This window comes from Grampus griseus (genome assembly GCF_964374135.1).
Source record: "Grampus griseus genome assembly, chromosome: 1".
Classification (NCBI taxonomy): Eukaryota; Metazoa; Chordata; class Mammalia; order Artiodactyla; family Delphinidae; genus Grampus; species Grampus griseus.
Window position 1 is genome coordinate 163,163,788 of NC_139017.1, and position 65,424 is coordinate 163,229,211.

The 65,424-nt window shown below is 46.2% G+C and overlaps 1 protein-coding gene across 1 annotated transcript; it reads left to right on the forward strand.

Annotated features, from left to right (window-relative positions):
• The first annotated feature begins 5,433 nt into the window (after nt 1-5,433).
• On the forward strand, nt 5,434-37,426 carry PAFAH2 (platelet activating factor acetylhydrolase 2). Its single transcript, XM_082666470.1, has 11 exons — nt 5,434-5,458; nt 10,970-11,111; nt 12,080-12,233; nt 13,011-13,107; nt 17,694-17,762; nt 18,144-18,285; nt 19,229-19,342; nt 23,250-23,341; nt 24,750-24,920; nt 27,425-27,579; nt 34,936-37,426. The coding sequence occupies exons 2-11, from the start codon at nt 11,022-11,024 to the stop codon at nt 35,028-35,030; spliced, it is 1,179 nt and encodes a 392-aa protein (XP_082522596.1). The 5' UTR covers nt 5,434-5,458; nt 10,970-11,021; the 3' UTR covers nt 35,031-37,426.
• The last annotated feature ends 27,998 nt before the right edge of the window (nt 37,427-65,424 follow it).

Consider the following 65,424-nt stretch of genomic DNA (forward strand, 5'->3'; position numbering starts at 1 on the left):
TGAATAAGATGGCATCCATGCCCTCAAGGAGCCATGGTCCTGTTCAGAGGAGACAGGCACACAGGTCACTTCACTGCATTGTTATGTGTGCTGTTACGGGGACGCCAGTGAGTGTTAGGGAAGCACAGGGGGATTCAGCCAGGAAGGATTTCCCAAAGAAAGTGACATCTCTGCTGGGTTTGAAAGATTAGACAGAGAGCAGACCAGGAAGACGCAGCACAAGCAAAATGGAAAAAGCACAAACAAATGCATGGAGGTGGCTGAGTGCATGGCTGTCTAGGGACGAGCTTGTCACTTTGGATGAGAAGGAGGAGTGAATCTGACAGGCTGAAGGAAGTTGGTCCAGACCTTGAAGGTCTTCTGCACTTCTGGAAGGACTGCAGCTTTTGTTGTGGAGCCTGACAGCAGTCCGAGGAGGATTTTAAGCAGGGAATGACATGGCATTGTTGATAAGGGTTCCACCCCACCACACCCCCATTTTCCCCAACCTCCCTTGAGAACTTGGTACCCACCTAGCCAGCTTGTGTTCTGCAGGCTGCTGGGCCTTTACCAGGCATTTGATGGGCTTGTTGATAACAAGACTGAGGGCCTGGAAGAGAAGATTAAGAGTGGGAATTCAGGCCTCCCTTGGCTTCTTGGTGTCCCAGAACTGGCCTAGCCTCCGAGAATCATTTTTGATGAGAGATTCTGAGAAGCAGGCCATTGCCAAGGCCAAGTAAACTCCCAAAGCCGTGGAAGGAGCCAGAAAATAGAAAGAGTAATGCCTTCACCAGTTTTCCCCTCCCAGGGGCAGGTGGGCAGAATGTCCAGCCTCTTTGTTTGTAGGAAGCCCCCTCAACCTGGCCTCCTTCCTCTGGGCTCCATAGTCTCTGCTCCTCCCAGCTGAGGCTCTGGTGACTACCTCGGGGTCGGGGTGGGGCGGCATCCCTCAGCTGTTTATTTAGGCCCCTCTCTGAGAGGGGAAATGCTGGAACAACTCTAGAGACCCCTATTCCTATCCTTTCTCTCCAGCCAAGGGCTAAGGCAGTAGAATATGTAGATCTGCATTTTGGTCCTGGATTTTAAATTTTTGTTTATTAAATTTTCGGCCATGCTGCGTGGCTTGTGGGATCCTAGCTCCCCAGCCAGAGATCGAACCTGTGCCCCTTGCAGTGGAAGCACGGAGTCCTAACCACTTGACCTCCATGGAATTCCCTTTGTCCTGGCTTTGCCAGTCTTTAACTATAAAACCTGGGTAGGTCTCCTGGCCTCTGTGAATCTGTTTCCTGACCTGCAAATCAGGAATGGTACTACCGATGTCTCAGAATCTCTGTGTCAACTGAATGAGATAGGGTTTGCCAGGCACTTGGCACAAACATGATTCTTACCAGTGCTGGACACTAGCAGCTGGAGTTCATCAGGGGGAGGGTGGCAGGGATGGAGTGTCGTGGACATTGGATGGACCACAACGGATTCAACACATGTTTCGGCAGAGGAGACAGCACATGCAAAGGCATAGAGGGTGACAGGGCGTGGCACAGTTCGAGAATGTTATGTCCCCAAGCACTTTTCTGTGCTTGGAGCAAGGGGGTGGCTTGAGTTCCCCCAAAAGCAGACCCTGAGACTTGGGTGCTCGTAGTCTGTTTGGGAGGTGATTTCAAGAAGCAGAAGTTAGAGCATGGAGAAGACACAGGGAGGGGAGCACTAATGTGCAGCTTAGTGCTGTGAGCCGCTGGGCTCAGCTCCCCATGGAAACTCAAGAGACAGTGTGAAATGCACCTCAGAATCATCCTATCTAAGGATGGGGAGTCATCAGCTTCCATCATGGCCGAAGGTTGCCCTTGGGGTGGGTAGCACATGCCTCTCCCTTCCTGGTTCATAGATGCCTAAGACAGCCCTCGGGCAAGGAAGCAGACACAAGTGGGACTTTGAGTGCAGAGGCTCTCAGCTGCTGGAAACCACCACACACGGGGGCTCAGAGAAGGGATGAGGGGCTATGAGGCTGGTATCCACATTGTCTGCTACTACCTCTTTGAGCCTCTGTTTTCTTGCCTGAAAAATAGAAAGAATATGACGTACTTCCCAGGAGGACTAAATGAGGTAAAGGATTTGGAAGTTGCTAATGACATGTCTGACACATAGTAGATAATCAAGAAATGGGAGGTATTAGGGCATCTGAGCCCAGTGGTAGGTTGGGCTCAGCTCAGATGCCAGCTCCTCAGAGAATCCTTCCCTGGCCATCCTACTGAGAGTAGCTCACTCCTTTTATTCTCCATCAAAGCATCTTATTTCCTTTAGAGCACTTAATGGTATGCAATTATCTTGGTTATATGCTCGCTTATTATCTGTCTCCCCTCAGTAGAATGAAAGCACCATGTGGGTAGGGAATTAATCTCTCTATTCACTGCTTGATTTCTAGTGCTTATTACTGTTATTATAGTAACAATAATAGAGTAGGACAGTTATTGTTCTTGATCTTTATTAAGCATATACACTCTACCTGCTAACAGGCTGTTAAAAGAGGATTCACCCAGACTCCAACTGGGTCCCAATGAGATGACAGGAAACAAAAAACAGTGGCTCCCTCTGGGGGGGTGAGTGATTGAGAACAGAGAAGAGGCATGAGACAAACTTTTGGGAGCATTGGAAATGTTCTACATTTCAAACTAGGTGATGGCTATATCAAAATTTTTTTTTTTTAAAAGGTTGAGCTGGACAGTTAGTATTAGTGCACTTCACACACTTTGTTGTATGCATATTATAGTTTGATTTTCAAAAGTGTCGTCCACCAACTTCAGCACGTAGTGGGGAGAAAAGGAAATGCAAAGCTGGTCACTCATATGCCAACTTAAAGTAACTTAGCAACAAGGTAAAGGCTGGAGAGGGATGGTAGCCAACCAGAAGAGATCTTGAACTGTTGGAGGATGGGATCTATAATGAAAGCCTGGAAAATCAACCACTCACTGAAAACTTAAAGCGTTTGGGTTGTTTATCCCCCAAAAGTCTAGATTGGAATGGAATGCAATTGAACTCAAGTATTTTATTCTGCAGCAGGAGTCTGGGCCCAAGGTAGATCTTCCTAACAGTGACAAAGGAGGTAAAGGAGGCTGTGACATCCCTGTCCCTGGGAAGTTTAAAACTTAGCTGGCCAGCAAACGTCCCCAGTATGGCCTAGTCTGGGAGTAGGAGACAGAGAAACAAACTCCAGCTGTCCCTCTCAGGACCAGGGACTCTAGTTAGTCCTGGGTAATCTGGGCCAGCTGCAGAGCACTGATTAATTAGCCAGAGAACCATCTCTGATCTGCACTAAGCTTTTTATGTTCTGCCGTCACCACCACCAACCACAGCTTTAATTAAATTTGGGGCTTGATTACCACACGCGGTGCTGCCATCACTCTCTCCTGATGACTTTATCTTGGTTCCTGGAAGGATGGTGGTGGTGACAGTGTCAGGAGGAGAGGAGAGTCTAAAGAAGCCTGAAGCATGGGCTTCCCTGGTGGCGCAGTGGTTGAGAGTCCGTCTGCTGATGCAGGGGATATGGGTTCGTGCCCCGGTCCGGGAGGATCCCACATGTCGCGGAGCGGCTGGGCCCGTGAGCCATGGCCGCTGAGCCTGCACGTCCGGAGCCTGTGCTCCGCAACGGGAGAGGCCCCCGTACCGAAAAAAAAAAAAAAAAAAAAAAAAATAAGTGTGGAGGTAACAATGAGAACCTGCTACATCTTGAGACTGGTGAGGAGGTGACCGTAGCTGGGGGCGCGGCAGGGCCGAAGAAAGGCGATTCCTGTCAGAGGACGCCAGGAGCAACACTTCAGAGCACGTCGTGGTGATGGGTTGGGGGGGTGCAGTTTGGGGAGGACCTTGAATGCCAAGCTGAGAAGTTGGGACCTGATTCAGCAGGTAGTACGAAGCCTTTGAAAGTTTTTTTTTTTTTTTTTTGTGGTACGCGGGCCTCTCACTGCTGTGGCCTCTCCCGTTGCGGAGCACAGGCTCCGGACGCGCAGGCTCAGCGGCCATGGCTCACGGGCCCAGCCGCTCCGCGGCATGTGGGATCTTCCCGGACCGGGGCACGAACCCGTGTCCCCTGCATCGGCAGGCGGACTCTCAACCACTGTGCCACCAGGGAAGCCCTTTTGAAGGTTTTTGAGCTGCCAGGATGATCCAGTTTTCTTATGGAAGTTTACAAGACTCCTGAGGATGTGGTCCTGCCTCCCTCCTCAGGTGTGCCTCTCTATCCCATCCCTCACGCTCTGTGCTCCAGCCAGAGTGTAAAACATTCTTCATACTCCCCGTACTCCTGGCTAAGTCCTATTCCTTCAGTTCTCAATTTTAACATTTCTCTAAGATCGCCAAGAAACCTTGAAGACACCACCCCATTTCTCCCAAGCCTGGGCAGGTGCTGCCTTTCAAGAAGGCTCCTATAACCCCTCGCGTCTTCCCCATTAGAGCTCGTATTACCGTGTAATTCTTCATTTGTCGGAATCCTCCGCTGGATTGTGAATTCTTTCAAGGTTAGCGACAGTAACTTGTGTGTTCCTAAGAACACACCAGTGTGTCCCTAAGAATCAGCATAGTGTCAGCAAAGTGAGGATGGATGGAGCGGCTGGGGCCGGAGGGGCGGGGAGGAATCTCTCAGGTTCCTCTCAGTTCTTGGCCATGAGTTTCTGAAGAAGGACAATGGAATACCACAAGTGTGAACAGGTAAGGTTGGTGGGAAATGCGCCCTTAATTTGAATGATCAGTCTTATACTCTCACTGGAAGCACAATGTGGAGAACACAAAACAAGCTCACGGGCTTCCCTGCTGGCGCAGTGGTTGAGAGTCCGCCTGCTGATGCAGGGAACACGGTTCGTGCCCTGGTCCGGGAAGATCCCACATGCTGCGGGACGGCTGGGCCCGTGAGCCATGGCCGCTGAGCCTGCGCGGCCGGAGCCTCTGCTCCGCAACGGGAGAGGCCACAACAGTGAGAGGCCCGCGTACCGCAAAAAAAAAACAAAAAACCCCAAAACAAAAAAAAAAACCAAACAAGCTCAGACCTTCTCCTCACGGCCCTGAGAATAAAGCAAAGCCCAGGTTATCTCCAGGCACGCCCAGGAATTATTTGAGGAACGGTGAGGCGGAGGGTTACTAACCGGGACTATAAGCAGTAACCCTCCGCTCGGGCTTTGTAATCGTGGTGGCGGCTCCTCGACCACCAGGGGGAGGAATCACACCGCATTCCGGCCCTTGGGCGGTTTCACACCAAGACGAGGGGCCGTGTAGACCTCTGGGAATCGTAGTCCTGGGGGGCGGGTCGTAATGTGCAATCTTGCGCGGTGCACCTCGGAAGTTATAGTTCCGGACAGAGAGGCGGGAAATGGTTTTAAGCGCTAATTTCGAGTTCTAGAAACTACAACTACCAAAGGGCCACTGGCTCCTGGGCAGTTTCTCGTTTCCGTCGAGTTGACCTTTTGGGTTGCTTCTGAGAGGTCCACTTGACTGGGTAAGTTTGATTGGAGAAAGCTTCTATTCTGGATTGAGGGGTCTAAAGACTTGCTCACATTCCAGGTCGGTTTGGGGGGCTTTCTCGTCTTAATCCCAGGCTAATCCACATTAGTCCTTTATCTTTTCTGTTTCCTACTGAAACACCTCCAATATCCGCCCTCACCCTTTATTCTCCCACTATCCTCTTGCTCTTTCACTCCCGGCGCCCCTGGAATCCCACGGTGAGCTCTCTCGTTCGGAGCCCACAGCCCCACCCCGAGCCCACGGCATCACCTCTCTGAAACGTGGCCTTCTTTGTGCTCCACACTTTTTATGTGCTTTACTCTTACCCTCAGTTTCCTGGTTTTCATACTAGTGAAAGAAGGGTCGCCATTCCTTCTTTCACAATCCACGGAAGTGCCCAGGACTGGAAGTCAACCCATAATACGAAATGGAGATGACAGTTGCTCTCTCCGTCTTAGCATGAGGCAGTGTTGGGGAGCCAATAAGCTAATACGTGTGAAAGTGTTTTATAAACTGTAAAGCCTCCACAAGCGAGAGATTATTTTTACTATAATTATTAATGCTCTGAAAAACTCTTATCTTGGCTCCTTTTATAGCTCTGTCCCCTTGTTGCTCAAACCTGCCCCTGAGCACTTGGTGTCTCCATTCTCTGAGAGCAGGATGTTAGTTCCTCACTTCCCCAGAGACCACAGACTAATGAACTCTAAGACTCCAGAGAGCTTTGTCTGGAAGGAAGCCCCAGAGAAGTGCTTGTCTTGGACTCTGTCCTGAAATAGCCAGTGATGAAAAGTCCACACAGCTGGCCGAAGGGTGGTCCCTGAACACTGGAAACGGGGCCCCAGCAGGAGATGGACAGCTGCAGTGTAAGCCCTATCCGTTCCCTCTGGGCTCTTCTGGGCCTGTTTAGTAGACGCTGGTTTTGGGAGCGATGTCTCAGACTCGAAAAGGCCAGGAGGAAAGAAACCATTTTGTCAAAGGGTTTAATCCAGAAAACCACAAAAATCCCGGAAAAAAAAAAAGCTTACCTGGGTATGAGGAAAGAGAGACATAGCATTGTTAATTAATTCCTAGCATTTTATGAGCACTTAAAATGTACCAGGCCCTAGGCAATATCACTTTTCTTATTAATTTTCACTTATGAAATGTCCTCATTTTACTTATAGGGAACTTAGGCTGAGAGAGGTCATGTAGTTTGTTATGGTTATAGTACCTTCTATATGTCACGTGCTTTACATACATTCATTCAATCCTCATCAGCAGCTTCATGAGTGATTTATTATTTCTACCATGTGGAGAAGTTATCAGAGGCTTAGAATTGAAGGCCCTTGCTCAAGGTCACACAGCCAGTTAAGTGATGGAGGTGGAGTTCAGACTGTCACCAAAGCCTTTTTTTCCCCCACTATACCATATAGCCTAATTTTTAGATCAAAAAGACAGAGATTAAAGAATTGAGAGGGTTTAAATCAAAGCCAAATAAAGCAAGCATTTTTGGGGTCCCTACTATGTGGAGAAAGCATGAGGATAGATGGTTTGGACTCCACAGAAATGTAAAACACAGTCTACCTCTGTAGTATATCTGAAGAGATAAGGCATACATGTGTAAAAAATTAAGTAGCATTCATTGGATAAACTGACTGTTGAGACCAGTTATATGGAGGGCACTGCATTAAGCCTAGTAACTGGCAGGAACATGCTTCTAGGTGGCCATGGGGATTAAACCAAGTGGTATCACAGTCATTATCATTTCATTAATATGAAAATGGTGGGCTGGAATACCATATACACTCAGTAAATACTTGCTGCATGCACACGTCTGAATAAAAGAAAAATCCTGGGTACCATCTGCACCAGAGGTTCTTGAACCTTGGGGATCAGAAAGCTTGGGAAGCTTTATAAGCTAATTGACCTCTGGCAATGGGGGCCCTAAAACCTATATTTTTGAAAAGTTTTCCAGTTGATTGTGATAATAGTTTCAGGAACTTCTGATCTAGATTCTACGTGGACCACTTATTGGAGGCAAGTTACTGATTGAAAACTGCTAGAATACGTACTAATTCAAGAGCTGTCCTGAGGCAGCCTGTGATCGGTTATCAGGTGAGGGAGGCAGACAGTACTCAAAGTTGAGAGGAGGGAAGGTTGGAAGGACTGGGAAAGCTTCACAGAGGACCAGAGATTTCACTGGGCTTTGATGGTTGGGACAGGTTTGGATGGGTAGAGAGGCCTTTAGGCAGGCACCACCGCAAATTGTTTAGATAAGGTGAGCCAAAGAAGGTAGAGACACCTGGGCTGATTTCCTTGGAGAATTCCATGGCATTTATTAGAAATAACTCTGGATGCTCGGTGTGGATGTTTCTTAGGCAAAATTTGCAAGTCAGATTGGATTTTCCCATCTTCCCATTCTACTTGTGCATCAGTCAGTATGAGCCCAGGGAATGCAGATTCATTTTCATGTTAGCCTCACTCTGGCCAATTAGCTTCTTTAGTTTTTATTTATTTCCAAGTTTAATTTAGTTGATGACCTTCCCAGAAACTTTCCAGGACTGCCAGAGAGTTGTGCTTCCCTTCTGTTTGGTTGTTCTCAAGTGCTCTCATCCTGATTCCTATCTCACGTAGTGTTCTCTGTTCTGATTAAGACCAACATCTCTTCCTGTAAGAAGCTACTATCATTCTGGTCACGCAGTGTTGAAACCTGACTCATCTTTGGCTCTTCCCTCTCCCATAACTCCCCAGATCCACTTAGTTGCCAGATCCTATTGTTTCTACTTTTCACACAATCAACAAATATTTCCTGGATACTTCCTAAGAGCCAGGTACTACACTAGGTGCTTTAAATGCATTATTTCATTTTATCTCCATAGCAACCTTATGAGGATGGGTAGCATTCCCATTGTACAGATGGGGAATCAGGCTTAGAGTGATCAGGTAACTTGCCCAAGGTAAGAATGCTAGGCAGCGAAGGAGCTGGGCCTCAAACTTGGGTCTTTCAGACTTTATATCTCCCATGTCCACGACCTCATTTCCAGAGTAGATTCCAACTCCTTAGTCTAGCACTTGAGGGACTGCTACCCTCCAAATCTGGTCACATCGTCCTTTCTCACCTTGCATCCACCACAAACTTCTCGAGGTTTCTCAAGTGTGCTTTCTCACCTCTGTGCCTTTGCTCACACATTCTTCCACTCGAAAGTCAATCTTCCCGTCTTCCCCTGCCCTCCACTTCCAAGCTAAAGGAGCTCTCTTTCTTCTTGGAACTCCCACAGTATTTTGTCTGACCCACTTTTATGGCAGTGAGAACTTGCCGCTGCTTCATTGTCACGTGGGTGTCGTGTCCTGTGCCCCCTGCCAACCCGCCGTGGGTCCTCTGTACATTTGCCTTCAAGGGGAAAAGGTCAGGGTCTGAGACTAAGCAGCACACGTTCAGCTTCCTTTTGGCTGGATAGTCCACTGACTGCCTCAGGGGCTTAGCTTCTTTTTAAAATGAATTAGGTTTATTTTTAAATTTGCTTCAGAGAAACAAAATGAAGAAGTCTGTAGTAGAAAGAATATCACTTATTATCTTCCAAAGTTAAATAGAATGACATTAGTATTATTGCTTGTCAGGGGTTTTCCATTAGATCAGACAATTGGAAGTTGGCAGTGAGGAGATCTATGTGTTATAATAGTTCTGGTGACCTTGAGCAGCTCGCTTAACCTCTTAACCTTGATTTCTTCATCAGTAAAGCTCATTTATATACTGGGCTGAGGGGGTGGTGGTGCAGAGGATGACTGTGAGGAGAAATGATCTCTAAGTTCTCTTCTTGCCCAGGCATGCTTTGACCTGAACTTTCTGATCCATCCCAGAGCATCTTAAAGAAAGCAGAATAATGTAATGACTGAAAATGTGGCTCAGGACTCAGTGTATCTGTTTAGGTGCTTTTGGTTCAAGCAATAGAATCTAAACCCAGTTGGTTTAAATAAAAAAGGGGATTTATTGGCTCTTGTAACTAGAAGGTCTAGGACTGGGTCAGGTTTCAGGTACAATCTAATCCAGAGATTCTTACAGTCTTCACAAATATGACTGTATTTCTTTATGATTCTCTCAGCTCTGCCATCCTCCACAAGTAGCTTCATCCACAAGGTAGCAGAGTGGCTGCAACAGTTCAAGGCTTCATATCCGCACATCACTCTAGCTCAAAACAAGAAAGAACTTTTCCACCCTTAACCATCAAACCAAAGTCCTGGGCTTTACTCTGGTTGGACCAACTTATGTCATGAGCCCACTCTTCATCCGGATACTGATGGGGATGCCAAGGGATGATTGGCCCAACTCTAGAAGTTAGTGAGGTATCAGCCCCACCCAAATCACTTCTGTGTAGGCTTCTGTGTAGGAGGGCAGGATAGAGTGGATATCAAGAAGTTTGATCACATTCTCCACTGTCACAGCCACACTGCCCGTGATCAAATTCTGGCTTTGCTAGCTATATGTTCTTGGGTAAATTACCTAACTTTATTAAGCATCAGTTTCCTTATCTGTAAGATGGAATAACAATACATATCCCAGAGGATTGTTGCAAGGATTTAATTAAATAATATATGTATGTAAAGCACTTGGTGTAGTTCCTGGCACAGAGTAAGCGTGATGCTGCTGTGATGATGTGATTGAAGAGGGACGGAGAGCAGTGGCATTAACCCCAATTTAAGAAGCAGCCAAGTTACAGGAATGTTTTCTAGTCAGAGCATGCACACCTGCCATGTTGAAGGCTCCTGTTTGATTTTCTGCCCACATTATACTCTTCTGTATCTCTATCCCTTTCTGCTCTTACATTATGTCCTTTCTAGAAATGCTTTCCTTCTCCCCTGCCTCTAAAATCTTCCTTATATTTCAAGGCCCAGCATAAGTGCTTTTATAGTTAATAGTTTCGGTCAGTGATTTTGTATATATGTAACTGAGTCTCCCCATGAACAGGATCAGTGAGGGTTAGGAGCTCAGGTCTGGATTAGACAGACCTGAGTTTGCCACCTAGAAGCAGTGTGACTTGGGGAAGTTATTCAACCTCTTCATGCCTTAGTTTCCTCATAAAACAGGGTAAAACAGGGTCTAACCCTCAGTTATTGAGAGAATGAAATGACGCAATGTATGTAAAAAGCTTAGTTCAGTGCTGACACAGAGTAAATAATTGATGGTAGTAATTGTTATTCTTAGCTTCATGAGGACAAGGTCTGTGTTATAGTCCATGCAGCAGTAACTGCTGTGCTGGGCACATTATCAGATAAACACTTGTTAGTGGGTTTTGAAGCGTATGGAGGTTCTCTTTCCTTTTCATGACCATCTCCTTACCTCTCCACCACCAACAACAGAAAAAGCAGCCCCTAAACCTTAGTAAAGGCAGTGTAGCAAAGTGGATGATGTGGAAGATTGACTGAGTCACCGGCGGGAAGGAGGGGTGGATAGGGGTGGCAGATGACATGAATAAGCAACAGGAAGCTGAGAGGAAACCAGCAAGAGGCTGTTCTGTGTTCCACCCTCCAGCCATCAAGTTCAGCCACGGCCCAAGTCGTTGTTCAGTTCAACTGGTGGTGAAATGGGGGTCAACCAGTCCGTGGGCTTTCCACCTGTCACGGGATCCCACCTCGTAGGCTGTGGGGATGTGATGGAGGGTCAGAGTCTCCAGGTAAGTGTCTCCAGCACGTCTCCGCTGCTTCTGTCTGCACGGGACTTATCGATAGTGAGTCTGATGCTGCAATTCCAGGTGGGGGGAAACTGAGTTAGAGCTGGTCTGGATTTGGGTGTAGAGCCCCTAGGTCTCTTTTCCCTGACCTTTTTCTTCCTCTTTCCAATTAGAAGCATCTCAATAGACAAGAGATTATGGGTTCTTTTTCTGGCTCAGGGGAAATGGGGCCTCTAGCTTCAAAGGTAGCTCTCAGATGTCTTGAGAGCAGATGCCTGATCCTGGAAAGGTTTTGGATCTCATCTTAATCTGAGTGTATGAGAGGAAGAGCAGCGGACCATGTGCCATTGACCTTTGACTCCCTGACCCGGGTAGGAAGATAGTCTCCTTTTTCTCCTCTCCTGCCTTCGTCTATTTCCCTCTGGTACTTTGGTTCGGGACTTTCCCTCCATCGGTTCCTAGGTTATTCTCTGCTGGCCCTTGAACTCCCCCCTCCCTTGTGAGAGGCACATACTTCCTGGTAACCTCTCACCTACTCCCATGTAAAATGAGTGTGCTGCTGTTGCTTCCCAGGGGTCAGCCTGGAGGATTGTCCTAGGTGACACACCAATGCCACCCCATTCAGCATGAGGGCTAATCCCTCGCTCCTGGGACTCCTCCAGGCCTGGGCTCAGGGCCAGATTTAAATCTTTTGATATCTCAAGCATTGGGAATATTGTAGTACCCCTCAGACGTAATTCAAAATACAGTTGGCTGTTTGAAATGACATAAGCCTTACATGTATGCTAAACATAAAATCGCTTCTTTCTGGATTTTCTGAATACAAAATTCAGGTATATGAATTGAAGGTAAAGTTTCCCTGTTTTGGTGCTTTGCCGGTGCCCCAAACACCTGCTGAATGTGTCTGTTGGGACATCTAGCCATGCGTGGGCTTCTTGCTCTGAGCTGCTGCTCTCTTTCCTTCCTTACAGGGGAGCTTCTTTCGACTCTTCTACCCCTGCCAAGAGGCAGAAGAGACCACAGAGCAGCCCCTGTGGATTCCCCGCTATGAGTACTGCACTGGCCTGGCTGATTACCTGAAGTTTAATAAGCGCTGGGGAGGTTTGCTGTTCAACATGGTTGTGGGTAAGATTCTCTCCCAGCTGCTTGATTATGTTCCTAGGAGATCCCAAGGCAGACACAGTATATTACAGTTTGCTTTGCCCAGCCCTTTTGTAATGGGGCATCCATTAGCCAGTGTGGTATGGAGAGGTGGAGAGAATTATGTACATAAGAGCTTTGGTTATAGAATTAGACTGTCTTGGATTCGAATCCAGACTTTATCATTTACTGTGGGGCTTGGGCAAGTTACTTAAATTGTGTCTGAGTATCTGATGCTTTTGCGGGGTTATAGTGTAGGACGTATGTAAAACATGTACTCTAGTGCAGTGCTTGGGATATAGAATGTGTTCCATGGATGGTGGCTATTACTCATTTATCCAGCACGTATTAATTTCACTCTGTGCCAGCTATAGTGTAGATCAAAGAAACATTCTTAACTGCCAAGGAGCATACTGTCTCCTGCAGTTGCCTCTCTAGCTCCTCCCTCTTCTGGGTCAGATGACATTGAATCATCCCCTTTCCCCAAAGGCCCCACTGTTAGGAACTCTACCCACTGCCTTGGCATCTCAGGGACTTAGTCTGTAAGTTGTTCAGTACCTCCCCTTTGGATTTATCTGCCCATTTTCTGTTGTGTTTATGCTCGCTAGGGGAGAAAAGGGGAAAGAATAGGTGATTGATTGTCCTGGGCTGCTCGGGCAAAAGGTAGTTCTCCTGAGAGGAGGGCCACATGTCCTCATCACACCTGTGCCCAGGCTGCCCTTCGCATTCAGCCGGAGATTCTATAGCCCTTGTCTCTGCTAGGATCTTGTCGCCTGCCTGTTAGCTGGAATGGCCCCTTTAAGACAAAGGACTCTGGATACCCCTTGATCATCTTCTCCCATGGCCTGGGAGCCTTCAGGTAAGAGCTGCTCTGCCCTAGACCTTGTCATATTCCTTGCTTGGTTGCAGCTGCTGAGTCTCAGCTTATTCTCAAAGGGCAGGGAAACGCGTATTTCCATTTGTCAGTTTTCTTATCTACCATGTGCTTCATCCCAAGGCACTGGGTCCACCTTCTCTAGAAGGCCTTCCCCCAGGCCCCTTTCTCCCGGTGGAGCCTTTTATATCCTTGGCTTCTCAGGTTCCAGCATTTATATAAATACTTGCTTTTAGCTTTCTTCCTCTATAACAGCCTAGAAGTACTAGAAGGGGCTTGAGCTTTATGGTCAGAGAGTCATTTATTCAACCTACACTGAGGGCACCTCAGCCTGGGGCACTGGCATAGTGACGAGGAAGACAGACGCGTTCCCGCTCCCGTGGAGCTTGCAGCCTCAGCTGTAAATCTCAGCCATACCACTGCACTCTGTGAGCTCGGGGCTGTGGTAGAACTCTCTGAGCCTACATTTCCTCATCTGTCAAATGGAATGCTGCTCCCACAGTGTGGGTTATGAGGACTCAGACAGGCACCTAATAGGTGCACACGCCTGCCAGTTTTCCTCTCTGTCTCTCTACGTGGAGGATCGTGGGGTGATGAACTGTAAGATCTCTTTCGCCAGATTTCGGGAAACACTGATCCAAGTTTTACAAGTCAATATCCATTCAGAATTCTCCCCATGAATTCTGATTTTTACACCTTGGTGTGTTATATACATAGCTTAATAACTGTGGTACATGCGTTCTTATTTAAGCTTGTGAATATTCTCTCTGTATGTTCATTCATCAACGTATGAGTCTAGTTTATGTCCCAGAGTGTTACACAAAGGCATCTATTTTTGCCTTTTCACACCTCCCACCGCCACCCAAACCATTGTCCACACTGTAGCCAGGCAGATCTATTTTAAAACCAGATATGATCTTGTCATTCCAGCACCTAGAACAGTGCCTGGCATATTGTAGATGCACGATAAATATTTGTTGAATGAATGAATGAACGAGTGAATGTCACTTCCCTATCTAGATCTTTTTTTTTTTTTAAATAAATTTATTTATTTATTTTTGGCTGCATTGGGTCTTCGTTGCTGCGCGTGGGCTTTCTCTAGTTGTGGTGAGCGGGGGCTACTCTTCGTTGTGGTGCATGGGCTTCTCGTTGCAGTGGCTTCTCTTGTTGCACAGCACGGGCTCTAGGCACACGGGCTTCAGTAGTTGTGGCACGTGGGCTCAATAGTTGTGGCTCGCAGGCTCTAGAGCACAGGCTCTGTACTTGTGGCGCACGGGCTTAGTTGCTCCACAGCATGTGGGATCTTCCCAGACCAGGGCTTGAACCCGTGTCCCCTGCATTGGCAGGCAGATTCTTAACCACTTCTGCCACCAGGGAAGTCCGCTATCTAGATTTGTTTGTTTGTTTGTTTTGCGATACGCGGACCTCTCACTGTTGTGGCCTCTCCCGTTGTGGAGCACAGGCTCCGGATGTGCAGGCTCAGCAGCCATGGCTCACGGGCCCAGCCGCTCTGTGGCATGTGGGATCTTCCTGGACCGGGGCATGAACCAGTGTCCCCTGCATCGGAAGGCGGACTCTCAACCACTGCGTCACCAGGGAAGACCCTATCTAGATCTTTTTAATGGCCCTTTGAACTTAATTCAGCTGTTGTCATTGGCTTACCTGAATGCAGGTCCAGGACAAAGCTTCCAGCCTTGTTGCTTGCTACTTGCCCTACTCCAGCTCTCCAGACAAACAGCCCTAAAGGCACTATGTTACTTTCTGCCTCAGGGATTTCATTTGTGCTGTGCTTTGTGGCTGTTCCCTTTGCCTGGAATACTTGCTGTTCTCCTCTCTTCCTCTTCCTCCTTTTCATCTTTTGCCTGGCTAATTCCAAATTACCTTCAGGGTCTTAGTTTGGGTGTCACTTTCTTAGGGACACCTATCCTGACCCCTATATTATATTAGGTTAAGTTTTCCTGTGGTGTGCTTTCATAAGTACCTCTCAATACTTAACATACTTGTAATGAATTAATTACTTATGTGATTATTCTTTAATGTCTGTCTTTTTAACTAGATTGTAAGCTCCACAAAGGCAGAGACCATGTCTGTCTTCTATCTTTCCCAGTGCCTAGGGCATTACCTGGAAAATAGTAGTTTCCCTATGAATATTTATGTTTTGCTAGGTTCCGTACATTCAGCAGGTATCTGTTGAGCACCTGCTCTGTGCCAGCTCCTTGGCATGAAAAGAAGGTGAGACATATAGAGATAAACAAATCAAGGAGTTTGCATCCACTAGAGGAGACTGACTATGGATTCACATAACTGTAGCACATGGCAGGAAGTGGAGAGCAGGTGTGGAGATGAGGCTAGAAAGGCAGCAAGATGGTTTTCTTTTTTTTAATTAATTAATTTTTATTTTTGGCTGCGTTGGGTCTTCATGGCTGCACGTGGGCTTTTTCTAATTGCGGCGAGCGGGCTTCTCATTGCGGTGGCTTCTCTTGTTGCGGAGCACGGGCTCTAGGTGCATGGGCTTCAGTAGCTGTGGCACATGGGCTCAGCAGTTGTGGCTTGCAGGCTCTAGAGCGCAGGCTCAGTAGTTGTGGCACACGGACTTAGTTGCTCCGCGGCATGTGGGATCTTCCCAGACCAGGGCTTGAACCCATGACTCCTGCCTTGGCAGGCAGATTCTTAATGACTGCACCACCAGGGAAGTCCAAGAAGTTTTCTTCTTCAGTAAATTTAGTACCTGCTATGTGCTATGCTGGGGTTGGGTATGCAGGAGTGAACAAAATAGAGACCCTGCTTTCAGATTGTAGTCTAGTGGGGAAAAGAAGCTAAGAAATATTATTTCCTAAGCTGACAGGTATTTTATAGAGAGAGCAGGTGAACACATGACTTTAGAGTGGTCTTTTTGGACTAAGAGTCTGTATTGAGGCCTCAGATCTCAATAAACTGGGGTGAATCAGTTATAAATACTCTTCATTAACCATAGGGAAATTCCAAGAAAAGGGGCAGGGAGGTAAAGGGACATGGTTTCCTCTTGTTGCATCTGTGGTTAATTCAGGATCTGAAATCCTTCCCATGAGTCACAGACCTCTGGCTTCCCATCCCAGGGAGGAGTATATATATTTAAACATTACCTCGCCATTTTTAATGTGCCTCTGTCTCCTTTGGTTCCCACACAGTCCTGTGAGGTACGTGGGGAGGGGGATGCATATTACAGATGAGCAAATAGGCTCTGAAAGGCAGACTTGTCCAAAGTTACAGTTTAAACTGGGAAGGGATCAGAAATCTCTGGCTCTCAAGTCCAGTTCTTTGCCTCCCTGAGAGAAGTGAGAAGGTGAAAAGAAACTTAAGACACTGACTTTCTGCATCAGTTAGGATCTGAGTAAGTTGTATTTCACAGAAAAACCCCAAGCAATAGTGACCTAAATAACATAAAATTTATTCAGATAAAAAGAAAGCTAGAGGTAGACAGAGCTGATATGATAGTTCTACAAAGCTGTCAGAAAACTAGACGTGTAGCTTCTATTTCTAAGGGTATCTCATGACCCAGGCTGCTTTAGGTCTAACCATTACATCCGCAGTCTATTCAATAGGAAGGGAGAACTCTTCTGAAAGTTCTATATAACACAACTGCTTACATCCCATTGACTAGAGCTGCTCTGTCCGTTATTGGTAGCTTCTAACCACATGTGCATATTGAACATTTGAAATATGGCTGGTCCAAACTGAGATGTGCTATAAGTATAAAACACACATTGGATTGCAAAGACTTCATATGAAAAAAAAAAAGAGAATGTAATAAAATATTTCATTAATTTAAAAATTTTGATTATATGTTCAAATGATGATGTTTTGGCTATATTGGGTTAAATAATATATATTATTAAAATTAATTCTACCTCTTTCTTTTTACTTTTTAAAATATATCTACTAGAAAGTTTTAAATTACTTGGGAGGATAGCATTATATTTCTATTGCTGGGCTAGAACTTAATCACACAGACAAACCTGGCTGCAGAGAGGCTGGGAAATGTCATATTTTTTTGCATGACAATGTCTTCAGCTGAAAATTAGATTCTATTATTAAGGAGGAAGGGAAAAATAGGTGTTTGGAGTAGGCAATTAGCAGTGTCTGCCATATTTTTTCTGGAAAGTTGGAGGACAGACCAAAAAAACCCACATGTTAAATCTCAGATGCATATTTGCATATTAAAGAAATAGCCAGAGTCCCTGTCCTCAAGGAGCTTACCAACTAAGTTGGGAGACATACAATATATAGACAATAAGAATGCAATTGTTTGAAGTAGCCAAACTATTGGGCTTGGGGGTGGAGGAGATGCGTCAGTGTATGGGGTTGAAAAACACGGTGGATTGACTTGCACATGCTCCCTGGAGGAGGACACTGGAGCCTTGGTGAGAGCAGGGGTATGCTGGCTGGAAAAAGCTTCTGGGCCAGGGCTGCTGCAAATGAAACTTCCTCCATTCCATTTTTTGAGATGGCTACTAGCAGAGCATGGTTGGACTAGGGGCTAAGGGTAGGCCATTCTTTTGATCACTTCTCTCGGTTCCTTCCTGGATCTTTAGGACACTGTATTCAGCCTTCTGCATGGAGCTGGCCTCCCATGGCTTTGTGGTTGCTGTACCAGAGCACAGGTGAGGGATGACAGTCACAGTGAACCATCATGGGTTGGGTGCCTGCAGTGGGCTAGGGTACAGGCTAGTTCCCTATAGATATATTATTTCTAGTCCTCACAACACTATGCAAGGTAGGGGTTATATTCATTTTAAAGGTGAGGAAACCAAGGTTCAAAGATGTTGAATAACTTGCTGAAAGTGACATAGCTGAATTGGGGTTCAAACCCAGGTCAGTCTCCAAAGTCCACATTTTTTTCTACTCCTATGTGTGCCCCCGATCTTTTTCCCTATTAGCTAAAGGATAAACTAGAATGTCTTGGCTGAAAAGGAGGATTTGGTAAAGGGGAGAAATAAGTCCAAGTGTCTTCTGGTTTCTCTCTGGTGGCACATGTATTGCAGGGATGGGTCAGCTGCAGCAACCTGTTTCTGCAAGCAGCCCCCAGAGGCGAACCAGCCCAACAGCGAGTCACTGGAGGAGGAATGGATCCCCCACCGTCAAACTGAGGAAGGGGAGAAGGAATTCCATGTTCGGAATTGCCAGGTAGGCTTATGCCAGTGGGGAGGGAGAGTAACTAAGCCTGTCCTCCCTATAAAACACTCACTAAGAAGACTTTGAACTAACCTCTCTTGAAATCTTGGTCATAGTGGTTCTGAGCTTGTCACATCAGAGAAATGAGGTATTAATCAAGACTCTTACAATTGCAAGTGACAGAAACCCAACTTAAGCTTGTTAGGCAAAAAAGAGAATTGGTTGGCTTATATAAGCAGACAAGGGAAGGGCAAGACTGCTAGTCCCAAATGCCATTGGGACTTGTTTTTCACTCTTATCTCTGTCCCTCTGCTGGTTGGTCTCATCTGCTAACTGGCTTATCTTAAGAGGTTGCACATGTTTGCCCTCACCATCTGAGGGAATAGGGCTGTTTTGGGGGTGTCCCCAGCTTCTACCCCAAGGTGCAAGATGAAAAATCCTGGATAGAGACTCCGAGGCTGGGGAGAAGTACCAAAATACAAAGTTCCCATCCGAAATACATTGCTAAATTTTTGGGGAGAGGGGCAATCCTCAAAAGTCAGGGTTAACAGGAGAAGTAAGGGCAGGTGAGTGCTAGGCAGACAAAAACAATAGACATGTGCTATAAGTGGGCAAGTGGAATCCAGTACTGGGTTGATGATAGGAACGCTTTTGTGTCCTTTTGTTGTCAGAGTGCTTTCATCTGGCACACTGTATACCCATATTATAGCCCTGTGTACCACGGGTAGGTAGGTAGAGTCTGAACAGCAGGGCTGACTTCGTTGTGCTCTTAGGTGGTGCTTACATGTGTGGCTGTGAGGGAGCTAAGCCTTTCTCAGGGTGTGGGGACCACAGTGCTGGATGAGATGTGCGTGGGCACGTCATCTCTGCGTTCTTCCTCGGCTCTGTAGGGGAGCGAGATCCCCGCTGGATGGTTGTGCAGTATTCCAGCTCCCACTGGCACTGTCTATTGCAGGTGCACCAGAGGGTAAGCGAGTGCCTGAGGGTGTTAACTGTCCTGCAAGAGGCCGCTGCTGGGCAGACTGTCCTCAACACCGTGCCTGGCGGGTTGGATCTGATGACCTTGAAGGTATGGCAGCACATTTTATTCATCAAGACTTTCTTGCTTGCAAATAACAGAAGCCTAACTCACCAGCTTAAACCAAAAGAGAATTTATTGGCCCAACTAAGTAGGAAGACCAAAAGCAGATTGGCTTCAGGCCAGTATGGCTAGATCCAGGGTCTCAAACATTGTCATCAAAGTTCTGGCACTTTCTCCCTTCTCCTGGCTCAACTCCACTCTGTGTATATGGGCTTCATTCTCACCAGACTCTCTCCATTAGGCAAGAAAGGTGGTTGCTGGCATATTCCAAGCCTGCATCTCAACTCAGCTCCAGACCTAAAAGGAAAAGAAACTGGTAGCTTTCAGCAATCTGGAAAGGCCATGGCCTGCTTGGGTCACATGCCCCTTCTGGGCCAGTCACTGTGCCAGAGGGATAGGGTATTCTGGTTAGCCTGCCTACGTTATACACCCACTTCCGGGTCAGGGGAACTTGAGCACCAGGACTGACAGCCCCATGGGGCCACATGGGTGAGGGAGTGATGGTTTGTTCCGCAAAGGAAGAGCTATGGAGCCGCATACAACGTGTGTTGTCTACTGCAGGCTCAATCCTGCCTTTAAAGGAATCCCAAGAATCCCCCAGAAGGAGAGAAACTGTCCCCCACATGGAATTTGGTGCCTATGAAGGCACATTTTCCTCCCCTATCCAGTCCTTTCCTCTGTAATTTCAAAAGTAGCTCAGGCTTTATTTAGAGGACCAAGAAATCACACAAAAGCATGAAGGAAAAAGAAACGGAATTTTTGGATATTTTGATGTTTGTCCTTCCAGTTCTTTTAAGATGCATTTTTTAAAAAACAATAATGTTGGGCTTCCCTGGTGGCGCAGTGGTTGAGAGTCTGCCTGCCGATGCAGGGGACACGGGTTCGTGCCCCGGTCTGGGAAGATCCCACATGCCGCGGAGCGGCTGGGCCCGTGAGCCATGGCCGCTGAGCCTGTGCGTCTGGAGCCTGTGCTCTGCAACGGGAGAGGCCACAACAGTGAGAGGCCCGCGTACTGCAAAAAAACCAAAAAAACAATAATGTTACTATTTAATACAAGCTGTTTTGTGGCCCTATTCTTCATTTAGCAAAACAGTATGAATGTCACATGTCTTCTTATTCCAGTTAATATTTTTCTATGGCATGATTTTTTTTTTTTAGGAGTTTATTAATTAATTAATTAATTTTTGCTGTGTTGGGTCTTCGTTTCTGTGCGAGGGCTTTCTCTAGTTGTGGCAAGCGGGAGCCACTCTTCATCGTGGTGTGCGGGCCTCTCACTATCGCGGCCTCTCTTATTGTGGAGCACAGGCTCCAGACGCGCAGGCTTAGTAGTTGTGGCTCATGGGCCTAGTTGCTCTGCGGCATGTGGGATCCTCCCAGACCAGGGCTCGAACCCGTGTCCCCTGCACTGGCAGGCAGATTCTCAACCACTGTGCCACCAGGGAAGCCCCTATGGCATGATTTTTAATAGCCATGTAATATTCCATTGTATGAGTGAGAATGGTATATACATATATATATAAATATATAATAATTACTCCTTTATGAGGACTTCCTATGATAAGAGCTCTTTTCACAAACATATGCATTGTTATCTCTTTACATAGAAAGAAACCAAGGATCTAAGAGGGCAAGTATCTGCCCAAGGTTACACAGCTAAGCAAGTGGTAGAGTGAAACTTTAATTTGGGGCTTTTTGCCTATGCAGTGTGCCCCAAAGCCTCTTTAGGAAATATCTTTTAAAGGCTCTGAAAGAGTCTTCCAGGAAGAAGCATCAGCCTGAATGGCCAAGAGGTAAGGCAGGCCCTGAAATCTAGAGAGCTTTGCCCGCTATATGGTGTATGTCATCAGTCCCCACCAGGTAAACAGGGCCAGGCACCACAGTTCAGGCCTGTGGGCCTGTGGGCCTGAGACAGACATCAGGGGATGGCGGGCTATGTGTAGTTGGATTAGTTAAGAGGCAGCCTTTTGGAGAAACATAGAATGAAAACAGCTAAGTGAATTTTCATCTATCAGATTGAGCAAGATCCAAAAATTGATTACTCATCCTGTCGGCAAAGCTGTGGGGAAGTAGCCTCTGCTCCGTTGCCAGTGTGAGTGCAGATTGCCCCATGCAGGGCAGTTTGGCAATAGCTCTCAACAGCACGAATGCACTTAGTGTTTGACCCGGCAATGTCCAATTCTGGGAATTTATTTTACACATCCCTGCACACATGTAACATGATGTATGTACAAGGTTATTCATCCCAGTGTTGTTTGTAATAACGAAAGATTGATAGTATCCTAAATGTTCACCCATAAGTGACCACAGCTGGTTTAATAGATTATGGAACAATGGATGTATTATTTTGGATAATACTAATTGCTATAACACGTAAGCCCCAAATCTCAGTGGCTTAACAAAGAGAAATTTATTTCTCTCCCACATGATCCAGGCTCCCTTCTTCTAATCGCTCCACCCTCTTCCACCTGTGAAACCCAACTTCACCATGTACGTTAAGCCAGGAGTGGGAAAGAGCATGGAGGTTTGCATGGAAGAGTTTTTATAGACCATGCCTGTAAATGGAGATAATCACTTTCATATTCTATCACAAGACCACTATCGCTCACATCAAGTCACAAGGCCACATCTAACTGCTGGGAAATAGAGTCTAGCTGTGTGTCCAGGAAGAAGAACAGTTTTGGTGATCACTAGCTGTCTGTACCATGGTGAAATCAAATGTAGCTGTAAAAAAGAATAAGGAAGCTCTTTATGTACTAATATTATTATGTAAAAAAAGTAAGGTACAATATCACTTGTGTAAAAGGGGGGAAAGTATATATTCATGTTTACCTGTGTAGGCATAAGTAAGCTCTGCAAAGACGCAAGCAACTTACCTGTCTGGGTAGGGAGTGGGCACCTGTGTGGACAGGGAATAGGGTAGGTAGGAGACTTCTCTATATACTCCTGATTTTAGAGTTATGTAGATATATTAACTTATTAGAAAAGCTGAAGAAACCTTGACCAATCCAAAGGTACTGAGCAAAGAGGGGAGAATTTAGATACAAAAACTTGGGATAGAAATTGGGAAGAGCAAAGGACAACATGGGTTCAGGGCAGAGGCTGGGCAGCAAATCCTGGAGAGATTTTTTGAGCCCCTTAGGAGGCAGCTGCAGTGGTTTTTTATATAACCATGTCCTGAAGGCTTCTGGGGACAACCAGAAATAGATGCTTGCAGAGCACGTTAGAGCGAGCAGGCTCACTTTGCTAGATAAAAGTCAGGACAGATGTCAGAGGAAGTAGAACCTGAATTGGTTTTGGTACAAGCAGTCCTTGCTTCAGAGCAAAGTGGAGGGGCAGTAGGAGCGCCCCCATTCTGTACTTGACTTGGAGCACGTGTCATCCATCCCTCTGGTTGGATTGGTTATAAGGCAAGGATCTAAATAAAGTGAATTCTTATTCTTTTTTCTTTTTGGCCGCACCATGCGGCTTGCGGGATTTTAGTTTCCTGACCAGGAATCAAGCCCTGGCCACCACAGTGAAAGCGCTGAGTCCTGATCACTGAACCTCCAGGGAATTCCTGAGAGTTCTTATTCTTAACGTGCTCTTATACTGATAGGTCATATAATTTCTGTTTATTCATAGATATTTGAATATCTACCTCGTCCAGATATTATAGGTGGCAAGATTATTAAAATAAAGATGAGAAATGTGGTTTTCAGAATTCGTGCCTACAGAAGGCTGTTCAGTCCAGGGATGGCCTGACCCGTTGCTCTCCAGTGGGCAAGAGACGCTTAATACCGTGGTTTTGGAGGTCTCGCCCACTGTATTGTGTTTCTGCATCATTGTCTCACTGTTTCTTCCTCTTGCCCTTGAAGAGTTCCTAAAAATGCACCCCTGTGTTTCTGACCTTTCTCAGGGCAGCATTGACGTGAGCCGCGTGGCTGTAATGGGACATTCATTTGGAGGGGCCACAGCTATTCTGGCTTTGGCCAAGGAGACCCGATTTCGGTGAGTTTCCCAGTGATGCTGCTGTTAGCTCCACACACCATACATTCATTCAGCATGTATTTTGTGCTAGGTACTGTTTTGGGAGGTGGGGATTCAGTGGTGAAGAAGAAAGCAAGGTCTCTGATTTCATGGAATTATGTTGCTGTGGGAGGAGACTAGCAAACAAGTAATCAAATCCCTGGCACCCAAGTGCAACAAAGAAAGTAAAATAGGCTAATAAGCTGGGGTATGTGGACGCTTCCTGGAGAAAGTGATGTAAGCTAGACTCAAAGGCAACGAAGCCAACCACATAAAGGTCTAGGAGAGGATCATTCTAGGCAGAGGGAACAGCTAAAGGCCCTGAGTGGAAAGAAGCTTGCTGTTTCAGTGTGGGAGGACCATAGTGAGTGAGGGGGAAGCGATTCAAGGTGTAATCAGGGAGATAAACAGGGGCCCGCTCATGGGGCCTTCTGGCCAGAGTAAGGAAGTTAGATTTTATTCTGAGTATGACAGGAAACCACTGAAAGATTTTAAGTATAGAAAAATCTTATTTACATTTAAAAAGAGTGGGTTGTAGCAGGATAAGACTGGAAACAAGGAGGCTAAGTAGAAGGAGGCTATTTCAGAGTCAAGGTGAGAGATGAGGGATTTGCTTTAGGATGGAGGTAGTGGGATGGAGAGAAGTGAAGGGAGTCAGGATGGGTTTTAGAATTTTCAGGACTTAGGTGAAGGAAAGAGAGGAATCAAGGTTTTTCATCTGTGTGCCCGTCATTTGAGTGGAAGATGATTGTCCTTTATTGAGATGGAGGAGACTGGAGGAGCATTGGGGGTGGGGGATAGTAGGATGCTAATCTTAGGGCCTTAGTTTTGCCCTTGGTGACAGAGATTTCTGCTGGACAAACTGGCCATGACTTTGAGTTGTGGCAACAAGGAGGCTTTCCCTGACGTTCCTGCCATGTATGCTCTGGGCTTACTTAGCAGCTTGTGCAATCAGGACACTAAACTGTATTTTGCTACCTTGTGTGGTTCTATCTCCACTGCTATTCTGGGAGCTCCAGGAGAGCAACAACTGTGTCATTTATCTCTAGATCCACAGCACAAGGCTAAGCGCATAGTAGGTACTTGATGAGGTGAATGAATGAATGAGTAAATGAATGAAGTGCCATTCTGTGTGACTCAGGTCAGCTGCCTGAGAGTAGATCCAAGAGAAGGAGGAGGTCTGATCTTTGTTTTCAGAGAGTTTAAAAATCTAGAAGGATTTTTGGTGACAGGTAAAAGTGATCTCTATCCAAGATCCTAACTGAAGGGTATGGGCCCTGGTTCCCCTTCCTGGCTTTCTGAGCTTTTTACCCCACCGAAGGGAGAACTACCCTAATTGTTCTTGCTTGAGTTTCTATGTGGCAGTTCCACGTGTCTGGTCCTGTTGCAGGTGTGCTGTGGCTCTGGATGCTTGGATGTTTCCTCTGGAACATGACTTTTACCCCACGGCCCGAGGCCCTATATTTTTCATCAATGCTGAGAAATTCCAGACAATGGAGAGTGTCAACCTGATGAAGAAGATTTGTGCCCAGCATGATCAATCCAGGATCATAACTGTCCTGTGAGTAAACTCCAAGATCATGATCCCCAGTGGCCTCTCCATTTTCTGCTCAGCTGTGGCTCCCATAATTGCCTCTAAATTATCCAGAAGTTCTACCCATTGATAGAATACATAAATACCTCCTGAATTTCAAAATCTTAATTCCTTTGGAATTTCATATCTGTCCTTCTTTAACACTTAGCGCTACCTGCAGTGATTTATTCACTAGTTTATATGACTTTATGACAGGGTGTTATGGGATTATGTGTTAGAGAGGAAGAGGTGTGGGTCTGGGTGGACTCCAGGAATCTCTAATCTCATTTGGGAATTTTACTGAGTCTTTTGAAGAGTATGGATATAGTAGACCTTTGACACTCACAAGATGGATTTTTAGAGACCTTCATGAATACCTAAATTCAGGTATCTTCCATGAACCATCTATTCTCTGCCAGAGAGAAACCATATTCTCTTCACTTCCATCATCAACACTGTCAGATGGTTTGATTTTAGGAGGCATTTTTCACAGAGAGAAGATTTTGAGTGACTTTAAGAAATGAACTTTAGGGCTTCCCTGGTGGTGCAGTGGTTAAGAATCCACCTGCCAATGCAGGGGACACGGGTTCAAGCCCTGGTCCAGGAAGATCCCACATGCCGCGGAGCGACTAAGCCCGTGCACCACACCTACTGAGCCTGCACCTAGAGCCTGTGGGCCACAACTACTGAGCCCATGTGCCACAACTACTGAAGCCCACACGCCTAGAGCCTGTGCTCCACAACAAAAGAAGCCACCGCAGTGAGAAGCCTGCACACTGCAACAAAGAGTAGCCCCTGTTTGCCACAACCAGAGAAAAGCCCACATGCAGCAACGAAGACCCAACACAGCCAAAAATAAAATAAATAAAATAAAATAAATAAATTTATTTAAAAAAAGAATGAACTTTACATAGGAAGTGGCTTAGAGCTACAGGTACAGGACTAAAGTCTCACTGACAAGTCTCTGACTTGGTCCTGCCCTGTACTTGAGCCAAAGAGCCCACATGATTCAAGGATCCCAGGTCCTATTTCAGCGAAATGACAAGTAACTACATGTCATGGCCCTATGGACTCATTCAGGTGGTTGAAATGCCAGATCCAAAGCCCGGACCGCTAGGGGTCTGCTCAGTAGGCCATGGCTTCTTCCCTTGCCCATCTTGGCCCAGGCTGTCTTCCTTGGGGCCAGCCCCTCTCCTTTCATTTTGATTTCATGGCAGCAGAGGACTGCTTGACAGTTTCCCTAAGCCATTCAGATCCAGGATAACTGTGACCTCTGGAGGGGAGGGAGAGCATTTGGGAAGGGGTACACAAAAACTGCGGATTTAGCTCTGTTTTTTTTATTTTAATAAATTTATTTTATTTATTTATTTTTGGCTGCATTGGGTCTTTGTTGCTGCACACAGGCTTTCTCTAGCTGTGGAGAGTGGGGACTATTCTTCGCTGCAGTGCACGTGCTTCACGTTGCGGTGGCTTCTCTTGTTGTGGAGTACAGGCTCTAGGCATGCGGACTTCAGTAGTTGTGGCACGTGGGCTCAGTAGTTATGGCTCACAGGCTCTGTAGCGCAGGGTCAGTAGTTGTGGCTCATGGGCTTAGTTGCTCCGTGGCATGTGGGATCTTCCCAGACCGGGGATCGAACACATGTCCCCCGCATTGGCAGGTGGATTCTTAACCACTGCGCCACCAGGGAAGTCCCTGGATTTAACTCATGACGATATATTATTTCTTAAACTGAGTGCTGGATACTCAAGTATCCATTATATTTTTCTTTATACTTTCTCATGTACCTTAGATAATCCCTTTTAAAGTCAGTTTTCTGCATGGTATCAAATAGAGTTTAACATTTAAATCTTCCTTCCCTCATTGAATTGACTAGTAAATTTAGTTATGAGTAATTTAGCTAGAAATGAACCTAGTGAGAATTTCACCTTCAAATTAAGTGCATTTGATGTCAAAGGACTTAAATTCTGATCCAGAAACACTCTTTTACAAGCACTTGCCCTAACTTTTCTGATTACTTAAAGGCAAGTTATTTCTTTTTCCTGTTTACTTTGTGTACAGTTCTGAGCTAAAGATGGAGCTGATAAGTTTTGTGAATGTTCAGAAGTCACTGGGTAAAAACCATGGGGTGATAGTTTATAATAACGTGGGAATGGCAGGTGCTGCAGACCTCGCCTCAATGCCCCATCCGCTGTCCAGCTGACTCTGCCTTTTCCCTGCATAGTCCGGCCTTATGGTCTAGGAGTTGAAGCAGCTTTGAAGCCAGGTATACCTCCTTTCAAATCCTAGCTCCATCCCTTACTAGCTGTGTGAACTTGGGCAGATCATTTCTCTCCTCTGGTCTGTCAAAGAGGAAAATACTTCCCTTGCAAGATTGTTGTGAAAATTAAGTGAGATAATGCATGTAAAGCACCTTGCACATTGTAGGTGCTTAAATATTTATGTGCCCTAGCCTCCAGAGCCCTACCAGATACTTGTTTTTCTTTTCTTTTAGTGGTTCTGTTCATTGGAGTCAAACTGACTTTGCTTTTATGGCTGGTAACTGGATTGCTAAATTCTTCTCCACTCAAACCCATGGGAGCTTGGACCCCTATAAATGTCAGGAGACTGTGGTGCAGGCCATGTTGGCCTTCCTGCAGAAGCACCTTGGTAAGGAGAGAACTGGGGCTCGTGGGGCAGCTGGTGGGGGGGTCTCTTAGATTTCCCTGCACAGTGGTCTATACTGACATGTCTTGGATCAGTGAGATTTATGGCAAAATGTGAATGAAGGAGAGAGTTACATAGAATTCTAGAAAGAACACTTAGCTGAAAGTTTGGAGATCCTGATTCTGTCTCTACCACCTGAATGACCTTGACCTAGTCATTTAACTTTTCTGAGCCTTGGTTTCCTCATTGTAAATGGAACATTCACCTCTCTCTACTCCACTACCTCTGTTCTAACTCATTAGCACTCACCTTATCTGTGTTATGGAAGAGGTTATGACGATAGAAGATGGGCTAAATTGTGGAAGTGCTATTTAAAAAAAGAAAAAGCATAGAAGGATGATGACTAATGTCATAAAGTACAGGCCAGCAAATGGCCAGACCTGTAGAGGTCTTTGGTCCAGCCTCCCACCCAGAGAAGACATCCTCTCATATCTTCCCTGCTGTGAGGTCACGCAGCATGGAGAGTGCACTGCTCTGAGGGTCAGCCCTCTCCGTCACAGGAAACTTCAGTAGTTTTAAGAATTGATATTCTAGTTAGGCTTTTTTTGGTTACAAGGACTAGAGATCCACTAATTCACCTCAAGAAGGAAGGAGAGTTTGTTTATGAGAGTACACCTGGCCAGGCAGGGAAGGGAAACGTTAACAGGAACCGAGGTAGCTTGTAGGACCGACTCCTCTCTGTCTCTGTCTTGGGCTCAGTCTCTCTGTCTCTTCCTCTCCTGACATCTCGTTTCTCTTTGCTCCGGTCTGCATTTTTCCTCTTTCTGCTCCGTACTTTTGCTCTTGCTGAGAGCATCTGCATATTCACTGTTTCTGCTTCCTTATCACTTCGGTTGGCTTGAACCCCTTGTGGCTTGTCCTCTCCCCTCGTGGCATCCTCTCGTCTTCCGCTCCCTCTGTTCACCGCCATACTTCTGGGATTTCTTAGACCAGATTGCCAAGAGAAACAACTGGGTGGTACCAGCTCATCTTTACGGGCCAAAACACATTGTAGGCCACTGCCCAACACGGGCCCAGAGCTCTCTTGATCAGAGGTCCCTTTCTGATCCAGTCAGAATGGAGTAGGCTACCATTATCTGTGCAAGGCTGATCCCTCAGCAGGTGCTGGGCGGTAAGGCAGCTTCCTTCAGAAGGGAAGTTAGGTTTGACCTAACTCTAACCTAAGACCAAGATCTGAGTCTTTGTAACTCCTCCCCACTTGCCCTGGGTATGCCCTCAAGAGCTACCCCGAGAAGCCTCAGACCCCTGTACATGGCAGCTCTTTAGATATTTGAAGTCACCTATGGTGTCCTCTCTGAGTTTTCTGTTCATTAAGCTAAATGTGCCTGGTACCTCTACCTGTTCCCTGTGCAGTTTCCCATGGGGCCATTTATTTCCCCCTTTGGATGTGCTGTTTGTTGCTGTGCCTTTTAACATGTGCTGCCCTGACTTGAACACGACATGCCAGATGTGGTGTGGCCAGTGCCTGGTACAGCAGGACTGTCACCTCTGAGCTCTGGACCCTAGACTTCTCGTTGGATGGCCTGAGTGTATTAACCTTTCCACCAAGTGCCAACAAATCTGATTTGGATTGACTTTGCTTTTAAAATGTATCTGTCCTATTTCGAATATACTGACTTTTTGAACCTAAATTTACATTTTAATATTTATGCCTGTTCATTTCATCTTGCTCATCATGAGCCATTGTGCCAGCATGGGTTTAGAGCCTTTAGGGTTAATAGAGACCTTAGAGCATCATTCTTTTTTTTTTTTTTTTTTTTGCGGTACGTGGGCCTCTCACTGTTGTGGTCTCTCCCGTTGCGGAGCACAGGCTCCGGATGTGCAGGCTCAGCGGCCATGGCTCACGGGCCCAGCCGCTCCGCAGCATGTGGGATCTTCCCGGACCGGGGCACGAACCCGTGTCCCCTGCACCGGCAGGCGGACTCTCAACCACTGCACCACCAGGGAAGCCCTAGAGCATCATTCTTAGCACTTGGTAGGAGAGGAATGGATCCATGTCTCAAGACTTTAACGGGGCCTGATTACACGGTGCTCAGCCCACTTTCCCTGTTTCCTCTTAGGCATCATATCATTAGGGAAGAGCTAAAGATGACAGGGGAGCCCACCATGGCATGATTGCTCTCCCTTGAGTAGCAATGTCCATCGAGCTAAGGTACTCACTATTGGAGACCAGCAGAAGATTAGGACAGTCTTAGATTGTAGGAAGATTGTTGAGGACGTGCTTTATGCCAGGCCTTCTGCTAAGTACTTTGGTTACGTTAGCATGTATAATCCTGCAGATGGCCCTTCCTGATGGGTGCTTTTATTATTAACTCCATTCTACAGACGAGGATACTAAAGCTTAGAAAATTTAAGTAATTCATCCAAGGTTATCTGCTGAGTAAGTGGCAAAACCCGAATGCCCCCTAGGCTGTCTGATTCGAAAGCCCAGGTGCTTCATTGCTGCACTGTTCTGGCAGTGGCTCTGCTGACCCAGGGATGCACTGAGTCTTCGGGAGACACAGAGGACAGGCCCTAACTCAGACGGAAGGGAAAGGACAGCTAGGAAAGGAGGCTCCCTAGACAAAACGATGCTTGTCTTTAATGTTAGAGATGAGTAACGCTCACTAGGCAGGAAGGGGCCGAGGGTCTTCTAGACAGAGGCACAAAGACGGGTGTGGGCTTGGTCAGTTTTGAGAAGCTGTGTTTAGTGTATCTGGAGTTCAGGATAGTGAATTGTTGGAAGATAAAGGTAGAGAAGTGGGCAGAAACCAGATCTAGAAGCCCATGTATTTGCTGAAATAAGTTTGAATTTTTAAAAAATTTATTTAATTTATTTTTTATTTATTTTTGGCTGCATTGGGTCTTCGTTGTTGCGTGCGGGCTTCCTCTAGTTGTGACGAGTGGGAGCTACTCTTCGCTGCAGTGCACGTGCTTCTCATTGCGGTGGCTTTTCTTGTTGTGGAGCACGGGCTCTAGGTGCACGGGCTTCAGTAGTTGTGGCTCGCGGGCTCTAGAGTGCAGGCTCAGTAGTTGTGGTGCACAGGCTTAGTTGCTCCATGGCATGTGGGATCTTCCCGGACCAGGGATCGAACCATGTCCCCTACATTGGCAGGCGGATTCTTAACCACTGCACCACCAGGGAAGTCCCATAAGTTTGAATTGGGCTGTTAGTGTCCTTGGTGGGTTCTAAGCAAGGGATTGTCATGATTAGACTTGTGTTTGTAGCCTGGGTGCATCATGGAGGATGGGTGAAATGGGGCAGGTTGAGAGCTGCCCAGCAAAGAGCCCAGCTAGGAGGCTCTTGCAGTATCCAAGTGATTAAGAGATAAGACAGTGAAAAAAGGCAAAGGCTCTCAGCTTGGGGTAATTAGTTTTGCAAAGAGAGAAAAGCTTTTTGGTGACCATTTCCCAGAGTACATTGTCACGTGGGAAACTAAAATAGGTTGTAGGTGGCTCAGGTGAACTTCGCACCACTTCTAAAAAATACCTCTGAGAGCACATGTTCCGCTGACACAGGGATTGTGTTACCTTCTGTTAAGAAGATTGGTGTTTCTTTCATATGAACTACATGCAGCTCCTGTCTCCAGCTACTCATCCTCCCTCCCACTCTCCTGGAAGACCATTTCACACTTTCTTCTTTCTCTTCAAAGCTCTAACACCTTCCCCCCCATCCCGTCTCTCAGCTGCTTAACTTTGTCTCCCACTTCACTAAGAAAATGGAGGCAGTCAGTACCTCCTCAAAATCCCAACGCTGCATCTACCTACCTTCTTCTCGCACATACTCAGCTTTCCGTCTGGTTCCTAGAGGTTCCTACTCAAGTTGTCTAACTGGGCCAACCACTCCACCTGCATGGTGGATGTCACCCTCTTTGGTCTGCTCAGGATGATTGTGCCAGCAATTTTTTCCTCTTTACCTTAGATCATCAATTTTTCCCCTCTGCTGGTTTGTTTCATGCTGAAATTTCTCTTAAAAAGAATCTGTCTCGACCCACACTTTGCCCCCCAGTTACCACTCTGTTTCCCTGTTCCTCATGAAAGCAAACTCCTCACAAGAATGTCTTCACTTTCTCTGATTCTTCTCTTCCCATTCTCTTTTTTAAATAAATTTTGGCTTGGAGACTTTTTTTTTTTTTAAGAAGATGTTTGGGGTAGGAGTTTATTAATTAATTTATTTTTGCTGTGTTGGGTCTTTGTTTCTGCGTGAGGGCTTTCTCTAGTTGTGGCAAGCGGAGGCCACTCTTCATCACGGTGCGCGGGCTTCTCACTGTCGCGGCCTGTTGCGGAGCACAGGCTCCAGACGCGCAGGCTCAGTGGTTGTGGCTTACGGGCCTAATTGCTCCATGGCATGTGGAATCTTCCCAGACCAGGGCTCGAACCTGTGTCCCCTGCATTAGCAGGCAGATTCCCAACCACTGCGCCACCAGGGAAGACCCCCATTCTCTCTTGAACCTACTCTATTCAGCCTTTTGCATCCCAGTCCTCCGTATAAACTGCCTTTGTCAAGGTCACCGGTGACCTTCACAGCACTAAATCCAGCAATCACTTCTCCTCATTCTTCATCTCACTGGAACCTCAGCAGCTGCTGACAGAGTTTGTGACGCCCTCCTCTGTGAAGCCCTGTCTTTACTTCCAAGACGTCCCCCTGCGATTTCCTCCCTTCTCAGTGTCTGCTCCTCCTCCATCTGCTTTGCTGCTTCCAGGACTCAGGGCTTGGACCGCTTCTCTGTATCTCCTCATGTCATCTAGTCTCATGGCTTTAAATGCCATGTCTGTGCTGACAACTCTCCAGTTTATGTCTCCAGTTGGATCTCGCCCATGAACATCAGATTTATATAACCCACTACTCAGCATCTTGACTTCTTAGGGACATCACACACAAGAACAGCTTTCAACTGCAGTCTTTCCCTCCTCAGTTAATAGTAACTCCATCCTTCTAGTTACTCAAACCAAAGTCCCCATTCTTTTCTCTTACACCTCCCATCTAATCCCTCAGAGAATCCTATTGGCTCTACCTTCAAAATACAAACGGAAAGTAATCACTTGGGACTTCCCTGGTGGCGCAGTCGTTAAGAATCTGCCTGTCAATGCGGGGGACACGGGTTTGAGCCCCGATCCGGGAAGATCCCACATGCCACAGAGCAACTAAGCCTGCACGCCACAACTACTGAGCCTGTGATCTAGCGCCCGCGAGCCACAACTACTGAGCCCATGTGCCACAATTACTGAAGCCTGCGTGCCTAGAGCCCGTGCTCCGCAACAACAGAAGCCACCGCAATGAGAAGCCCGCGCACCACAATGAAGAGTAGCCCCCACTCGCCACAGCTAGAGAAAGCCCACGCGCAGCAATGAAGACCCAATGCAGCCAAAAATAAATAAATGAATAAATAAATTTATTTAAAAAAAAGAAAGTAATCACTGGTCACCACCCCAATTACCATCCTGTCCAACTCTTCTCTCACTTAAATCACTCTAAGAGTTTCCTAACTGATCTCCCTACCGCCACCCTACACAGTCCTTTCTCAATGAAGCAGCCAGAGTGATCATTTCAGAAAGGAAGCCAGATCTTGTCACTCTGCTGTTCAGGATCCTCCAGTGGCTCCCATTTCTCTGAGGGACAAAGCCAACACCCAGCGTCCCTCCTGCGGCTGCTCCCCGGGCCTACTTCACTGTCGCTGCACAAGCCTCCACACCCCAGGCACACTCCCGCTTCACACCTTTGCACTGCTGTTCCTGCTGCCTCAAATGTTCTTCCCGTGTAGTCTCATGGCTCACTCCCACCTCCCCATTTTTGCTCAAATCTCACCTTCCTAGTGAGACTCATGTTGACAATCCTCTTTAAAATATTGTACTGGGACTTCCCTGGTGGCGCAGTGGTTAAGAATCTGCCTGCCAATGAAAGGGACACAGGTTCGAGCCCTGGTCCGGGAAGATCCCACATGCCGCGGAGCAACTAAACCCATGTGCCACAACTACTGAGCCTGTGCTCTAGAGCCCGCGAGCCACAACTACTGAGCCCGCGTGCCGCAACTACTGAAGCCCACACACCTAGAGCCCATGCTCTGCAACAAGAGAAGCCACTGCAATGAGAAGCCCACGCACCGCAACGAAGAGTAGCCCCCGCTCGCCGCAACTAGAGAAAGCCCGCGTGCAGCAATGAAGACCCAACACAGCCAAAAATAAATAAATAAATAAACAAATTTATTTAAAAAAACAAAAAACAAACCAAAAAACCATTGTACTGTCCCTTCCTCCTGTCACCCCCATCTCCCAGCCACCAGCACTGCTTCTGTCTGGCTCTCATTTTTGCCACAGCGCAGCTCACCTTTTCATATCCTGTGTAGGTTGTTTTGTTTGTTGTTATCTCTGCCTCCTAGATTGTGAGCTCTGAGAGGATGAGCGTTTCTATTTGTCTGTGGCTGTATTTTTGGCACCAAGAACAAACCGTGGCACATAGTGGTGTGCTCGGTAATTTTTGTATTAATGAATATGTCGCTCTGTTTGCCGAGGACCTGTTCCATGCCAGGTTCTTGGCAGGGCCCTGGGGATCTGAAGCTGAAGGAGAGTGGTCGCTGCCTTCTGTCCCAGGTTTTTTGTTTGTTTTGAACAAAAACACCATTTGCCTGCTCAGCTGTGTCCTACTCCCTCAGCCTGCGGCCTTGGACCCTTTCTGACTGTTCTCGCCAAGTCATTAGATCCATCTGCCCGTGGTCCCAGGGCCCTCTCTTGAATTGTACCCGGTGTTATGCTGCTTCATGATGTTGCTGTCCTATGCCCTTCACTGACATGGCCCCGCTTCCACATTCACTGGTTGGCGTGTGAAGGATCTGTTCTTGCTCAGCAATATCCATGGGCTTGGAAGTGGGCTTTCCACCTTCTCACCCTTTCTGACCGGGGTTTGAATTCTGTCTCTACCACTCACCATCTGTAATGGCTTTGGACAAATCAGGTAGCTTCACCGAGGCTCAGTTTCCTCAACTGTGAAATAGGGCCAATATGGTACTTAACACATGGGGATATTATGAAAATTAAATGAAACAATGCATGTTTAGCAAAGTTCCTGGAATGAGTTATCCTTCAATAAGTGCTACCTTCTGTTATTATTATCGTTACTGAGTTGTTATGGGTTAAGCAAGTCATTTATGAAGCACATGTATGAATAGTAGTTGTCATTATTTCTTCCACCATCACAGCCACCGTAACCAGTCCTTTTAGTATCCCAGGTGCTCCTCTCTCTAGTATGACCCACTAAACCCATGCTAGCTACTCTTTGATCTAACCTTACAACCGTTTACCTAACCTGGATTTTTTCTCATTCAGACCTGAATGAAGACTATGACCAATGGAACAACCTCATTGAAGGCATCGGACCATCACTAACCCCGGGGGCCCCACAGCATCTGTCCAGGCTGTAGGCACAACGGGTCATTTGTGAAAGGTCACTGAGCTGAGTTCCCATTGGGGGCCTGCCCAGGGACACCCGTGTCCTCCTACCAGGAGGTGGTCATCATGACCCTTCTGCACAGATTGAGAGGATGTAATCACACTGCTGATTGGATAACCGGGTACTTGGATCTTGGACTTGTTGATCGTAAACTCATGTTGGGACTTGGGTCACTCACTGATTGGCAAACTGACTTTCTGGGGACTGAGCCCTGATGGTGTGGGGAACAAGCAGTGGGACGGGGCAAGGGAGGACCCAAGCCCCAGGCTGAGCACTGTGAACGCTGTTAACCCAGCCAGCTGACTCCCTCATCTTGGGCCAGTGTGGCTTCTGCAGTGGAAGAAATGGAGCCAAAGGATGGAGGGAAAATTCCCACTGTCCGGACCTCTAGCCCAACCTGCTGCTATTTCTTCCTCCCCCTCCCCCTTCTCCCTCCCCAGTGTTGCTTGGTGAGTTCTAAACACTTTAGGTAGCTTTCTAGGATATGGACCACCATCAGATTTTCTGTTTATTTTCAAGCCTTCTCACTGCATGAAACATAGTCTCAGGCATTTCGTCAGGATGAAGTTATACTTGTGAGCCCGTGGAAGGGGCAGACAGCATCGTCCTGATAGCATAAGGAGAGAGGCTGAGGGACAACGGGTACCTCAGAAGCTCTGAATGTCTTAGAGTTTTGCTGAAAATGTAGCTTGACAGGAAACAACAGACGTAGGTTGGGGTGGAGAAGGGAGAATAACATTGTTAAGTAGCCATTTGATCGGGCCTTCACCACAAAAGTGAGGGAGTTTGGTCAGTTCGAATTCAGGAAGCCTTCCCTAGAGAGAAGTCTTAGGAACACTTTGGTCTTGCCTCTTACCTCAGATATCGTGAGCCTCCAACTTGCTCAGAATCAGGGTGCTGTAGTTGTCTTCTGGCTCTGAGGCCTTAGTCTCAAATTTAAGTCAAGATATAGGTTGAATTTCCATTCTGTTCCATTTTTAATATGAATGATATTAATACTCATGTTTGCCTAATGATATGTTTGCCTAGAATATTTTCTGTATTTAAACTGCATTACAGCAAGATGGGGAGCCATCTGGAAGTAACTTTTCCTTCTGTCTTTCTTTGATTGCTTACCACTTGTACCCATGTGGAAAAAAACTTCGAAAGGAAAGGAAGTCTTCCTAGTGATCTAGTTCAAAGCTGTCTGGGAACATCAACCTGAAACACCCCTCCCCACTACTCTAGACCTCTCACCTTGGCCCAAGTAGGGCACCCCAGAGGAAGCAAGAGCAAGAGGAAATGCGTCTCTATGCAACAGGGCCAAGGTCAGTGTCACCAAAGCAAGCTGGGACTGTCTCCCATCTCTCAACAGCTATTCTTTCTCAGAGGTGAAACACCAGATCCATTGAGGCTGTGGACCTACCTGGGGAGGATCTGTGGATTCCAGTGAGACAGAGCATAAGGAGAATATCGTTAAAGCCCTGGCTCTAGAGTTCTATAGCGTGGTTTTTGAGTCCAAGCTTCACCACTGCTAGCTGGGTAAATTTGAGCAAATTATGTTCTCTTTTTAGTCTCAGTTCCTGCATTTCTAAAATGAGGATCTGCATTCTGAATAGTTAGGAGGATTAAGTGAAAAGATGTATAACCCATGGATTATTTAAAAGTATGATTCCTACTTTCCAAACATGTGAGATTTTCCTAGTTACCCTATGGCTGTTGTTTTCTAGCTTAACTGCTTTTGGTCAGAGAAAATGACCCACGTGGTTTTCATTCTGAGACTTGCTTGTTGCCTCAGTGTGAGGTCAATTTTGTAAATGTTCCATGTATACTTCATAAGGCTGTACATTCTCAAGTTGTTGCCTCGCTGTTTTTACTCAAGAACACCTTATGGATTTCCATCCATGAGAGCACATACAGATATATTGGAGGGCCTTTTAACCCCTAGACAGGGACCAGAGCCCCTCAGCAATCACAGAACCAGTAGAAGCCATCCCTTGTGCCTGGGGCTGGTTCTGCAGACGCTGAGAAGTCAGTTCTGACAGCATTAGAGCGTGAGACCCAACTTCTGCCTTAGACCCTTAAATAATGCAGGTATATTTTGTAAAGACCTGGACCCTTCCTAGAGAAAGAAGTTGTTTGGAAACTGGATCCATCTCCTCTATTCAGTTCATGTTCTGGTAATGACTCATTTATCTGATGTCATTGGAGTAGGTGAATTTTCCTCACTGAAAATTATCCTTTAAGTCACACAATATTATATTAACTATAATATTGAAGGGTAATTTACCAAAAAGATAATGCACACACTTCTTAATGTGATCTGACCTCATTTAACTTTTTAGAATGTTTCAATCAGGATAGATTCAATTATACAGTAGTAACAAACAATCCCAAAAAGCAATAAAAGTTTATTTCTTGCCTGTGCTTCTTGTCCTCTGTGGGTCAGCTCGAGACTCTCCTCTGCATCATTTTTTTGCGGTACGCGGGCCTGTCACTGTTGTGGCCTCTCCTGCTGCAGAGCACAGGCTCTGGATGCGCAGGCCCAGCGGCCACGGCCCACGGGCCCAGCCTCTCCGCGGCATGTGGGATCCTCCCGGACCGGGGCACGAAACCACGTCCCCCGCAAAGGCAGGCGGACTCTCAACCCCCGCGCCACCAGGGAAGCCCATCCTCTGCATCATTTTTATCCTCACTTGGGGAACCAGGCTGGCAGAGCTGCCGTTATCTGGAAATGTTGCCCTTGGCCACGGTGGAACAGGAAGAGAGCATGGTGAAGCACCCGCTTAGCCCTTAAAGCTCCTGCCCAGAAGTGACCCTCATTATTTCCACTCACATTTCATTGGCCAAAACCAGTCATCTGGCCGTACCTAACATTCCATACCATCCCCAGAGAACAAAAACACCTGTGACCAGGTCTAATGCCAGCGCAGTGGCGCCCTGTGATCTGTGAAGATATGGAGAGCTGTTTGCACCTACACTGCGTGGCTCCCAGCTGCTGGCCTCTTAGTTCTTTTCATTGCTTTTCATAGTTTGTGTTGTCTCCCTTGTGGTCAGCCTGCCAGCCATTACTCTTCACTGCCTTGACTGTGCCACCCCCCAGCAGCTCTCCCTGTTCACTTCAAATTTATACTTCTGATCAGCCATGTTATTTACAACTGTCTCAAGTAAAACTAAATAGTCACTGAGAGAGGGCTTTAGGGACGTTCCTGCAACTAGAATGCACTGCCTTTAGTGCTTAGACTTTGTAATCCTTCCTTTGACTGCTCAGAGGGGGTATCACAGGCCTTTGGTCTTTTGTCCAGTTTTTTGTTAGCTTCCAGGGAATCAAAGGGCACCAGTTAAATGGCCTTTTAAATAAGCAAGGTAATCCTGCATATTAATTGACATGTGCTGATAAATTGCATTCTAGTGAATCCTTTCCGAAAGCAAAGAAGATGTCTTGGGTTTCTTTTGCATCTTCTTGTTCCCCATCCTGTTATAGGACCGTACCTGTGGAGGCATCCTAATGGTATAGGTATATTGTGAAGTTTCTGTGCACAGAGTGGTGTGTCAGTTAGGAAGGATGGTAAGTAAATACAGGATGGGATGAAATTCCTCATCCCTCCCACTTCCTGGACGTGTCAGGCTAAGACTGATTGGGTTCTTGTTATGCTCTCAGCACTCCCCAAGCCCCTTGCCAGCATGTGTCCTGATACAGCTCCCCTGCTTGCCCTTCTTCAAGAAGACTACTGGGCTCTTGAAATGTCAATTGATGGATTCCAACTCTATGTCTTGGCCTTGTGGGGAACCTTCGTCTGCCCCCTTTTTCTTCTGGGGCACCACTTACCCCTGGGCCTGCAAAGTGACAGAGGGACAGGAGAGGCCCATACTCTGTACATGGGATGTAGGAAGTCAGTAGGAAGCTCACTTCTGTCCCATCACAGCCAGATGCAGAGGCGAAACGTCCCTGGCCATAGCTGCATGGAAAACGGTATTATCATCATCGTAATAGCCAACATTTATTGGGCCCTTACTGTGTGTCCCAGACTGTGCTCAGAGCTTTACACGCATCATCTCATTTGCTGTTCACAGTAAGCCCATGAGGTCAGGTGGTATTAGCCTCATTTTATGTATGAGGAAACAGAGCCATAGAGAAGTGATTTGATCAAGCTCTCACCAGAAGGAATTTGGCAAAACTGGAATTTAGGCATCAAAATCCAAGCTCTTAATCACTGGGCCATATGGCCTAATAGATACACTTGGTTTTGCACCTTCCCCATCTCTTTAAACTGTCAGGTTCTGGACTTCCCTGTTGGTGCAGTGGTTAAGAATCTGCCTGCCAATGCAAGGGACACGGGTTGGAGCCCTGGTCCGGGAAGATCCCACATGTCGCGGAGCAACTAAACCTGTGTGCCACAATTACTGAGCCTGCACTTTAGAGCCGGCAAGCCACAACTACTGAGCCTGCATGCCACCACTACTGAAGCCCGCACACCTAGAGCCCATGTTCCGCAACAAAAGAAGCCATCGCAATGAGAAGTCCGCGCACCGCAACGAAGAGTAGCCCCCGCTCACCGCAACTAGAGAAAGCCTGCATGCAGCAACGAAGACCCAACGCAACCAAAAATAAATATAAATAAATAAATAAATTTACAGAAAAAATAAACTGTCAAGTTCTGAGGAGTGTAATTTCATGAGATTGAATCAAGAAGGTCAAACTCTCCAGCAATTTCTATATGACTTGTATTGAGATTCAGAAATATCCTGAGTGCTACTGAGAGGTGGGTTTGGGGGAGAGAACTGAGCTTTGCCGAGGACTGTGGGCCAGGTGCTCTGCTGATTTGCCAGATGAGGAAAACAGTTCAGGGATGAAGAACATGGTCAGAAATCAGACAACTCCACCGCTATTAGCCCTGTGACTCTATGCTAATTTGTTCACTTTTATGAGCTTCAACTTCCTCATGTGTAAAATGGGAATTCGGGTAGTATTTACCTCTTAGGGTTGTTTTAATAATTGAATGAAATAATTCATGTTATGCGCTTAGCACAGTGTCTATATTAAGGGCTTAATAATTAGCCATCACTAGTATTGTTTTTTTTTTTTTTTTTCTCACGGGCCCAGCTGCTCCACGGCATGTGGGATCTTCCCGGACCGGGGCACGAACCCGTGTCCCCTGCATCGGCAGGCGGACTCTCAACCACTGCGCCACCAGGGAAGCCCCACTAATATTGTTTTATTTGGTCCTCCTTACATACCCATAAGGTTAGGTATAATCTGCCCTTGTACTGAATGGCCCCAAATGGTCTCGGTCTAATTCCTATTCCAGCTTCTCCAGTTTCAGTGAGTTTCCTCACATGAAGCTTGCTAACTGCCACTCAGCTACTACTGTCGTGGGAAGGTGGAGCTAGATGGAGAGAGACAGTTTTTCCATTCTTTTCGCTCTGATCTCCCTGCTCCTCACATCAAAAAATCAAAATCCACACCACAGTTCTAGCTGTGCAAGTTCTCTTCACCACCAGGGAGAGGCTACACTCCTAGGTTCTGGTTTGGGTTTTAATTTCACACCCTATCATCCGAACACACACATCTAAGCACCAGATGTAAACTGAAGGTCCTGAAATGTTGAGTGGGAGACTCAGAGAAGGTCTGTGTAGAAGTTGGCCAAAGGGACGAGGACCTGGGGATAGGGAGTTTGTTGTAGAGGCTAGTTTATGAATTTTTGTCTGCTGCCTTTGAGTCTGAGGTCAGGGGGTTAAAGTGCCCTGTGACCTCCTCAGGAGAAACTCCCAGGCCTGAGAATGGCCTGTGAATGACCTCTGCACAGCTCTCTCCCTCGCTGCCATATCCGATTCCTGTGAAGTCCTCTTGTTTCTTCCCTCGCCATGGTGCTCACGCCCAGCCCATCCTTTCCATTTCACTTGAGTTTAGTCCCTCCATCAACTCACCCTGGAATAATTTTTACAGCCTCCTGGACTCGAACCTCTCTTTTCCCTTGCATTCTGCCGCCAGATCTGCCTGACACACCATTTTTTTTTTTTTTTTTTTTTTTTTTTGCGGTACGCGGGCCTCTCACTGTTGTGGTCTCTCCCGTTGCGGAGCACAGGCTCCGGACATGCAGGCTCAGAGGCCATGGCTCACGGGCGCAGCCGCTCTGCGGCACGTAGGATCTTCCCGGACCAGGGCACGAACCTGCGTCCCCTGCATCGGCAGGCGGACTCTCAACCACTGCACCACCAGGGAAGCCCGACACACCATTTTTATAACAAAATACCAGGCTGGAAGTGTGGTCTAACAGAAAGATGACCAAACTAGTTGTCTGGCGCCCCGGGTTCTTGTCTTGACTCTCTCCCTGTCCCTCACTCTGTGACCTGTGTGTATGCTTTCGTCTCATGACTTCAGCTTCCCTATCTGCCAGCTGGGATATGGGGTGGTGGTCGAGTCTCCGTCACTGAATTGTCAAGAATCTACAAGATTCCCTTTCCTCTGTAGAATTGCATCTGTGCCCCTTGCTGTCTGTTCTCGCCTCACCTCTCCTGTCCTCTGCTTCTTTACCATGCATTTTTCTTTTTCCCCGTAATATGCCCACCCATCCCCCAAACAAACATGCATGCCCTTTCTCGTGATGTTTTTATGCTTGCGGGGCCTCCCAGCCTTGTTTCTGTGCATCCAAACACCACGATTCGTTTAGGCCCATTTCGAGTTCCACCTCGTCGACGAGAGCCTTCTTGATTGGATTCAGCTAACATTTGATCTCTTGGCCTCCTGCTCCCCAAGAGACATAGATTCTGTGCCATATTTAGTATTTTACTTTATTACATTATTCCAGGAGCAGGACCCATCTGTTGGATGGGAAAAGCATCCTCTTGTTGACTGACATGGGGAGCAGAGATTGCTGTCCCCTCCCCACATGCCCCCATCAGCAGGCTTCTTGTTCCCCAGCCAGACTTGGGAGCAGCTGGTGTTCGTCCAGCCCTCAGATGTCTCCAGCTGCTCCTGCTTCCTTTTTTTTTTTTTTTGGTTTTCCCAGATCCCAGCTGTGGGGCCCAGGGCAGAGCCCGTGACAGAGCGGCCAAGGGCAGGTGGAGTAAACTGAGATCCATGGACATGTAGCATTTGAGAGTTAAAAAGAGGGCAAAACTGAGCACAAATCCCACCAGTGTTGAATGAAGGAAAGTAGTTTGCCAGCTTATTTTTCCCATCTTGCTTTCATCTAAAAAAAGAAGCTGCTCAGAAATCCAGTCCTCAGCCTGCTAAACCAGATGGTCCCTAGATGCTCAGCCTGCCAAGTGTGCATGTATAATTATTCATTTTCATGGAATCACACCCAGGTCTGAATTCAGACACTGACACTTTCTTTTGCCATTTGATCTAGAGCCAGTGAACCCTTCTGAGCCTTTCTTTCTTTTTCTGTAAAATGGGGTCACTAGGGTCTGCCTTGCCCACCTTGGGATTTTTTGGGGGGAGAGGGTTTCAATATAAAATGTAAGAGCGCTTTGTAATTGACAAAGCACTAGACAAGTATATGTTGCTGTTAATAATAAAAGGGCCATATTTTGTTTTTGCCATAGCGTGCTACTACTTAATAAGCACTTGTTCTGTGCCAGATACTGTGCTAAGTGTTTTACCTACCTTGTGGCATTTAACCCTAACAACATTCCTGGAAAGAAGTGCATGTTGCCCATACAACAGATCAGGAGAGTGAGGTTCACAAAGATTTGCTAGTCCAGCCATAGTCACTGGGCATGTATGTAAGTGCTGGAGCCAGGAACCTAAACTTCTGGGTTCCAAAAGCAGTGCTCTTAATTCCTGTTCATTCCTATCTAACAAAAAGAAAGCAGTTCTTTACCCTATGGAAGCTAAAATACCCCACAGTTTGATCTCCAGTAGATGTCCTAAGCAGTTGGGTCATGCAAAGAGTCATTCCTGTTGAAGACCTGACTGAGTCCTAACAGTATACCTTGAGTTGCTTTTCTAGCAGTAGAGGTAGCCTGGTTCCATCCATCCTTCCATCCATCCATCCATCTACTCATATAAAGTTAACAGTTCAGGTAACATATCTATCAGTACTGTACTCTATAAACAATGGAGCCAACCAGCTGGCAGAAAAAAAATTTTAAGTCTCTAACCCACATATTGTAGATTCATGATTTTCAGCTCTAGATGCACATCAGAATCACTTTGGAACTATATAAAAATACAGATGCCCTGGCCATGTCTCCAGAGACTCAGAGAAGCTCATTCAGCAGGAATAATGTGGGGACCAGGGGAGTGTGTGTGTGTGTGTGTGTGTGTGTGAGATAAACTCCAGGGGTATTTCTGATATGCAAGGGTTTTGAAAACCCTTGCTATGGTTGAACACTATTAGCCTATTTTACCTTCATTTATGGATCAGGAGTAATCGCTAGCTGGAAATATAGAATCATTAAATTTTAGAATTGGAAGAGCCCTTACATCTTTTGGTCCAAGAGGAAACCAAATCTCAGAAAAATTCATCAGGTAGTTGCCAGACTTTTAAATCCAGATCTTTTGACTTCCAGTCTAGTGCTTTAGATACATCCATGGGTAGCAGGGTTTTGTCGAATTATTAAGAAAATCCTCAGGACCCATTCACCATGACATCCATCATTTCCAGCCACCATACCTTGGAGTTTTTGTAGGGAAGGAGCCTGGACTAGACTCAAATGACCGTTCTCATATGTGTTCATTCATTCTATAAGTGTTTACTGAAGCCTGCATTATGGCTGGCCCTGTCCTCCTGGAACTGGATCTAGAGGGCAAGAAAGGCAAGTCATAGGAGGGCCCCATGTGATGAGTGCTATAATAGGGAGTGTATCAGGCTCAGAGGTGGCACACGGTGTTTGATTCAACTTCAGCAGAGGAGAGGCTAAAAAGTCTTCACAGAGTATCATATACTTGAACTTGTCATTTGTATTAGTTATCTATTGCTGTATAATAAATTACCCCCAAATTTAGCAGCTTAGAACAGCAAACATTATCTCACACTTTATGGCTCAGGAATTCTAGAATGGCTTAGCTGAGTGGTTCTGGCTTAAGATCTCTCATGAGGTTGCAGTCAAGATGTCAGCTGGGATTTCTGTCGTCTGAAGGCTTGACTAGGATTGGAGGATCCACTTCCAAGCTGGCTCACTCACATGGCTGTTGGCAGGAGGCCTCAGTTCCTTACCACGTGAAGCTCTCCATAGGGCCGCCGAAGACATGGCAGCTGGCTTCTCCCAGAGCAAGTGATCCAAGAGAGGATAAGGTGGAAGCTGCAATGTCTTTTATGACCTATCCTTGGAAGTCATACTCCATCATATCCACACAGGTCAGGCCTATTCAGTGTGGGAGGGGACCACACAAGGGCATGAATACAACCAGGTGGGGATTATTGGGGGCCATCTTGGAGGCTGGCTGCCTTGTTGTTGAAGACGAATGGAGTTTTCCAGATAGATGAGGGAGAAGAAAGGCCTTCCAGGCAGAGGAAATAACATGTAAAGGCACAGAAATGTAAACATTAGAGCAGAGCATGGTCAGGACATTGTAATTGGCTTGGAGAAAACAGGTGAGAAATAGGGATATAGGGGCGCTTACTGAAGAAATCAAAGAAGGCCTTCTATGCCAAGTGAAGGAGTTAGGCCTGTATCAGGTAGACCAGTGGTTTTCAAATGTTTCTGCATATTGGAATCACGTGAGGAAATTTTAAAACTTCCAATGCCAAAGCTGCACCCGTATCAATTAAATAAGAATCTCTGGGAGTGGACCTGGACACCAACAGTTTTTAAAGTTTCTCACTTGATTCCAATATGCAGCCAAGGTTGAGAAGCAGTGCAACCTCTGCTCACCTAGGAAAAGAAACTAGAAAGAACTAGAAAGAAAAGAACTAGAAAGGCCTTGTCATCAGTACTCACCCCCTCACTCAGGTATTGTACGTTTCATCATCTCTACCAACAAGTAAGCAGAAATATCTAAACTTTAGCAGCCCCGAGTAAGTTCTCGGCATCCTAAATTGCCTGTTATTTATAAACTTCCAAACCTAATGTCGATGCCAATGTTCTTAGATTAACATAAGCACTCTAGAGGGGTTTTTTTTCTCCCCACTTAACACTGTGTCATATATGCATTTCTGCGTGGTCCTCACATCCAACAGTCTGAGGCAGTAGCGTGTAAAGGTTAGGGGCACGGCCCTCCGAGTCGGATGGACCTCTGGGTTTGAGTCCTGAGGACATCACTTATCCACTTGTTGGGTGACTTAGCCTCTCCAGGCTTCAGTTAACGCATCTGAAAGATGGTGATAACGCCTACCTCAAAAGATACTTGAGGATGTTAAATGAGATCATGTGTGTCAAGACCTCTGCCCCGTGCCTGGCATGTAGTTAGTGTTTAATAAATGTTTGCTATTATTCAGCATTCCAAATGGCATTTTAACACTCTGTTGCATCAACTCTCCCCCGCCTCCCCTCCCCCTCCCCGAGTCTGCTTAGCAGTTCTCTCCGTTGCCAGGGTAGTTGAGCCATTTCTAGTTGTTTTTAGCTATAATATTATACATTTCTTTGTAGAAATTGGTGGGGTGTTTTTTTTAAAGTTATTTCCCTAACTTACTAGGTGTGGAATCTGAAGATTGGAGAGGTAAAGTAACTTGTCAAACAAAGGTCATACTGCTTTTTAGTGGCAGAGCTAGGACTAGGGACCAGGTCCCAGACACCCTGAGTCTTAACCGTTTGTTCTTTCTACCCTGCCACCCAGCCCCCATACTCACTGGAGACTTGAAGCCTGGCCCTTCTTGACTTCTCTTCTCCAGGCTGAATGAGTCAGATGTCCCATTGTATCCTCTGACACCTCCTCTCCCACCCTTTCATCATCTTAGAGGTCCCTCATCATCCCAGTATAATTGGAGCAGCGTCTCTGCTCATCCCCTGGGGAGTGGGAGCAGACGATGACTAATGCTTTGGAGACCCGGACTCATCTCTCGGCCCTTCTGGATCTCTGTTGGTTGATGTTGTGCCGTCAGATGGGGATGGGGATCCTGTCTGATTCAGACATACCCCTCCCTCCTACCTGGACTGCTGTCTGACTTCACCAAACCCACCTTCTCAGAACAGTAGAGTTTAAAGGGACCAGAGAGACCATTCTCTATCCCAGCCCCTGTTATTTTAAAAAGTGAAGAAACTGAGGCTCAGCGATACAGGTTGATCAGTAGCAGATCTGGGACTGGAACCCGAGCCTCCTGACTTCCAGTGTGGTGTTGGGGAGAGGGCACTGGAGCCAGGCAGGCCGGAGTGTGAGTCCCAACTGTGTGAACTTGGGCAAGTGAGTTAAAACAATGCTCAAGTTCCTTTTCTGTAAAATGGCGATACCCAGCTTGAGGATGTTACAAGGGTTAAATGAGATAATGAATGTAGAGAATGGAGCACTGTGTTCAGCAAATGGTAGTTATTAGGTACAGCACAGTCGTTATTAGGTATTAGGATTTAGAGCTTGGGCTTTGGAATCAGAGAAACTATTCAAATCCTAGACGCCCACTTATCAGCTACGTGGTCTTGGACAACTTGGTTTAAGGAGATCTTGCGTTAACAAGAGCTAGTACTTACTGAGTTTCCTTTTTCCAGGCATTATGCCAAGTGCCTTAGAGATATTATCTCATGTAACTTTCCCAACAATTTTTTGAGATAGGTAACATCAATATTCTGATTTTATGAATGAAGATACTGAGGCATGAATCAATTTATTTTCTGATTAATCTCTAGTTTGAATTCTTTTCTGCCAAACACACCCCTCTTCTCTCCCTCAGTGCCTAAGAATTTTCTCCTGCCTTTGAGCTTTGGAACAGGCTATAGTCTCTCTCTCTCTCTCTCTCTCTTTTTTAAATTTTATTTACTTTAGGCTGCGTTGGGTCTTCGTTGCTCTAGTTGCGGCAAGTGGAGGCTACTCTTCGTTGCGGCGTGCAGGCTTCACATCGTTGTGGAGCAAGGCTCTAGGCACGTGGGCTTCAGTAGTTGCAGCACGCAGCTCGGTAGTTGCGGCACGTGGGCTCTAGGGCGCACGGGCTTCCGTAGTTGTGGCACACGGGCTTAGTCGCTCCCTGGCATGTGGGATCTTCCCAGACCAGGGATCAAACCCGTGTTGCCTGCTTGGCAGGCAGATTTGTAACCACTGTGCCTCCAAGGAAGTCCTCAGGCTATAGTCTCTTAAATGTCACCCCCTTCTCTTCACCGAGTTCTTTTCCTCTACTCTTTCCAGCATTGCTGCTAACTCTCCTCCTCTAAGAATCCTACTCTGTAAGCCTCATACCAGCTGCCCCAGCATCTTCTCTCTCCTGTCTGCTGTCAGCTGTGGATCTATTCCTCAGGTTTGTTAGTTTTATTTTTCTTGGTATGTATCTCCTATCCAGGTCCTCGTGGTGCACTCTGGTTCCCCCTTAACACAAAGCACTTCCCACGGGACAAATGTCCCTGGCCAATGCAATGCAACCAACATCATACCTGCTTGTGTCACTGCTGGACCAGGTGCTGGGTGCTGTCCTGACCCTTGAAGCCAGGCTGACAAATCATATACTGCTCACCCCTGCTCCACAAAAGCGAGACTCAGATTTCACACCCAAAACGTGCAAGTCTGAAAACATGAGTGCTGGCAAAAATGTGGAGCATTGGACCACTCATACCCTTCTGGTGGGACAACCACCCTGGAAATATAGAGTCGAAGATGCTCATATCCTCCAATCAGCAAGTGGTATATGTCTAAAGAAATCCTTGCTCACACATACCCGTGTACAAGGAAACACATACAAAAATGGTTCTTGCAGCATATAAATGTTTCTTCATAACAAAAGTTATTGCTTCCCAGAAAGCTCCAGCTAGAGTTTTTACAAATAATGAAAATACTGAATTTTTAAAAATCACACTTCATTAAATGTTTTATTGTGGTAAAATAGATATAACATAAAATTTACCATTTTAACCATTTTTAAGTGTACAGTTTTGTGATATTAAGTACATTCAGGTTGTTGTGCAACCCCAAAATCACGTTTTTTAATGTGCATATGTTTAAATATCTAGATGGTAGAACCTAGTAAATTAGGAAATACCTACGTTATTAACAAAACATTAAATGGCCAATATTTTCATTCACCTTAGCATTTAACTGCCTCTTTTTTCCTGTTGACATAATAGATACGTGTTGTTATTTTTTTTCTCTCTGATCCTGTGCTTCTATTTTTTCCAACTTTAAATTATGAAAAAATTCAAACAGAGAAAAGCTAAAATAAAAATACAAGGAACACCCTTAAATCCACCACCTGGATTTAATAATACGGAGGCTCTTCTCATTCTTCTTCAGTTTATGAAATGTCACCTTCATAAGTCTCTAAGGTTAGTTTCTCTCTTTCCTGTCTCCCATTCAGGTCCATTTCGTGCTGGGATTCCTTTTCCATTTTGCCAGGCTATGTGTACTTTTTTGAAATGAAGCGTGAGAGGGAAACTTGTAGGACCTCAATCTTGTGTATGCTCATTTGGCTGGGGAAAGAATTCTAGGTTCAGATTCATTGTTTCCCTCAGAACTTTGAAGACCTCACTTTTTTGTCTTCCAGCATACAGTATTGTAGGTAAGAGGTCTGATGCCAATCTAAGTCTTGGTCCTTTATTTCCAGAAACTTTGGAGGTGGACCTTTATCCTCAAAGGTCAGAAACTTCACCAGTATGTGCCTAGTTATGCATCTCTTTTTGATCGAAAGACATTTATGAATAAAGGACTTGGTTGATTGGTATACACAGATAGCCGGTTTAGGTTTCCTCTGAAGCATGTAAGTTTTCCTTTCACAGAGGATCTCTTTCCTGAGTGGGACGTCTGACCGTGGGCTCTGACAAGCGGGCAGGGCCTGTCAGTAAGAGGCTTCTCTTTAGGCAGTCTTGGGATCTCCATAAGTGCCAAAATAAAGAGTGGAATAATGTGTTAGGGGTCTGTTCGTTGCAACTGACAGAAAACAGACTTGATCCAGTTTAAGCAAAAAGAATTTATCGGCTTAGGAAGTTTGAAGTGGGGTTGCTGACTGCATGGTGGCAACATGGCTGCCAGCAGCCCCAGATTCCCTTCATCCTTACGATCCATGATACTGGAGGAAGATCCTGAAGATGTTCTCTCCAGGGACCATATTGTTAGACGCCACGGAAGGAGGCTGGCTCTGCTTGGATTCTGTACCCTCCTCTTGGACCAGTCACTGTGGACAGGAGTTAGGTACTGAAATTGGCCAGGCCTGAGCCGTGGCCCACCTCTGATGCCTGGGGCAGGCGTGGCACTGTGACTGACTGTTCACAGAACCATGGGATGGCAAAAGGGCAGGCAACCTCCCAAAGGGCAGAATTCCAGGCAGATGGACACCCATATCCTCATAGGGATTCTAGGGTATTTCATTCCCAGATGGAGTTGTTTCTTTCTCTTCTGGGGCCTCTGGCTTTTCCACTTGGGAATCCTCCCTAAGATCTCTCACTTTGTTTAGAAAGTACTTCCAATACCTTTAGCAGATTTTAAAGCAGCCATTCAACCATGGATGCATGGAAGTGGCACTATTCATCTGAGGAAATTTACCCTAAAAACCAAATCATTAAATTTGTATATATTTTTTACTGTCAAGTGACACATGTTAAGCAGACATCCTCAATTGCACTCTGAGCCCAGGCAATGCCAGCTCTCACCTTTGGAAATCAAGGACGGAGAGGGGCTCAGAGACATGGTAGAAGTCAGGAATGGAGTCAAGGTTAATGATGGAATGAAAGTCAGGGGTAGGGTGAGCATCAGATGGAAAGTAAGGGTTGGATATGACTTGATAGTATTTAAATGGTAATTTTATATTTTGACTCAATTCTATCAAAATGTCTCCCATGTCAAAATGTCTGCCATATCAGTTGGCTTAGCCACACTGCCCTGCTTTGAAGCACAGTTAGACTGAAACTCAGATGCCTGACTCTCAGGCCAATACTCTTATCAGATAGGGCACGGTCTCCTGGCAGATTAGGCTTATGCCGGGGCAGGACAGATTCCAGGCCCAGACTCTGCCCTCATTTGTCTCCCACAGGTCACTGCCTGAGCAGTTGGCCTGAGCAGACGCTCCACCCATCCTTTGTCTCACTCCCCACACCCCCTTCCTCTCCCTCCTGGGTTGCAGATCTGGAAGGTGAGTGTGGAACAGGCAAGGGTGAGCTACCTGGCTGCTTCCACTCCCAGCCCCCAGCCCCAGCCCCTGCCACTCAGTCTCTCTAGCCTCCTTGTTTTTGATAAATAAAGCTGAGGCCCAGAGGATGCCCTCACTTTCCTGCTGCACCCAGTTTAAGCTTGGGAGCTGCAGAGCCTGTAGAGACTTCCTCTAAACTTCTTTGGGTGGCTGGGAAAAGAGGCCACAGCCCCTGGATCCCGGGGCTGGAGCCCAGGTGTAAACAGAACAATTGCCTGCCCAGAGAGCAGTCCCTCTTCACTTTAGGGTTTTAGCCTTGAATCGCTATTTTTATTTAGTTATGTTTTTTGTTTTGATTTCCCCTTTCCCCCCCACCCATGTATTTTCCCACACCTCCCCCTGCCCAGCAACCCCATTCTTGATTAAAAGATGCTGTCTTAGTCAGTTCAGGCTGCCATAACAAAGTACTGTAGGGTGAGAGGCTTAAATAACAGACATTTATTTCTCACAGTTGTGGAGGCTGGAAGTCCAAGATGAAGGTGCCAGCTGATTTGCTTCTGGGTGAGGCCCTTCCTGGCTTGCAGACAGCTGCCTTCTCTCTGTGTCCTCACATGGCAGAGAGAGAGAGCAATCTCTCTCTCTCTTCCTATAAAATCATTAATTCTACCGTGAGGACTCCACACTCATGATCCTGTCTATACCTGATAACCCTCCCAAAGGCACCACTTCCAAATACTATCACATTGGGAGTTAGGGCTTCAACATTTGGGGGGAAGATACAAACACTCAGTCCATAATAGATGCTTATTATAGAAAATTTTGAAAAATATACAAAAATAAAACAGAGGAAAAGCACAACATACTCTACCATCAAAAGATAGTGTTAGAAACTTCTAGCATATTTCCTTCAAGTATTCCTCAACACTTACATTATTTTTTATTTTATTTATTTATTTATTTATTTGCGGTATGCGGGCCTCTCACTGTTGCGGCCTCTCCCGTTGTGGAGCACAGGCTCCGTATGCGCAGGCTCAGCGGCCATGGCTCATGGGCCCAGCCACTCCGCGGCATGTGGGATCTTCCTGGACCGGGGCACGAACCCGTGTCCCCTGCATCGGCAGGCGGACTCTCAACCACTGTGCCACCAGGAAAGCCCTATTTTTTATTTTTTAAAACTATTTATTGGCTTCCTTCGTGGCGCAGTGGTTAAGAGTCCGCCTGCTGATGCAGGGGACATGGGTTTGAGCCCTGGTCTGGGAAGATCTCACATGCTGCGGAGCAACTAAGCCTGTGCACCACAACTACTGAGCCTGCGTGCCACAACTACTGAAGCTCGTGCACCTAGAGCCTGTGCTCCGCAATGAGAAGCCACTGCAATGAGAAGCACATGCACCGCAACGAAGAGTAGCCCCCACTCGCTGCAACTAGAGAACGCCCGCATGCAGCAATGAATACCCAACACAACCAAAAATAAATATATAAAATAAAAAATAAATTTATATTTAAAAAATATTTATTTAATTTATTTTATGTATTTATTTTGGCTGCGCTGGGTCTTAGTTGTGGCATGCTGGATCTTTAGTTGAGGCACACAAGATCTTTTAGTTGTGGCATGTGGACTTCTTAGCTGTGGCATGTGGACTTCTTAATTGCGGCATGCATGTGGGATCTAGTTCCCTGACTAGGGATCGAAACTGGGCCCCCTGTATTGGGAGTGCAGACTCTTACTCACTAGACCAGCAGTCCCCAACCTTTTTGGCACCAGGGACCAGTTCTGTGGAAGACAATTTTTCCATGGATGCATGGTGGGGTGGGGTGGTTCAGGCGGTAATGCGAGCAATAGGGAGTGACGGGGAGTGATGGGGAGCGACGGGGAGCAATGGGGAGCGATGGGGAGTGATGGGGAGCGGCAGATGAAGCTTCGTTAGCTTGACCCCTGCTCACCTCCTGCTGTGCGGCCCGGTTCCTAACAGGCCTCGGACCTGTACCAGTCCAAGGCCTGGGGGTTGGGGACCCCTGCACTAGACCACCAGGGAAGTCCCAACACTTACTTTAAAATATATATATTATACATAAAACTTTGTGTCTTATAAACATTTTCCCATACTAAACAATCTTTACATTTTATAATATTTATGTATTCACCATTTTAAATGAGTGAATAATATTTTACTCTGTAACTATACTATAATTTATGTAAGCAATCTCCTAATGCTGGATGCTGAAGTTGTTTTTACTTTTTTACTGTAAAAATTAACGTCATTTCTTGTGATGGAACTATTCTATGTCTTGACTATGGTGGTGATCCCACAAATCTACATGTGATAAAATTGCATAGAACTAAATAAACACAAATGAGTGCACACAAAATAGTGAAATCTGTCGATTGTTTGAATGGTAATTCCTTGATTATGATTATACAAGATATTATTGCCGTAGACTGAATGTTTTTGTCTCCTCAGAATTCATATGTTGAACCTAATCCCCGTTGTGATGGTGTTTGGAGGTGGGGCCTTCTGGAGATGATTAGGAGGATATTCAGGGGGGAAGAGTCCTCATGAATGGGATTAGTGCCCTTATAAAAAGGACACCAGAGAGTTCCTCCTCCCCTTCTACTATGTGAGGACACAGTGAGAAGACAGCCATCTATGAACCAGGAAAGGGGCTCTCATTAGACATGTAATCTGCTGGTGCCTTGGTCTTAGACTTCCCAGTCTCCAGAACTCTGAGAAATAAGGGTTTGTTTTTTAAACCACCAAGTCTGTGGTATTCTTGTTCTAGCAGCCCAAACAGACTAAGACAGTTACCACTGGGTTAAACTGGGGAAGGGTATATGGAATCTCTCAATATTATTCTGTAAAACTGAATGTTAATCTAAAAATTAACTCAAAAAGTTTTTGAAAATCCACTATGGTCGACATCTTTTGTATGTACATGGGTACATCTCAACTCCTAATTATTTCCTTAGGGTAGATTCCTAAGAGAGAAATTACTCAAAAGAAAATTGAGTAGAAATAAGAGCTCTCAATCACAGCACATTGAGGTTTATTGGCTATCACCCAAGAAGCTTCATGGGCATGGAAAACTGATCTGTATGTCAGCAGAGGAGGAGGGATTAGCCATACTCACAGACTGTTCTACAAACCCTGAATGCCCGTGTACTAATTTACAATGAGAAATGTAAGTGGAGGGGACTAGACTCTCCTTTCTCTCCCCGTAGACCCTCCACTGGCAGAGCCATGTTATAATCAGAAGATCGATTGGTGATATGGGTGCAGTCAGAGCCAGGGGAATTAGGTGACATGATCAAAATGTTCAAGATATCAGGCCAAGGCCTGCTACACACGTCTCTATAGTAGGGCTAAACCACTGCCATCAGGGACACACAAATGGGTTCCTGGGCCAGGGCACCCTTCACTTAGTATGTAGTGCTCGAGTGGGGACATCCTATGTTTGCCTCTGTAACTCTCCACTTCTGTGCTCCCAAGGTTTACTAAGCCCTGTTCTATACACTACATTGTCTCTTTAGTTGTGTGAATATATTCTAGCGAGTTATAGTCAAATCTTGTTGGCCTGGGAAACCATCTGTTTCTTTAAGGCACTTGTCCTTAACCCCTGGCTCAGTGGCCCTCTGGAAGGCTCCGATCCCCTCTGAAATTGTATGCAAAATTTTGAATGTATGGTCAAATGTGCATTTTTCTGGAGAGTTTGTTGTGTTTATCGGATTTTCAGAAAAGGATATTAATTTAATAGTGAATGTCATGTGGTCCCCAGGTTCCAGGCCTGGTAGTGAGGGTTTTACATACATTATCTCATTTAATCCCCCCTGAGGTTAAGAAACTTCCCCAAGTTATCAGTTGGGGCAAATTAAAGAACTACTGCTTTAAAGTGACTTTGTGGGAATTCCCTGACAGTCTGGTGGTTAGGACTCGGCGCTTTCACTGCTGGGGCCTGGGTTGGATTCCTGGTTGGGGAACTAAGGTCCCGCAAGCCTGGTGGCATGGCCAAAAAAATAAATAAATAAAAGTGACTTCATAAATCTCTTCTCTGGTACAGTCAGTGTCTGTGCTGCAGGGAAGTCTTATCTGCACACCCCACCCCCCCCTTATCTTCCTAAATGAAGAAAAAGTTATTGGCAACAAGCACACACACGATCCATACCAAAGCTGTGGAATGGCTTTGTTGGTTCTTCCTAGAGACTGAGCTCTGTTGTCCGCCCAGCATCTCTAGTTACCTGTTTTATTTTCTTATACACAGATCCCTGTGTGCACTCAAATTAGCTTGTGAACCAGCACCTCGTATCTGCATCTCACCCACTTTGACAGCTTGGATGCCAATTTCTCCTATAAATGCCCTTTCTTCCAAAAAGCAGGCCCGCTGTCTGTTTATTCTGTCGGAGTCTAGAACCTTCAGGTTTTCTAAAGGACCATTGGGTTGCTTTTTATCAAAAGTGGAATGTATTTCTGCCCACTTTCCAACAGAAAGTCAGGCAAGAGGTTATTCAACATTCACTTATTCACTGAATGATTCACTCATTTTCCAGACCCTGTTCCAAGGCGCTAGGGATATGGATAAAGATCTTTGCCTTCCTAGAGTGGAGGTTGTATGGGAAGGAAACAGACAGTAAGCAAATAAACAAGTAAAGATACAGTAGGCCAGATGCTTTTAAGTGCTGAGAAGAGAAAGAAAATAGGGGGACTTCCCTGGTGGTCCAGTGGTTAAGACTTCGCCTCCCAATGCAGGGCGTGCGGGTTCAATCCTGCTCGGGGAGCTAAGATCCCACATGCCTTGTGGCCAAAAAACCCAAGAAAACATAAAGCAGAAGCAATATTGTAACAGGTTCAATAAAGACTTAAAAAAAAAAAAGGTCCACATCAAAAAAAACCTTGAAAGAAAGAAAGAAAATAGGGATGGGGCATAGAGAGCCCCAGGAAGGAGGCAGTGTGTGGTTTACTCTGGGTGGTCAGAGAAGGCCTCACTGAGAAGTGGCAATTGAGCAAAGATCTCTGTGGTGTAGCAGAGAAAATGTGGGTTTAGGGGGTCAGACAGGCCTAAGTTCAGATCTTGGGTCTGTCCTTTTTATTGTGTGACCTTGGGCTATACACTTACCCTGAGCTTTAGTTTGTCCATTTACAGCAATGCAAGTAAAAGTACCTACTTTATCACGATGTTGGAATGAAATAATATATATAAAGGATCTGGCACCAAAACTATACGTGGGAACCACTGTCATAGCATTTGCTAGATGACAACGAGAGTCCATTCAGTCCAGGGTTCTCTTACTTTTGGAGGGTCTCTCTTGGGTCTGAAGGACCAAGGAGTGGGGCTGGAGTCTCCTTCCCTTCCTGAGTTCTGCACCAAGATGGGGTATAAATTTTCTCCAGGGATGATTTAGATGAAAGTCACTCTGCAGCAATATGAACACTCCTCTCTGAAAAGAGAAGCTCTTCATTTGTAAGAAAGACTCCTCATATTTCTCTCTTCTCTCTCTCTCTGAGAAGGGTGTGGTCTCCAATCTAGTTCACTGATTGCAAAAACCTGGGTTGATTCAACACACTTGATCTCCTTTCATCTCTCTACCACTTGCTTAAAATAAGAGCTCATTGCTATTCTGCCCACGGGCTGCATCTAAATCATAACTAGGTTGGGTGTTGAATACATTTTTCTCTCGTCTGTTAAATACCATTTTCATCTGTGCTGAGCCCACAAGCCCTGAGACGACAGTGTCTGCTTTAGCGGCCCACACGTGGGCCTGAGGGAATACACGGGTGTTGAAGGACCCCTCCCTAGCTCAGAGTGAGACCCCCTCCTAAGACCTGTTTGTCTCCCACTGAAAATCCTCCTATACCTGCAGCTAGCCAAAGCCACCTTCCAAGCTGTCACCAGTTCCTCCTGCTGTCACCATCTTTCATTCCTTGGTGAGGGTAAGAGGGCTTTGTGAGTCTTTGAGTCTCTAGTTTCTCCTGCAAAGGCTTGAATCTAAGCACCCGCTGGACTCAAGCCGCCCCTCTTTTTGACTCTTGTTATAGGAGATAGAAAATTAGCAAAATGAGGAATTCAAGGAACTCCAAAAAGCAGTTTCATAAACATGAATTAAAAGAGACACGACTTCTAAAAAGAATGATGTCATACTCTAAATTCAGCCTGAAACTCATGTTTTTTCATCTCTGATCTTCTCTCTTCCGAGCTTTAACTCTTCCCACATACTTCCTCTCCTCCTCCTTCCCATGAAAAGGGTCAGCATTATTGTCATCATTTGAACGGACAATCACATCAGCCCCACTGGGGAGGGAGTCAGTGACTTGGTCCAGATTAGGATGTGAGGCTTCCCTGAGGACCGACAGGATCCTGAAGTGTCCCTTGACTGCCTCATCATTTTAATCAGTGTGAATTTTTCCTTTTCAGTCAGGCTCCATGCACTTGTATTAAGAAATCCTTGCCCCACCATTGCAGACATCAGGTATAAGGAAAGGAAAAAGGATAAGTGGCCCATTCTGCTTTGAGAGAACTGAAGGTAACTGGGAAAGCCAAGGGTAAGGGCCCCAGAGAGAGTCAGGAATACAGGAGAGAGGATCAGAGGCAGCCTCTGCCTCTCAGCTGGAGAAGTGGCACTATGCAGGAAAGGGTTCCAGCAGTGGAGGTGGATGGCATTGAGCCAACTACAAAAATGGCAGGAAAACAGACTCTGAAGCTAGTCATCCTCTATGCAATCCTGATTCTGCGATTTCCTAGCTGTGTTGTCCTAGACAAGTTACTTTGCCTTTCTGAGCCTCAGTTTCCACATCTGTAAAATGGGAATGATAATATTTCTACCTTGTAGAGTTGTTGTAAGGATACATGAGATGATACATAAGAAGGTGCCTAGCACAGTATACAATAAACGGTAGCTATAATTATTAAATGTCTACCATGTGCTAGGCACTGTGCCAGTTACTGGAAATACTTGAATAAAGCAGATTTCTCACCTCTGAGGAGTTTATTTTGTGGATAGGACAGGCAAGTAAATATTTACCAAACAGTACAATAGGAACGGCACTGTCTATAGCTTTGGAATAGATCTCCCTGTCTCTAGGTGAAGTTAATTGTGTGGGAACAAAGCCTGAACTCATGACCTTAATAATGGGAACATAAAAAAAAAAAATAGCAGGTAGCAACTGGCTATTTCCAGGGAGAGGGTATAAAATGTCGCGGTAGTCAGCCATTTCATTTTATGCTCTGCAAGGCCTTATAATATTTGAATAACTGAAGAGGTGAGGGTGGCTTTTCTGGAGCCTTAATAAAAGTAATTGTCCCTAAGGCCCTGTGCCTACCAACCCCTACCCCAATGAAGACCAGCAGGGTCGGGACTGGTATGTTACAGACCTCCCACCCACCTCTTAGAGGGGAAAATAAGTAGCAAAATGGCCAAAGGGTAATCTGGGAAGAGGCTGCTGGCCGGAATCTGGTGAATCTGTTACCTACCAGTAAGTAGATCATTTTTACGAGGTCAAGGAATTTAGGAAAATGCCTTTTTGCAGGTTTAGATTGAAGTGAAACCCTTTACCCTGCCCTTTCCCCAGCTGGCTATAGGGCAGTGACAGGAAAGGCAGGAATGATATGACAGAGGGCAGCTTGTGCCGGTGACTTCTGCTTAAACATAGAGCTCCGAGGCCATGTCCTGGCACAGGTCTGAACTTGAGGCCTTGTCCACCTTGCCTTGTATTTGCCATGTCACTTTCGTCTTTCCCCTCATATGCGTATGAAACAGAGAATAAATTCTTTTACGCCCTGGATGGCCACAGATTCTATAATCGCCCTGTGAAGAAGACACGTGCCACTTCTTAGGAACTGAGGCTCAGAGAAAGTAAATGACATACCCAAGATCAAATAGCTAGAAAGTGGAAACCCCAAGACTGGAGCCCAGCTCTGCTGGCTCTGGGCCCAGTGCTTCCACAGTTTCAGATGACTTCTTCCTTGGGCTGTGGATTTGGGCTTTTGCTAAGAAGGAAAGGTTCCCCGAAAAGGACCAAAGGATCCTTAGCCTCAAGCTGTCTTCCTTTTCCTGACACCCCTTTTCATGTGGGACATGAGGAAGCCAGTGGTGGCAGTGGAATGAGCCCCAGCTCCAGAGTCAGGAGGTCAGAACTCTCCTATGACTCTGTGCCATCTCTCCTGTGACCTTGCGCAGGTCACTGTACCTCTCAGCATCTTGGAGTCCTTGTCTACCAAAGGGAGTCATATTCCTCTCCCTGCCTACCTCTTGGGTATGATGAGAAACAAAGTAACAAACAATGTCAGAAATGCTTTGAGAGTCTTAAAAACATGCTAACAAGTGCAAGGCATGATTCTGAACATCTTCACACAAAAATGAGGGCTGGCGGCCCTCAGATTGTTTCTTTCATTCATTCACTCAATGCTGGAAAAGTGTTTATTGAATACTTCCCCTGTGCTAGACACTGTGTTAAGTACTGGGGACCCAAGAAAATCCCCAGGCTATGAGGAATTCAAAGGGAGGAGACACAGATCTAAACAAATAATTGGCACATAGACGTGAGGGCTTTTAAAAAGATGTCCACAATTGGGGAGACCTTTTACTGAGGTGTCCAGAGGTGCTATGAAGTTTAGAGAGTGGTACCGTGAGCAACAATTAGAGCCAGAGAAGGTTCCACATAAGGAGAATGAGAAGGAGGGTTCTAGGGGTGGGGATGGAGGGGGAAGGGCAGAGGAAACCATGTGCACATGGCATGGGGGAGTATAGTTTAGTGTAGCTGGAGCACAGGGTATCGGAGGGAAGTGTGGTGGCTGTTTCTCATTGTTGGGATGGAGCCTAGCGATCACCCTGGGGTTCTCTTAGGTGTGTATGTCTGTGTGTATTGGCTGCAGGAAGAAGCCCACGTAAATAAAATTCAGTGACGGAACTTCGTCATGAGATTCCACGGGGAGAGGGGAGATTTTTAGGAAACAATCTCAGCTACTAGCTGGACATGCTCTGGATCCCTAACCTTCCAAGTCAGTGCTGAGCTATTCAGATTACAACCTGAGCTCCAGGGTCCCACCCTCTCCATGAGCACCTCGTGTTGGTGGTTGGTGGTTCCTGAGAGACAGAGGGTCCAGTTGTATTGGTTTGCTTCTGACCGATGTAACGCCCCATCAGGCAGAGTTTTGAGCCCAGCCACCGTGGTACGAGTTGGTTTCCATACTCGGGCCCGGCATACATCAGGTCATCCCATCCTTGGTTCAAGCAGAATTGGTTTTAATCATAATCCACTACAACCTTATGCAGAGAGAACTCCTCAGGACACCTTCCTCAGGGGTACTATGCGTGGGGCAGGTACTCAGCTTTCCAGAGCTCACCTCCTGGATGGTATTTAATCTGCATAGACTGCATTGTCTATTCTCCGAGCCCTTTTCAGTTGTGACATTACAGTCTGTAGCTGCCATTTCATGACTTTTTCTCTTCCTTAATTTATCTTGATTTTGATCCAATTTCCCCTACGAGAGCTTTGTGGATTTCTCCCTGAGACAGAGAGAGTGGAGACTTTAGTGATCACAAGTCCAACTTACGTCACCGATGGGGAGAGTGAGGCCCAGAAAAGGCAACAGACTTGCTCAAAGCCGCACAGCAAGTTAACTGCAGGGCTAGGCCTAGAACAAGTCCCTTGACTCAAGTCGGATTTTTTGGTTGGTGCATAAAGGTACTTCTGTGCTATTGAGGTGTTCAGGAACCCACCTGCTGTGTACGAGGCAGTGTGCTGAATCCTGGGAAGAGGCAGCCATATAATCCCTGTCCTCTAGGAAGCTTATAGCCAGGGTGTCGGAGCACAGATAGAAAAAGATAGCTGTCCAATTAAAAACGGCCCTGGAGGAAGCCAGGCAAATTAGGAGGTTAGGCAAATTTTACTATGCCCAAGGGAGAGGTCTGTAAACCTCTGAATACCTGCCTGACCCTCCGTGATGTTCTGAGAAAGGTGATCATCAAGATTTTTTATGTTTCAGGCTTGTGAGAACCAGACAGGCGACAGTAGGCCCCCTGGACCTAGCCATAGGCCAGCAAAGAGCAGTGAGGAGCCTGAGGGAACGGAAAGGGGTAAGACTGGGGACCTGGGTGCAAGTGACCTGTCCCTTAAGCCATCTCTTTTTGCAAATCCCTACTAGCAGCCCAGAGCAACTAGGGAGAGGGATGGGGTCTTTGAAACACAAATCACCAGTGATTACAAGGCCATTGGGCGTAAAGGCTGTCTTTCCTCTCTCCAAGGGGATAAGATTTATAAAGGATAAGTAGTGTGTTTTTATCTAGCTGGCCCAGGGTGCCGCCCATGCAATGGCTAGAGGATGCTGTCAGAGGCAGGGAGTGGCAATTGACTGGTTTCCAGAAAGGCAAACTAAAACCCAGCTCCAAGGTAAGCTCCGGAGCCTGGACCCTGGCAAATTAGTCTTTTGGCCTGGTTGCCATGGAGACAGACAGGCAGCAGCTGCGCGAGAAGAGGGACCAGCAGCTTCACCAACATCTAGGATTGAGACAGCCATGGTGGGGGAGGGGCTCAGCACCGCCCTCTCTCCCCCAGATACAGAGGTTCCTGTCTGCCCCCCAACATCCAGACTCGCAGGATCTGGTGAGTTGCCAGGGTCACAAAAGGAGACATGGCAGCGCTGGCTCCTGAAGCCCCAGTTTTCTGCTTCCAGGCCAGTGCCCTCCCGCTGCCCCACAGTTGCCTCCTGCTCAGCTTTTGGAGCAAACAGACCTTCCAGCGCTGAGCTCCTGGGCCCCAGGAGGGTCCCCAAGCTCCCTCTTTGGAGGGGATAAGTCATTGGAGGTGAATCCCAGAGTGTTCGCCACCAGAGGCCAGTTTGGCCCCGGGCTCTGTTGCTGTCTCTCTGGAAAACCTGGCAGGGGCTGTGACCAGCCATTGTCTGGGAAAGGAGCTTGAAGCTGAGCCCAGAGGGAACTCGGTAAATGATGGGGTTTATTGTTCCCTCATTTGACACTACACTGATATCATTAATTTGTGGCTTCAAGCCCTGTCCTCCCTAACCAGGAGGAAAGAGTCCTGGCTCTCCCCTCCTATGGGTTATTTCTGGAAATTGAAGGTAGGAGAGAGGGGGCCTGGGATCCAGATCGCCCAAGTCCACTTTCCCTGCAGAGTGGCTAGGAGGTCGTGTCTCAGCGTCTCGGTTTCCTCAGAGGAGAAACGAGGCTGGTGTCCTGGTGTCATCTGGGGCTTTGCGCTCCTGGGCATTGCACGTGAGCAGGGTGGTCACCTGAGAATAGAGCCCTAGTGTGGAGGGACAGCAGAGAGCTGGGGAAATGCAGAGGCTACTGCCTACCAGGAGGGTTTTTGATATTGCTGTTTTAATTATGGAGGTAGTTCATGGGTGGGCATAATTAAAGAAAATGTCAATGCCAAGGTATATAAAGTAAATTGAGAAAATGGCCCATCACCTTAAGTCCCAATCCCTCATCCCTTCTGGAAACTACTGATAATTTTGTTGTGTATCTTTTCAGATCTTTCTCTATGCTTATACTTTTGCCCCTGTTATTATTATTTTTTAAATCACACGAATGCTATGAGAACACATTTTATAAAAGATGCAAACACCACAGATAAATGTAGAGTCAAAAGGAAAAGTGTTCTTTTAGTGTATTCCCTTCGCCAGAGGCAGTTACTGTTAACAATTTAATGTCCTTCATATATTTATGTCCAAACACAGAGTTTCAGCTTTCCTTTCTTCAGCATAAATGCAGTCATAACATCCATATTGTTCTCCAAGTTGCTTTCCCTGCCACAATAATATGTTACTCTGCAGATTTTTTTTAATGTTGGTTTACCTACCCCATTCTCCATAACTGCTGCTTCATATTCTGCATTATGGATGTTCTGTACTTATTGAAGTGGTCTCCTTCGATAGATGCTTGAGTTGTTTATGATCTTTTGTTATTAATAATAACACTTTGCAAACCTGTGCATCTATTTATGCAGGGTTTATTTCTAGAAGTAGAATTGTTGGGTTAATGTGTCTGTATATCTTTCATTTTTCTAAATACGGTGGGGATTTATTCTTAAATTTTGTTTTTTAAAGATTATCTAAGACATAGATGCCCATTGCAAAAAAGTGGGTAAGTATACAAAGCTTTATAGGGGGGAACAAAGTCACTCACAGTCCCTCCACTCAGCAGTTATGACTGTCTACTTTTCGGCAATTATTGTCTATGCCTGCTATTGTTACAGTGATCAGAGCATATTGCATAGATAATTTTCCACCTGGTTTTTTTTAAAACGTAATGCTATAAGCATTCTCCTACGTCACTAAAATATTTTTGTAAACACCCTTTCTGTCATTTTATGACAGTATTATATGTACATACCATAATTTTCTTTTCTCTGTTGTTGGACTTTTTAAAAAAAATAAATCTATTTATTTATTTTTGGCTGCGTTGGGTCTTGGTTGCTACTCACGGGCTTTCTCTAGTTGCGGTGAGGGGGGACTACTCCTCGTTGCAGTGCGTGGGCTTCTCATTGTGGTGGCTTCTCTTGTTGAGGAGCACAGGCTCTAGGCACGCAGGCTCAGTAGTTGTGGCACACAGGCTCAGTAGTTGTGGTGCTCGGGCTTAGTTGCTCCGCGGCATGTGGGATCTTCGCGGACAGGGACTGAACCCGTGTCCCCTGCATTGGCAGGTGGATTCTTAACCACTGTGCCACCAGGGAAGTCCCCCGTTGTTGGACTTTTAAGTTGCCTACATTTTTCTCACTATGATCACACCTCAGTGAATATCTTTTTGCATAAACCTTTGTGTAAAATCTAATAATTTTCTTAAGCTACATTCCCGAAAGGAGAATTACTGGGTCTAGAGGTAGGAATTTTAGTGAATCTATTTTTTTAAGTTGAATTTTGAATTGCTAATACGTACACATGGTAAAAGTTCCAAAGGTACTAAAGATTACACAATGAAAAAAATGTCTTTCTCCTAATTGGTCCCTCGGCTGTGGTTTTCCTTCTTAAAGGCAACACTATTACCTGTCTGTGTATCTTTCTTCTGGAAAAAAAATTTTTTATATATATATTCCTCTTTCCATATAAAACTTGTAGCACATCATATACATACTTTTTTCTCTTTTCACTTAATATTTGTTGATGATTGTTCCACATGTAAAATAGAGAACTGCCCTATTTTCTAGAAATACTACATAGAATTTCCTTAAATGGAAATGGTTAATCAATTGGTACATTGGTACATTTTTAGGTTGTTTCCCATCTGTTGCTATTCAAGCAGTGCAGTAATGAATGTCCTTCCGTATATACCATGTCCTCCATGTGTTAGTGCATCCATCTGTAGAATAGATTCCTTTAAGCAGAATTGCTGGGTCCTCGGGAATATGCATTTTACATATTGATAGTTATTGCTATCTCTGCAGAGAGTGACCATTTCCTCATTAAAGGGTGTGGACAGTTTTTTAAGCTCTTGATTCAAATGGCCAAACTGCTTTCCAGAAAAGTGTTACCTATTTACACTCTCACCAGCAATACAGTGTCCTGTTCACTCCTCCCACTGAGTAAAAATAGTATGGTGATGTTTGCAGTGTTATTTTTTCAAAAGGATTACCAAAAGTAAGCAAATAGTTACTTTTTAATACTTTTTTAAATAAAATAAATTAAAAAACAGGATCTGGGAGAAATTCCTAATCCCAGTTTTGCCACTGTGTGTGTGACCCTGGGAAATTACTCATCCTCTCTGAACCTGTAATGTCTTAGAGTTTTCATGAGGAGGAAATGAGATAATACACCTAGTACAGTGCTTGGCACATAGCAAGGGCTCAAAAGGTGGTAGCTAAGAAGAAACTTTTGTTAAGGAAAATTAACAAAAAATTCCAGCCCTCCAAGTAATTCCGACTGTGAGGGGAAGGGAGCCTTCCAGGCTCTTTAAGTGGCCTGGGCGGTGCCAGCTTTGTTCTTTCCCTCAAATTATCCCACTGATCTTTCCTGCCTTGGGGAGGAAAAAGGAAATCTGGCCACCAGCTCCTGGGGAGAAACACCCCACGCCAGGACTGGCTCTTAAGAGGGGCTGGGGTCCGGGACCTCACCCAGCTTCACCGGATGCCTCTCGGAGGAGCCCAAGCAGAGTTTAGTCGTCGCCCTCCCTGGAGGTCCCTTTCGCGGAGCTGACACCCTGATCGGAGGCTGGGGAGAGAGAAGTGCCGGCCCAGCCTTCCATTGCTCCCTCAAAGCGAACGGCAGACGGCCGCTGCCCGTGCTTCGGTGGGCGCGGCTGGGAGGTCCCGGTGAAATCTCCTCTGTGCCGTTCTCTGCGGCTCTCGCCCCCTTCCAGCCCCTCGGCCGCCGGCTGCAGGCCCCGCCAGAGGCAGCCCACCCTCTCCGAGGTGCTGCAAGTGGCAGGGAGGTGTCGCCAGGGCTTGGTGCTGCATGCTGCGGTCCGGCTTGGCGAGCCTCTGCCCGGATTCAGGGCGGCCACTGTGGGCTCCACAAGCCCGGCGAGGCTTGGCCGCCCCCTCCTCCCGGAGGAGCTGCTGCCCTGAAAAAACAGGCTGCTGGAGACGCCATTTCTGGTCCCACCCTGTGTCGGCCGAGGAAGAGCCAATCACCATCCTTGTGTGCAGCTCTGAAAACTGCAGGTAGAAACTGCCTCGGGTGGGAGAAAAGATCTGCAGGGCGAAGCCATTTTCTGGGAGGATTTGCAATCATTTCTACTCACAGTATAATCACCATGCTGGAGAATTTTAGCCATGCCGTCCCCGCCCACCCGCCTTACACTGGGGTCTTTCCTGGATTTTCCAGGGAGAGCTAACAGGGGCAATACGGCGTGGTGCAAAATTGTGCCTCGGGTACCAGCTGAGGAGGGGTCTAGCCTTGACCCTGAACTTAGCCTGTTCCGTGACTGTGAGAAAGCAGTACAGCCCCAGGCCTCATTCGTCTCATTTAAAAAAATGTAGGGAAGGAATAATATAAGACAACGTCAAGGATTGGTGGGGTTGTGGGGAAATGGATTCTCTCGATTTGTCCTTATCTAGTAAAACCGAAAATATTCATACCCTGTGCCCTGACAATTCTCCTTCTTGGTTTCTACCCTGGAGAAATACTTGCACATGTATTCAAGAAGGCTGTCCATTGCACGACCATATCTAATAACAAACCCTTGAAAACAGCTCACTGGCCATGAATAGGGAAAGTATAAATAAAATAAGGCCCGTATTCATAATGAGTCACTATATTGCTGTTAGAAGGAATAGATTAGATCTATATATGCAGAGA

Bases quoted from the DNA above. Each gene is read 5' to 3' on its own strand.
- PAFAH2 (XM_082666470.1), top strand. From the start codon at position 11,022: ATGGGGGTCAACCAGTCCGTGGGCTTTCCACCTGTCACGGGATCCCAC. The intron at 17,763-18,143 runs GTGAGGGATGAC...CATGTATTGCAG, and splicing joins GTTGCTGTACCAGAGCACAG to GGATGGGTCAGCTGCAGCAA. The intron at 18,286-19,228 runs GTAGGCTTATGC...TGTCTATTGCAG, and splicing joins TCCATGTTCGGAATTGCCAG to GTGCACCAGAGGGTAAGCGA.